Source organism: Apodemus sylvaticus, chromosome 2 (genome assembly GCF_947179515.1).
Source record: "Apodemus sylvaticus chromosome 2, mApoSyl1.1, whole genome shotgun sequence".
Classification (NCBI taxonomy): domain Eukaryota; kingdom Metazoa; phylum Chordata; class Mammalia; order Rodentia; family Muridae; genus Apodemus; species Apodemus sylvaticus.
This window is the reverse complement of record NC_067473.1, coordinates 140,087,207-140,158,794: the sequence shown is the minus strand read 5'-3', so window position 1 is coordinate 140,158,794 and position 71,588 is coordinate 140,087,207. Positions and strand designations below refer to the sequence as shown.

The window sequence follows — 71,588 nt, the reverse complement described above, 5'->3', positions numbered from 1 at the left end:
AACACAAGAGGATCAAGGGCATTCTCTGCTTTATAATGAGTTTGAGGGCAACTGGGGCTTCCTAAGACCCCATTTCCTAAAGGGGAGCATGACAGGTTGGGTGCAGTAAATTAACACTGAAGGGATAGGCGCTCACATCACAGAGAGAGTTAAATAGCAATGTTCTGTACTCCCCAAGAATTCATTCCATGAAATTGCTCCTTGAAGGTCACTATCATTGAGAAAATTACAGGTCTGTGCAAATTACTCTGCCGATATAATCTGGTTTGGGGTAGTCCAATCCAGAATCATAGCACAGGGAGATGCTATAAATCACCTAACCAAGCTTCTCATTATATCAGTTGACAGAAGCCTGAAGACATCTGTTAGCCGCCACACAGGCACTAGAATCTGTGTTTTCTGTGTGACCCCAAGGTTTACAAGGCTTAATCCAAAAAGACTAGAATGTGTTAGGTGGTCCAGATCTATCAGCAAAATTACAGGGTTGGGTTTTTGTTGTTTGCTTATTTGTTTTTCTGTCATTCTGTCTTCCTTCCTTTATTTTACTTATTTTCTGTTTTCCTCCTCTTTCTCCTTTTTTGTTTTTTGAGACAGAATCTCATGCTGACCAGAGTAGCCTTGAGTTCACCTCATAGCTAAGAATGACCTTGGAGACAGAAGCAGAAGGATCGGTGCGGGTACCAAGCTACGGTCTGATTTACATAGTGTGGTCCTGTCTCAAAAAAAAGACAACAACCTTCCCTGGCAACAAGGAGCTTGCTTGTTTATGGGTCACACCAGCTTCCCTTTCATCTGGTCAGCAATATTTTCTTTAGTTCTTCCCTCCATTCCATCCCATAGTAACACAATCAACCTACCCAGCCAACCTCCACCCAAGGGTGGCCACAGGAACAGCTTGACTAAGCAGAGGCAGAGGTTTCTCTGGGATTTTTGCCAAAGCCTTTGGAAATATATCTCTCTTCTTTCATGTTGAAACTCTGGGGCATTGGTACACATAATTTATTATACAGAGAGACTCGTGACAAAAGTAAAGTCACGGGGACCAGTCATGGAGTGATTACCTAACACTGAAAAGAAGAGGAGGGGGAAAGGCACAATATGGCGGCATGTGCCTGTCATCCCGTTTGCTTCAGAGGTTTGGGTGAGAAGATTGAGATCCTGCATCAGAAAAAAAGAGGGGAGGGGAGAAACAGGAAGGGAGGGGGGTATCTTCTTACCTGAAACCATCTGGTCCTCTTCGAAGGCCAGAAGCTTACAGACCCTTAGAAATACCAGAATTCGTCATTTTTAAAATTTGTTAAATCTGCTTTCCCAAGTTTCATTCAAATAGCTGCAACTGAGACCTCAATATTTCAAGTGACAGCAATATAAAAGTTTACATTTAAAATAAATAGCCAAGCATGCCGGCTAGCATGTGCCTGCAATTCTAGCACTTCAGTTATGGAGGTAGGTGCATCAGGTGCTTAATTGGAGAGTTTAGAGTTACATAGCAAATTCAAAGCTAACCTGGACTACATAAGACTGTCTCAAAACATCAAAATCTATCATCAATCAACCAATAAACAAAATAATAGCTTCTACATTGAAGCTATCCGTTCTCATTGAGTCGTTTATGAAAAGAAAACACTGAAGGAATTTTACTGTTGAAGCAGATTCTCACAAATACCAAGGAACACATTAGAAAGATTAATGTATTAATGTGATTGATTGTACAGGGAACCATTTAGTTTTAAAACTTCAAGTGGTCAATAAAACAAGTGCTCAATTAGAAACTCTATTTGGGGCCAGCTGTGGAGGTGCACATCTTTAATTCCAGCACTCGGGAGACAGAGTGAAGTGGATCTCCTTACCAGCCTCAATACTCTGATATTAATAAAATCTCTTAGATTCTGTGTGGAGGGAGCAGAGACAGGGTACTCCCTGCAAACTCCCAGGCCGGCTAGCCTGGCATGTACTAAGGCAAACAAGAGATACCTCAAAACAAGGGGTAGGGGGTGGTAAAAAGACGGACGCTGGGATTGCAGCTGTGTGCAGCAGTCCTTGGCTTCCTGTGGGTCTCACTCCACTTCCCATCTCTCTGTAGATGTCCTGAGGTGACAGATGTGTGACAAATGTCACAGCTGGCTCTGTGTGGGTTTGGGGGCTCCAAACTCCAATCCTCGTATTTGTAAGCCAAGTGTTTTAGCTCCTGTGCTATCTCCCCAGCCCTGAAGATTTATTTTTATTTTGTTTTTCTGTACAACCACGACTTTCCATGTTAAGGAAGCAAAACCCAAAGAATGTTTGTAATGTTCCCAAGACTGCATAGACTCTAAGGGACACAGACAAGATCTGAATTCAGTTCAGCTCCAGGCTAAGGCAGGCAGGCAAGAAAAGACAGATGCCTACACAGAGCAGACCTAGTAGGCTCTTTATTCAAGCCATGGTCTCAGAAAGCCCTGTCCCCTGACAACACGGCCACAGCCTTTATCTTACTCTGAACCTCTGCTGTTCTGATTTGAGTCTCTGAACAGGGATGTGCAGTCAAAGGCTCCGGGCCTAAGAGCAACGCGGCCATCTTCCTCCTGCCAATTGCCAAGCAGGGAAGCTGTTCTCAGTTCTCATGGCAGCAAGCTCAGAATACCAGCCACACTTACGAACAAGGAACCGAAGCATATGTCAGAGCCTGAGAGAGGAACCAAGCGACAGCCTTCTCCAGGAAGGAGTGTGAGGATTCTTTTAATTTTTTTTTTCAGCAAGGGTGCTTTTGAAACAAAATTCTCCTTTTTGTATTTGAGTCCACCTGTTAGCAAACCAGATGGGCCCAGCTAGCCTTTTTCTTTCCCAGGAGCTTAGAAAAATGGTACACTCTCTGTGACTTAACCAAATTCTACCCACTGATAACAGTTCCCTCTTTACTGGGCGCTTCATGTCGAAATGCCACTGTGTGCCCAGCCTAGCCATGAGATCTGACATCTACATGCCTAGACATGGATGCCTGGGAGAATCACAGTCCAGGGTGAGTTTTTCAGTCACTCTGATAGTCATGACCTGTTTCTACATACCAAGTCGGAAGTGGTCTCTAACCAGCCAAAGCCCGTTTGATGGTTTGAATAAGAATGGGTCCCATAGAGTCATATTTTTGACTGTTTGGCCATTGGGCAGTGGCACTACTTGAGAGGGATTAGGAGGTGTGGCCTTGTTGAAGCAAGAGTGGCCTGTGGGAGGAAGTGTGTCACTGGGGGGTGGGCTTTAGGTTTCAGAAGCCCAAGCCAGACCCAGTGTCTCTCTCTCTCTCTCTCTTCCTGCTGCCTTCAGATCTAGATGTAGAACTCTCAGCTACCAGGTCTACCTGGTATGCAGACCATGCTCTACACCATGAGAACGGACTAAACCTCTGAAACCATAAGCAAACCCCAACTAAATCCTTTCTTTTCTCTTCACAGCAGTGGAACACTGACTAAGATAGCACCATCCATGGTTTTCATAAGGAGACATTCTTTGGAGGGGTTAGTAAGTGGGTGATACTTGTTATATAAATCAGGGAAGGCTTCCTAGAAGTAGAGAGGGAACTAGCAAAAACAAAAGCAAGCACTCCACACCACTGGCGAAGGGGATGAGCCTGCCAAAGAGGATTGCAAATATAAGGGACCCAAAACTTGCAAGAAACTGGGTGGGATCATGAGGAGAACAGATGTGTAAGCCTCTCATGACTGGGACCAAATACCCACGAAAACAGCTTTGGGAAAAAAGCACAATGTTTGACTCGGGGTTCGAGAGTTTTCTCTTCACGGTTGGCAGATGGATTACTTTGGGCCTGAGGTAAAGATGAACATCATGGTGGACAGGGTGTGATGGAACAGAGGCACTCACCTCACTGCAGCCTGGGAGTGGAGAGACAGGTAGAAGTCAGGGACAAATAATCCCTGTTAAGAGTGTGCCCCAGAGACTTATTTCTAACTCTACACCTCATATCCATTGTCTATGTTAGTGCCTTGTGGCCTTAACTTCCCTCAATAGTGACACCTTCTGAGCTCTGACTAGGCCTTCGATAAGTGAGCCTTTGAGGCCATGTGTTTGGTTGTTTCTCCTTAAGAGGATGGGGATTTATTTGGCTCATTATTCCATGTTGTGCCCATCATTGCAGGAAAGTCCAGGACCCAGGAATTTAAAGCAGCTAGTCACATCCTCTTCACAGTGAAGAGCAAAGGGCAATGAGTTGACACATGCACTGCTTACTGGGGTTCAGCTCTCTCTCTCTCTCTCTCTCTCTCTCTCTCTCTCTCAATTTTGATTTTTTCTATTTCTCTCTCAATCTTGATTTTTCAAGACAAGGTTTCTCTGTATAGCTGTCCTAGAACTCACTCTGCAGACTAGGCTAGCTTCAACCTCACAGAGATCCCCTTCCCTCTGCCTCCTGAGTGCTGGGATTAAAGGCATGGGCTACCAACACCAGGCTTCTTTTCCTCTTTATTAGAATATCTTCTATGGATTTTTGGGACAACCTCATACATATAAATAACGCATACTGATCTTATCAACTCTCAGCTCCCCTCCCAGCCTTCCCCCTTCCCACCCTCATGACCTTCCTGTGTTTTCTTTTAGCCCACTGAGTGCTGCCTACTGGGCTTTTGAATGATTTGTTGGTCTGCCTTTGTACAGGTCTTGTGGATGTAGCGAAGGCTGCAGAGAGCTCGTTAACCCAAGCAGCCTTGTCCATTCCCCAGAAGACAGCCTCTGACAGAACTTCTCCCCATGCTCCATCGTTTCTGCTCCTTCTTCTGGAATGTTCCCTGAGCCCTGGGCAGGGCTTGGGGTCTATTTCTTATCCAAAGGGAAGGAAATCATAGCCGGAGAACCTGTTGGGATTGTCACAGTTGGATATCTCCTGAGAATAAAGAACTTGCCCAAGTTATATCTGCATCTTTGGGCGCCTCCTGGCTGATGCCTTTCCAGTGTCAAAAATAAGGTGAGGCTCTGCTTCAGGCTCCTTTCCTTCCTAACCAGCATTCTTTGTCACCAGCCTCAGAACGTGTGCCTTGGTTTCACCCTTGGTGTGTAAGTAGTCTAGTTTCATTCTGTCTAAACTCTTCACCAACTTCTCCATTTTTATGCTAATTGTCAGAGATGGGAAGGAACTCAAAGCATAGGTCCAGATAGACAGCCTGTTCCAGATCCTATGTCTGACGGTACCGCTGTGGGAAAGTGAATTAACATCTCTGGGCCTCCACTGCTTCTTTGTCCAGTGGTAATACAAACCTTCTTCTCATCATTCTTGCCACAGTTTGCAGAGATAATACATGCAGTATGTCTGAACTAAAACTAACAATCGGAGATAGGGATTCTTCACTGGACTCCCTTCTCTGAGCTGCTTACCGTACTCTAGCCCCCGTCCAGCATAAGTGGACATCCAGCCAGCCAGGCAGCATCCTCACCTGGGGATGCTGGCTGTCAAGTTCCAGAAGACAATATAGAGGAACAGATGACAAAGTCAGAGATGAGAGTCAGACATCCAGAGAGACTGGACTGCAGAGGAACTGAGTCCTGGCTTGCTTAGAGGTGGCTTGACACTGTAACCAAAACCAAGAGTTCTGAGAATTGAGCAAGGTCTCAGATAATTCTGAGTCACCTGCTTAAGGCCATGGGTTCAAAAAGGTCTCCAAAGATGATCCAGAACCTAGGAGTGTCACTCAAAGATAGAACTCTATCCAGAGTGAACCCAAGCTGGGTTGCCTTCCATCTCCAGTACTACAAAAAAAAAAAAAAAAAAAAAAAGTCATGCCATCCAGTAGCCTAATAAACATCCCCCAACACACACACACACACACACACACCTAAAAAGTACTCTTTTTGGATCTCCAGGAACCCAGGAAGGAAGGAAGGAAGGAAGGAAGGAAGGAAGGAAGGAAGGAAGGAAGGAAGGAAGGAAGGAAGGAAGGAAGGAAGGAAGAGCGGGACAGGAAGGGGATGGGAAGGGAAGAGAAGAAAAGGTCATTGAATCTGTAGGGTCACTTCACAGACCCTGAGCCCTGGCTCCTCCCCAGCCTCCCTCTGAAACCTGAAGTTTGCTTTCTACATCAGAAGTCACCTTAACCACACCTTTGACACCTGATCTTCTCTCCTTAGCTTGAACCACAGCCACCTGACAAAGCCCAGGGGCCGTCCACTTCCCCTGGCTCTGAAGATACTTCCTTAGGTGTTCTGGTAACACTCCCTGGGGAGGCCCTGGCCTCTGGGGGCTCTTTCTTCCATCAGGTCTGCTTAAAATGGTTTTCAAATGCTGCTCAGCTACCGAATAAACCTCCTCAGTCCCTTCTGACTGTTTCTCATGAGACCTCATGTCCAGCTGGTGATATGCCTAGAATAGTTAGCCTGCTGGTGCAATTTAAGGAGAGACATAAAGACAGGAAGTCTCAAGTTAAAGAGTGTTTCTTAAAACACACAGCAGGGGCTCATGACAACCTCTTTCCCTCCAAGGCAGCATTTCCTATGCCAAAGGCACTGTTCTTATATACTTCCCTGTAGACTCCTACACAGCCATGGAAGGTGTTTATTGTCAGCTGAAGGGTGCAGGACAAGTGCCTTGCACTTCAAATCATCATACCCGAGAGAATGAACCTGGGGAATTGTCAGGAGTTCAAAGCAAGCCTGGGCTACAGAGTGAAAACCTATCACAATAGCCAAAAGGATGAACCCATTCTTGAGGATAACCTTAAACTATTGATCCTCCTATATTCCTCCCCTGAGTATTGGTCCCTAATATTGACATACCAATCCCCACTGAAAAAAAGTCCGTTTTAGCATGTTTTTTAAAAACATACAGGAGCTAGGCAGATGGCGGTGCACTTCTTTCATCCCAGAACTCAGGAGGCAAAGGTAGGTGGATCTCTGAGTTCAAGGCCAGCCTGTACAGAGTGAGTTCCAGGACTGTTGGGGGTACACAGAGAAACCTAGAAGAAGGAGAAGAAGAAGAAGAAGAAGAAGAAGAAGAAGAAGAAGAAGAAGAAGAAGAAGAAGAAGAAGAAGAAGAAGAAGAAGACGAGGAGGAGGAGGAGGAGGAGGAGGAGGAGGAAAGAAAAGAAAGAGAGAAAGAAAGAGAAAGGAAGGAAGGAAAGAAAAGAAAAGAAAAGAAAAGAAAAGAAAAGAAAAGAAAAGAAAAGAAAAGAAGAAAGAACCAACCAACAACAACAGAGTCATATAGGACTGGTGATGTAATCAGTTGATAGAATACCTACCCAGCATGCCATTCTGGGATTTCTTCCCATCCCCTCATAAACTGAGCGGTGGTATATGCTTGTAATTCTGGTGGTATATGCTTGTAATTCCAGTAATCCAGACAGGAAGACAGGAAGACAGAAAGATCAATAGTTAATGTTATCCTCGGGTATATATGGAGTTTAAAGCCTGCCCAGACTACATGATGAGATCCTATCTTCAAAATAGTAAGTTAAGGTGCTGGAGAACAATACCTTTGTTCTTGAAAGGAACCCAAGTTTGGTTCTTAGCACCCCATAGTGCTCAATCATCCATACATTCAGTTCCAGGGAATCTGATGCCTTCGGACCTTCATGGACACAAGGTGCATATACATAATGGTGCATATACATAAATGCATGCAAGACACATATGCACATTCAAAAATTATATATACTTTTTGAATTACACATATACATATCTCACATAGTTCCAGGTCAGCCTATCCTACTTAGTAAGATCCTGTCTCAAAAAAAACCTACACACACACACACACACACACACACACACACACACACACACACACACCATTTAGCAGGTATGGAATTCTACTACTTGCTTGGGAGGCTAAGGCTGGTGGACAGAGGCTCCAACTCAGCCTGGGCTACAACTGCAAGACCTTGTCTCAAAGCAATAAATCTAAAATGACAAATCTCAAGAGATGTTATGGGCTGGAGAGATGGCTCAGCGGTGAAGAGCACTGACTGCTTTTCCAGAGGTCCTGAGTTCAATTCCCAGCAACCACATATGACTCACAGCCATCTGTAATGGGATCCAATGCCCTCTTCTGATGTGTCTGAAGATACAGTGTACTCATATGCATTCGATAGATAGATAGATAGATAGATAGATAGATAGATAGATAGATAGACAGACAGACAGACAGACAGACAGATAGATAGATAGATAGATGATAGATAGATAAAGAGAGAAGGGAGAGAGAAGGGAGAGAGAAGGAGAGAGAGAAGGAGAGAGAGAGAGAGAGAGAGAGAGAGAGAGAGAGAGAGAGAGAGAGAGAGAGAGAGAGAGAGAGAGAGAGGTTATTAGAGTGGATCTGCACCAGGGGCCTTGGAAGGACAGCATTAACGCAGATAACCCTTATAGACTTTTAGCATTGCACCCAAGACACAGGCCACCTCCTCCTTTGTATGGAAGTCTCAGAGAGGATCTGGTTTAAAAACAGCACAGCTGTCGCAGGCTAGAGATCAGGTATCAGAGCAAGCAATGAAGGAAGACTCGGATCTCCGGGGCTGGAGCAATAAGGTATGGCTACCAGTGGCAGAACAAACTAGTTATCTGCTTTCCATTTCTCCCGACAGACCAGAGAGACTCTCACAGCTTTGTCTCACTGCAGACAAGGCCGTTGGGTGTCATTGTACTGAAAAAGGAGAACGTGGGAAGCAAAGAACTAAAGGGACCAGTCTTGGCTGCCTTGATGTCACCTAAGATGTCACCAGAAGGGAGCATCTTAATTGGCCTCTGCCTTGTACTTTCAGAAGCACATGTCTGATGTTCTTATAAAAAGAAAAATGCCTCAGATGTAAATAGCAGTAATATTCCTTACCTTGAATTCATGATCCTATCTCAACCTTTTAAAAAAGACAATTATTTAAAGTATACTGGTGGATTCAATGTTCATCTTTTAATGATTGAGATAATGTCGTGTTCTATGGCCAGGGTTGCCCTTGAACTCACTATTAGGACAGGTTGTCTTCATTGCAATACTCCTGTCTCAGCGCACCAAGGACTGAAATGACAAACATGCTATGGCTAAATATCATTTGATGTATGTCAGTGAAGTCTTGACAAAGATTAAGACACAGGCCAGGGAGATGGCTCAGCAGTTAAGACAGTGCACTGTGCTTGCAGAGGACCCAAGTTCTCTTCCCCAAACTCCTGTCAGGTGGTCCATAGCCACCTGTAAGTCCAGCTCCATGGGCTCTGATGCTGGTCTGCCTCCTCTGGCGCATGCACTCACATACACAGAGTCACACATAGACACACACACACACACACACACACAGACACACACATTGTTTAAGTATGAGACATGATTTAGATCTTAAAACAATATTATATGGTGTTAGAGAGATAGCTCCACAGTTAAACATGCAGACTGCTCTGCAGAGGATATGAGTTCAGTTCCCAGCATCCACAAGGCAGCCTACAACCATCTGTAAGTGCAGCTCCAGGACATCAGATGCTTCTTCTAGCCTCTGAGGTCACTGCATACACATTGCACACAGACATACAAGATTGAACAAACAAACCAAAAAAAAAAAAGACAAAAAAAAATAACAACCCATATGACAATGTGGTTAACAATATAATACTCAGGTCATTCACACCTGGTTCTGCCAGTTGCTAGGTAACCCCATCCTCTACTCCCCATCTTCGTGTCTGTGAAATGTGGACAGCAATGGTTTATTCTGAAAGAGCCTCAGATATGTTCACAGATTCCTTTCCATGATGGCTTAAATGCTTATTTTTAATTGTCTTGTGTGTGGTTTATTTTGGACACAGGGTTCCTTCTCTTTTTACAAAGCGTTTCTGAAATGCCGTGTCTTGCAGGGACTCTGTGCCAATATGATAGCTATGCATTCTAATAAAAGGCGAATGATCATTACGGTCTGAAGAGAAACCTGAGTATTGTCACTATTGGTTTTAAAATGAAAGGACTTCACCTAAGATGCCAGGGTCATATCAAGCTGTCTGTTCCCTTTAGCCAGCGTACCTGTTGGGTCCCCGCCTGCTCTTGGGTCCTTACCTGCTCTCTGGAACATAGACTAGGACTGCAGGTTCCTAACACCTCAGGCAAGGCCAGTTTTTTTTCTGATAGTTCCTGGACTCCTGTTCTCCCAGCCCACAGGTCCAGCCTTGTCCTCATCACGTTATCTCCAGCACCTTGCCTCAGGGAGCTGCTAACCTCTGTCAGCTCTGCTCCCACACCAAGGTGATAGAAAACAGCCTCCTTTCCTTGTCTCCCTGGCCCCTCCCAGTGCCTCCCCACCTGGCCTGGCACTGCAGCCCAACCCAAGGCTCTGCAGCCCAGCCCCAGCCCAGTTTGAGTGCACACACTACACAGAAGCTGTTTACTGTTGCCCTTCTTCAGGTCCAGCCTCCTTCCAACCCCTTCTCCTGTTTGGTTTGTTGTTGTTGTTCGTTTGTGTTTCTCATTTCCCAAGGTCCATCTCAGATTGTGTGTATTCCTTCCCACAAAAACAGTCAAATCGCTTCATTTGAACCTGCAAACCTCTTAGCACCTCCTGTTCTCTTTGGGGATGCTCTGCCTTGGAGAATACTCAGTGATTGGCTAAAGAATTGTCCGAAAGAACACACACACACACACAAGGTCGGGGTTGAGGGAAAATTTGATTTCTTACACAAAATAAAGACCAATCTGCTCATTAGACACAGTGGTACATGTCTGCGATCTCAGTGCAAGGAGGCAAGAGGATTGTGAGTTCTGGTTGCCAGGTTCAAAGGAAACATTTCCCCCAGATTCTGGCAGTTAATTCCCCAGGACCTTGTGAAGCTGGTTCCACTCTAAAAACAGGAGTTATTTTCCTTATCACTAGCAGAAGGGGGAAATGGCTACTGAATGCCATGTCAATGCACATGCTGTCGTCCAGGCTCTGTCAGTATCACAAGTACCTGGTACACATCTCAGCATCCCTGAGGGCATCCTGCCTCTTCCCAGCTCTTCTCAGCTCCCTGCTACCCTAAACTTCCCAAGCCTAGACGGGGGCTTCCCTTCCCCCAGCTTCTCATTTTCCTTACAACCTACTATGCTGGCCCTGTTCTTCCTTTTGCTCTCTCTCTCTCTCCCCCTCTCCCTCTCCCTCTCTCTCTCTCTCAGCTCTTGCCTCTCTGTGGCCATATCTAGCCTGCTGTCCATCTCCACTCTCTCCCCTCTACCACTTTCTCTGCTCTAGAGTCTTCCAGAAGCCTCTTCCAGAGGTCTCACCCTCATATCTTCAGTAAAAACCATCCTCTTGCCCGGCAGTGGTGGCACATGCCTTTAATCCCAGCATTCAGGAGGGAGAGGTGGGTAGATCTCTGGGTGTTCATGGCTAGCCTCATTTACAGAGTGAGTTCCAGGACAGGCAGGGCTACACAGAAAAACCCTCTCTCATAAAACCAAAAACCAAAACAGAATTAAAAATAAAAATAAAAAAAAAAAAAACCTTCCCCTTAACCATGCCACGTAGTGGTCATGCTGTCAGTTTATACACTGGCCAGCACAGTATCATTGCAAGGCAAAACACTGTCTCAAATAAATAAACAAACAACATTACATAGGTGTGCTGGCTCGTACCTTTAATCCTAGCTCTCAGATGGCAGAGGTGAGCCAGTCTCTCGGGTTTTTGAGATCAGCTTGGTTTACATAGTGGTTTTCGTGTCAAACCAGGCTACATCGTGAATTCTATCTTTAAATAAATTAATTAATAAGTTTAAACATTGAATAAAGTACCTCAGTTCATGCATAATCTTGGTCTCAGGTTCCTATCAAAAAATGAGATGCTTTGACACAGGGAAGGGAGCTCACTGTGTAAAGTGCTTTCATGCATGCATGAAGACCTGAGTTCAAACCCCAGAACCCACATAAAAAGCCAGGTGCAGATGAATGTCCTTGTCATCTCAGTGCTCAGGAGACAGGAGGGTTTCTGGGGAACTGCTGGCCAGCCAGCTTAGCCTAGTTTTGAATCCCAGGTACAGTGAGAGACTTGATCAACTAAACAAGGTAGACGGTACCTGAAGAATGATACCCAATGTTACCCTCTGGTTTACACATTTACACCCCCACACCCCCCCACAAACACACACATACACCAAAACTGGAAGATTCAACAACACAAGAACTTCAATCAGACATTCTAGACATGGGGGGGGGGGGGGAGGAATTGAGTGGTGACTGTCCCTGTGACAGAGTATGAGGATCTTCTCAACAGAACCCACCAGCCTCTCTGGTTGGTCCAAGCCACCTTGATGTCTGGAAACATCTGGGTTTGTGGCCCCTTCCTTGGAAGCCAAACCACCTAGTTTTCTTTCTTCCATTCTGTAAGCAGAAAGACCCGGGGTAGAGCTTCATTTTTCCGCTGATGTAAATTTTATTAACACCCCAATTTAGATAGCAGAAGCAGTTACAGCTTGGTTTTAAAATATTTTCCACCTTGCTGAAAAACAAAAAGTTGCATGGCATATTGAGAAATCCCCCACAAACCACCCCCCCTAGGAAGTTTTGGGTTATTTTGAAAGTGTTGGGGAGCGAACCCAGGACCTTATACATCCAAGCAGGTGTTCAGGATGAGAGCCCCACTCCTGGCCTCTGCACAAACTGTGTTGTCTTTTTCAGACTGTTTTTTTTTGCATTGTACATCTGAAATTCCCACCATGTACTTTGAGAGCCAAGAAAGACTAGTTGCTTATAGAACTGTATCTAAGTTTGAGTAAGTTTAATGTTTGCTGTCAGTAACTTCCGGCACATGGCTCCTAAGCCATTTTTCTTAAACCTTTCTCTCTCTCTCTCTCTCTCTCTCTCTCTCTCTCTCTCTCTCTCCTCCACTCTGAGCCTAATTGTGGAAACCTTCCTATTGCTAACACGGAACAGACACAGACATTAATTTTAGCATCTAGACCAAAGTCTAGAGGCTCAGTTCTCAAAATGTGGGTTCCAGATCAGTAGCTGTTTGGAAACTTGTTAGAAATGTAGAGTGGCAGCCCCGTCTCAGGCCCACAATCTGCTTTTTTTGCAAGATACTAAGCACATTCAAAATAAAACAAGAAATGTCAATAGTGAGAGAAACTGTGGACAAGAGGGCGGAATCACGGGCAGAGAGGAAGCCGCCCTACGCCGCAAGCTTCAGGATTAAGACGCAGTTCCACTCTAAATACTTGAGTGCCTGGATAAGCTTCATTGAGTGGGTTACATTTTAGCAGTATTTGCCATAGAAGAAATTAATACTGCTAATGTTTTTTTTTTAATATCTATAATTTGGGGCTGGAGAAATGGCTCGTTGGTTAAGAGCACTTTTACAGCTCTTGTAGAGGTCCTGGGTTGGGTTCCCAGAGCCCACAGGCTCACTCACAAGTTTAGTACCTTCCAGGGTATCTGATGCCTTCTTCTGGCCTGCACAGCCACCTATGTGCAGTGCTGCATGGAATCAATCCACGTGAGGCCCCCCCACCCCCACCCCCACCCCCACATGCCATAATGCATTTAAAAGCAATAATCTAGGTATTGCGGAATCCATGGCTATAATTCTAGGACGTAGGATGGGAGATGGTTTTACAGGTAAAGAGCCTTGACACCAAGCCTGTTGACCTGAGTTCAGTTCCTAAGAGGCCAGTTCTCCTTCTCAGTCTCTTTATCTCTGTCTCTCCCTCCCCTCCCTTCCCCTCCCCTCCCCTTCCTCTCTCTCTCTCTCTCTCTCTCTCTCTCTCTCTCTCTCTCTCTCTCTCTCTCTCTCTCTGCTTCCTATCCCTCTAACACAAAGAAAATCTTAAAACAGCAAAAACTGTGCGGTGAAAACATAAATGCAAATTCTGGTCCTAATTAGTTCCTAGAGTGGCCGAGAGACCATGGACACGTCTCTGTTCCCTCTGAGTCTCCATTTCCTGATGATTTACTGTGGAGATGATCTGTAGCATCCCAGCCCTGCCAACTCTCCTAGCCCTCTCTAAAAGCCTGGGAGGTCCCAGAGAGAATTTTAGAACGATTCTCCTTTTGTCCAGAAGAGGGCAATGGAGACTGGCCATGGCTGGACCACTTCTAACCCTGAGGCAGTTCACAGACACTTGATCTCGCCACAAGGATCCCTCGTGATTGGGGCGGTTTCCTTGGCACCAGCTGACACTGGTATCCTAGCCACCTGGGCGGTCCCAGTGAGAGAATGAGCTCTGGGAGCCTTCCATATTGACCCAATAATGGCCAGTCTGGGGTGTTCAGATTCCTCCTATCCCAATCTGGGAAGAGCCGCAGAGACTTGGTTTGAGGAAAGACACATTGTCCCCACCTGCACCGGGTGTTTGGGCAAGAAGCCACCCAGAAGCTATTTACTCCAAAGAGAAAACTGGGCGGGGTGGCCGGAAAGGAACAAGACATAGTGCTGCGCCAGGTCCGTGGGGATTGCCTACCACTGGCGGGCTGCGCTTACATCAGCGCCTGGGCTGGGGCAGGGGCTTGGCCACCAGAGACGTCAGCCTCTTTCCCAGAAGAATTCCACTTCCTGCGGCCAGGGCCCCAGAAGTGTGGGAGTGTTGGAGGTTGGTTTCTTAGGACGACACCACTCAGTATGCTGCATCTCTTCATTCCGCACACTTTGTTGTCATGGAGACGAACAGCAGCATCCTGACAGCCCCAGAGAGGCCAACTCGCCCACAAGAAATAACCCGGGCATGGCCTACTCAGGAAAACACTGACTGTGTGGGGTGCTGGGTCAAGGAAAACAGCAGCCACAAGTCCCTGAATTTGCCCCAGGGAGGGATGGGAGGGATCGGGGAACCAATTTCTGAATTGTGATTTCAAAACTGGAGGCGTCTTAGCTTGAGTGCTTTACAGCCCAGAGAAAAGCCTTGAAAGCATGTGGCTAGCAAAAGTTTCTTCCTCCCCGCCCCTTTTCTCTCCTCTTCTTCCTGCTTCTCCTCTTATCGCCTTCTTTCCCCAATTTTCTTAAGACTCTTAAGATTCCCCCTCATCAGTCTCCTTGAAGCAGTGTTAGTATTAATTCACTTAGGTAAACATTTGTTAAGCTCTCAGGGTATGCCAGGCGAGGAGGAAAGTCGCTCTGAATAGAAACGCTTGCAAAGTTACATGGTGGCACAAGCCTTTAATCCCAGCACTTGGGAGGCAAAGGCAGGCAGATTTCTGAGTTTGAGGCCAGCCTGGTCTACAGAGTGAGCCCAGGACCACTAGGGCTACACAGAGAAACCCTGAAAAATAAAAAGAAAGAAAGAAAGAGAGAGAGAGAGAGAGAGAGAGAGAGAGAGAGAGAGAGAGAGAGAGAGAGAAGGAGAGAGAGAGAGAGAGAGAAAGAAAGAAAGAAAGAAAGAAAGAAAGAAAGAAAGAAAGAAAGAAAGAAAGAAAGAAAGAAAGAAAGAAAGAAAGAAAGAGACCTCCTTTTGTCTTCAACATGGCTCAAGTGCTGCTGGAACTATCCAGTTCCTGGGCAATCTCCTAGGAAGTCAACTCATGCTCTCTAACCTTTACTGGGCACCTGTCAGATTAGCCGTTAATACGGCACACATGGTTTTTCCTCTGATGCTCCACTGTGACTGCCTTAGGAATAAGCACTGAATCTCTAATTATGGGCTGATAATTTGAGAGTATTAACCCCAATCACGAGGAAACCTTGTGTCTGGATCAGGAGTCTGTGAACCACCTCAGGGTTAGAAAAAAAAAATAACCCTTACTAAAACATATTTTAAAATACAGAAATATGCTATAGCTCATAAACACAGTTAACATTCACTGGATGGCTACCATTCCCTAGGTACACAACGATTCTACAATAAGGACTATGAGTTTGTTAAGACACTATTGGTACTCAGTCTGCACATAAGGAAACTGAGGCACAAGGGGAAGAAATAATTTGTTCAAGTCCAACAGCTAAGGATGAATGCTTAATAAATAGTAGAGCAACATCTTGGTCTATAGTGGGTATTTAGAATACCCACTGGCTTTGGCTTTGGGGGGAAATGGAATACATTATCCATAAAACACCCCGAGACAAGTCCTTTCATTTGAGCCATTTCCACCAAAAATGTACTATACTTTTTCATTTTGTATTTAATTTTTGATATTGTGCATGCATATATGTGTGTGTGTGGGGGGGGGGGTGTTCTTGTGTTCATGGGCCGTGATACACTCATGGACGTCTGAGGACAGCTCCCAGGACCCGACTCGCTCCTTTCACAGTGGGTTCTAGGAATCAAATTCAGGTTACCTGCTGAGCCACCTCACTGGCCTACAGCATGCTATATATTTAAATAGTTGTATTCATTTTTTTCTCTATCTGTAAAAGGCTAAGCTAGTAAGTAGTACCTACAATGTCGTACATCCTCGTCGAGTCTTCAGAACTTGGAAAGCGCATTCCTGCCTAGAATCTAACTTCCTTGCTGTACCCTTGAGAAGTATTCAGAATTGCTCCTCTTGGTCCCAATTTCTTTGTGAACTCCAGGAGGTTTATACCAAGAAGACTTCCTACCTACTAGTGATAACAATGTCTTTAATGAAAGCCTTAAAGCTGCCGTGGTGGCACCATCCTAAACAACCCAGCAGCCTGGAGGCAGAGGCTGCAGTGTAACCGCAGGCTATCGGCAAGGTTCTGTCTCAAAAAAACAAAAACAAAAAACAAAAAACAAAAAAAAACAAGCACTCAAAATGAAACTACCAATTATAGCCACGAGGAAACCAGCCGAATGCTCACCATCAGATGGACTGATAAATAAGACGAGATGTGTTCATATGTTGGAATATTAGTCAGCCTTGAAAGAGATTAGGTGCAGAGACATGGTCCCACATGCCTGCCGTTTGAAGGTGGGGTTCCAGGTGAAGCAAAGCAGACCCAAAGGATGGACGTTAGTGTAGGATTTCATTCGCACGAGCTACCGGCAACACGCAGACGTGTAGACAAAGATTCAGAGGAGAGGTTCTCGGTGGGTGGGGGAGAAGTTCCTGTGTGATGTCATTGGCGTTCCATTTGTGGTGATGAGCCAGCACCAGAGACGGGCAGTGCTGATGGTACAGTGCTGGGATGCTGTCATGGCCCCAACGTGCACACTTAACACTGAAAACTGAGGCTGCACAGGCTATAGAGTGCTTGCTTGCCTTGCCCTGGGTTGAATCCCTACTACCAGACACAGCATGGTGGGGTGCACCTGTAACCCTAGCGCAGGAGGTAGGTTCCATATCAGCGCGTATCACATGAAACTGGTTCCTTTAAGGGGAAAAAAAGTATACAAATGGCATGTATCATATATATGATATCGGTACATGATATGACATATATCCATAAATTATATATTTTGGGGAAAAAAGAGAAAATGAATCACATTAGCAATCTTCGCTTGTTATTTTTTTAACTTTGTTAAAACTGGTGGTCAAATCCCTGGCTTTCCACTTGCCAGGTAGAGCACACTCTGTCACTAAGCTATGCCAGTTCAGCGGTCTCCATTCTGATTCAACTCTTTCCTGTTTTGTTTTGTTTTGTTTTGTTTTAAAAAGGTTTCTCTCACCCTTCACCTGGGGCCTATCTGCCAAGGTTGTCTGCATCCCTGCCCCCACCTGAAAGGCAGCGTCATGCCCTTAAAAATAGCACGATCTTGTGTTTTCACTAAAGCCAGGAGGCTGGCATTCCCCTCAGGTGTTCCAAATGAGCAAGATTTGGCTGGTAGGAGAGAGAATTGGGAGGTGAGTCACCGGTGGGGCAGGTGAGGTCATCATGGGGTGACCGTCTGCGTCTGCGTGGAGCAACCCTCCCAGCCCAACCTGTCCTCTCAGGGGCTGCCAGGTCTCCAGCCGGCTGAGCTGGTAGTCTGGTTTCTCAGCCATGAGGTGAGGTGCGGTGGGGCAAATTCCTCTTGATGACTCAGTGGCTCGAGTCCCCCCAACAGATGGGATCTCTAGCTGCACGCCACAGCAAGGTCAAGACCTGAGCTGCTACAACTTGTCTGTCCCTAATGAAGAACAGGAAGGTGCGCGAATCCTCAGAGAAGCAAGGAGAGGACTTCGTTGTTCTTTGTTGGAATGCTAAGTATTTAAGAAATGAAGGAACGGGTCATCTTATCTTGATGGTTCTAGCCAAGCTCAGACCGGCTCCTGAATGGAGGACAAATACTTATTCAAAAGATCACAATGTTGGAGGCGTCCAGTCTCAAATACAATTCCAAACTGTGAAGTAAAACATAGATTCTTTCTTATGTTTCATGGTGGTGTCTTGTGTTCTCCGAGGGACCTCAGAACTGGAGCAACACATTTTCATTTTCATGAAACTGACTCATATTAGATGGGCACGACTATGGTACTGACCCAGAGGTAGCCAGGTTTATGCAGTCAGTCTGGTCATTCATAAATGGTAACATAAACATGTGTAGTGTAGTGATGTAGGCATTACACACCCGTAATCCCAGCACTTGGGAGGCAGAGGCAGGAAGATCTGAGTCTGACTCTAGCTCAAGCTACATAGGGAAAAGCTCATCTTCAAAAGAAGGGAGGGGCTGGGGGTATAGCTCCTTTGGTAGTCAGATCATAAAATGGTGAATCGAAAGTTCAAGGCCATCCTTGGGGTGTAAGTTTGGGACTAGCCAGGGTTTACACAAGCTTCTGCTACCAAAAAATATGAAAGTAGTAATAGAGAAAAAGGACCATTCTTAGCCATGTTGCTACATGAGCCTAACAATTGCTCGGGCCCTTCCATTGTTCTCAATACACAAGATGAGAGAGAGAGAAAGAGAAAGTATTGGTTTTATTTGTTTCTGCCTTCTGCCACTTTGGTATTTACATTGTTGAGTCACTCTGAAGAGCATGTTGAGCCTGGGTGCCAGATAAGCCTTGGGAGTAATCAGTGAGGACTTTGGTTGGGGACAGGCTCTGGAACAGCTAGTAGGGGAAACCCAGAAGGTGGCTTTCGGCACAGCTGTATCTAACTGATTAGCCGATGGTGTTGGAACCTGTTGGTCTTTATCTGTGCGCTCAGTTTTCAGACCCTAAAATGGCAACGACTCTTCCCACTAGCCCCGGGCATACATTCCACCTCTACACAATAACCTCAATACAAAGAAATCTTCCCCCTCTACAACGCTATCAAGGATCAGCCTGAGTCACATACTCACCCTTAGGCCTGGGGTTGGTGTTAAACCTATCTGAAGCTCACATGCCAAGAGGTTCCCAAAATAAAAGGGAATGGTTGCTAGGCAGACAAAAACAATAGGTGTCCCTCCCTGAGCATAAATGTGTGCCTATGGGAGAGGCAGGTCTGTAGGATATGGGCCACTTTCCTGCTTTGTCACTACTTGGTGACTCAAGCTGGAGTGGTGGAATGTCGACTCTGGACTTCTGACTGGGTTCTCTCAGAAGTCTAGCCTCAGGCGATTCATCTAAAAACAACTGTGTTCACACAGATGCAGGATAGAGTTCTAGACCTATGCTAACACAGATTATCCAATCTATACCACAGATCTGCAAAGCCCTTTGGGTGTGTGTGTGTTTGTTTGTTGTTTGTTTTCAGTTTCTTTTCAAGTGCTAGCACATGCTGGGGTGGGGAGGGGGTGTCCTGTCTACTGCTGTGCTAGAACCCAGTCCTGCAAATTTTTTATTAGGACTTACAAATGAGAACACTGCAGAGCAGATGGAATTAGAGAGACACTCCTGCCCAGGGCACCGGTGTCCTGGGTGGGCTCCCTGGGCCTCGCTCTTCTTAAGGGCAAAAGAACTGGAGGTGAAGAGCAAAGAGGACAAAGAAAACAATGATAACTAAACAGTCAGGGTGAGCCCATGGCCAGGCTTCTGCCTAAGACTTAGGAGAGCCTGGGTTTGATCCTCAGAACTGTGAAAAATAAAACCAGCCAACAAGCAGAAAAGATAACCTACACCAAGTAGGGCCGGGCAGATGGCTCAGCAGGTAAAGTCAGCCATTAAGTCTAAGTAAGTCTGATTCCCAACACCGACTTGCTGGAAAGAGACATCTAATCATGTCTGGCTAGTTTCCCTGACTTTCACACTCTCTCTCTCTCTCTCTCTCTCTCTCTCTCTCTCTCTCTCTCTCTCTCTCTCTCTCCAGTAATAAATAAAACAAATGTTTGGGTTTTTTTGTTTTGTTTTTGTTTTTTGAGACAGGGTTTCTCTGTGTAGCCCTGGCTGTCCTGGAACTCACTCTGTATACCAGGCTGGCCTCAAACTCGGAAATCCGCCTGCCTCTTCCTCCCAAGTGCTGGGATTAGAGGTGTGCGTCACCACTGCCCAGCAAATAAAATAAATGTAATATCCAGAATATATTACATATGAAATCAATTCCTCTTTTCTATTCTAAAATTGGTTTGGGTGTTTTTGTCTGTATTTTGTTGTTTATTTGTTTATTTGCTTGAGACAGAGTCTCAGGTAGCACAGGTTAGCCTGAAACTCACAGCATAGTTCAGGGGCCTTGAATTCCTCCACCCAAGGAGGGTTTTTTGTTTTGTTTTGTTTCATCTTGTTTTGTTTTGAGATAAAGTCTCATTTAGTCAAGGCTGGCCTCAAACTTAATATCTACCTAAGGTTGGCCTTGAACTTCTGATCCTCTGGCTTCTATCTTCCTAGTACTAGGACTGTGTGTGTATGTCTGTCTGTGTGTGTATGTGTGTGTGTGTGTTCCACTATGTCCGACTGTAAAGGCTAAAACTAGTTTGCCTACCTTCCTTCCCCTTCCTTTGCTTGCTCACTCTTGCTCTTTCTCTTACACATACCACCCCACCCCCACCCCCACCCCACCCCCACTCCCAGATGTGCTCAAACACAAGACTTTCCACATGCAAAAAAAATTATTCTGTGACTGAGCTGCATCTAGCCCAACACCTTTGGTCATTTTAAAAGGCCACCTTTATAAATATGGCTCCCAGCCCCAGGGGAACCACTAGCTATGGTCTCTAATCCAGCACACTGCCTTCACCAAGACTACCAGGAAGGGAAATCTGAGACACGTAGCAAGCACACACACACACACACACACACACACCTACTGTCTTGTGAGCTCACTGCTTCTCCGAGGTCTAGCCAGCCTCGGGGCTGGGCTTCCCACCTGTAATTGGCCTTCAGACTTCCCTGACCTTCTTCTACCTTCCCCGCTTGCCCGGAGAGTCTGAATAAGAGAGGACATGAAAAGCAGACTTTGGAGATACGCACCTTTTATCTGGAACTTGTAACTAAAAATGAAGAGGATTTAGTGTGTGTGTGTGTGTGTGTGTGTAGCTTTATCCAGAGTCTGTCTGGGGAAGGGGAGCTTGCTCTCAGGAGCAGACCTAAAACTACCCTTGCTGAAAGTTGTTGAACTCTGAAATCAATCAGTAAACCTCTAGCTCGTTAGTAACTATTCTTCTAAAGTGTGTTGACCATGGGAACAGGAAGTCCACCAAAGTCACAATGCTGTGGCCACTACATGCACACTGTTCTCTGGCGGCTTCTAGTTGATGTGTTAGCAAACACGCCACATTCTGCACACACTGTGTGCCCGGTGTGGTACGGGGCCTGACTCCGGCTTTCAGGCTGTTCTGTAGATACACACTCCTCCTGGTGCAACAACCAGGACGGACAGCAAGCTGCCTCATCTTCCCCTTCCGACCCAGAGCATCAATAGTTGAGGCATTATGGGGGCTGTGGACCTGAGGTGAGCTGATGGCTTGTAGCCCAGTCCCGCCTTGCATTTACGATCCCCCTGCCTCCACGTCCTGCGTGCTCGAATTGTCAGCATGCTCTGTCACACCAGATTCAAATAAAATGTATTCTTTTTATTGATTAGAAGCTAATGACAAAGTGTTTAGAAGCTTGGACTGCACTTTCAGAGACCAAGAGTTCTACTCCCAGATGGCTTGTCCCTCCTATAACTTCTGCTCCAGTGGGATCTCATTCCTCTGGTCTATGCAGACTCCAGAGACCAGGCACAAAACCCTACTACCTGCCGCCACACATAGACACACAGACACATAAGTTGCAATAATAAATATTTTGAATTGATTTCACCTGGGGATGCAGCTCAGTGGCAGAGTGCCTGCCTTTCACATGAAGAATCTGGACTTGATCCCTGATACAGAAAAACTAAGTAAGTCTCTAGTTCACTTTTGGTGGATACTTGTGTCAAAAAACAAAACAAAACAAAGCACAGAGCCTCTTGCATGCCAAACATGGGTCCTTCCAGCCATTTCTTTTTACTTTTTAAAAGTAAGATATTGAAACTTGTTCTTGTGGTTTGTATTATGATTTTAGTGAACAGTTCTGATCTAAAGCAAGGGTTCTAACCAAGTGTTGGTAATTTGACCCCATGGGTATCAGACAGAATTTAGAGACATTTTTTACTGTGGTTGTCCATAACTGGTGGTGTTGCCCCTGGTATCTAGTGGGATGCAACAAGGAACGTTGAACTTAGCCGTGCAGTGGTGACACACACCTGTAATTCCAGCACTTGGGAGGCAGAGGCAGGTGGATTTCTGAGTTCGAGGCTAGCCTGGTCTACAAAGTGAGTTCCAGGACAGCCAAGGCTACACAGAGAAACCCTGTCTTGAAAAAAACAAAAAGAAAAAAGAAAAAAAGAAAGGACTGTTGAACTTCCTATCAGAAGAGCCCTTCTGACCAAGAAGTTACCTAGCAACAGTGCCAAGCCTGAGCAACCCCAATCTAGAACCATCAGTGCCTTGGAAGCTATTTTATTTTCTTTATCACCTTGTCCCTAGTCTTTGTCGCCCTAGTAGAACAGGGCGTGAAATCAGTGAGATCAGAGGCTTTGCGGGCTGGTGGCAGCTAGAACAGGGCTTGCCACCAGGCAAGCAGAATGAGTGTCTGTCTTTCCAGCCACTAGACCCAGCCAAGTGATTTGAATTCACCCATGCAAATTAGCAGCGACCCACCAGCCAAAGGCTCTGAAACATTGTGAGGCCTCTCTGCCCTGGGAAGCGGGCGGGGGCAGAACAGTACACACATACAGACACAGACACACACGCGCACACACACACACACACACACACACACACACACACAGCACATGTACACGCACATGCACCACACACTGGTGGTGGTGACTGATGGCTCCCCCCACTACACATTAACCAGTAAGTCTATCAGCAGGCCGGCAAGCATCCCGGAACCCAGATCCTTATTGTCACCAAAGGCTTGCCAGTTCTTTCATCTGGATCTGGGATCGCCCACGGGGCTTACAGCCATGCTGCCTCACTTTGCAGCGACTTTATCCCACTCTGTGGGGGCTGCACAGCCGGGACCTCGATTCTCCCCCCCCCCTTCTGTGTGATCTGCTGCCGTGCTGTCCCAGATGCTACCACTGAGAATGAGGAGCTCAGATTGAAGCTTCTCGGTGGTGGGTGGGAAGGGTGATGCCAACAGAAAAATGCAGGTCCACCCTGACTGCAGGGGAGTGCTAGGGGTGAATTGATTTCTCCTGTGCAGATTCTGCAATCTCCAGCTGAAGTTCTTGGAGGCCACTGTTCTGCCTTCTCTTCCCCTTTGCCTCTCCCTGGTTGGGGCCCTGTCTCTGTGTAAGTGCAGAGACCTAGTTTTGTATGAGCAAGAGTGGACGAGGGAAACCTTTCTTAGCCTCAGTTTCCTCTTCTACAAAAGAGGGCGGGGGGGGGGGGGGAGAATGGGTGTTGAAAGCAAATCTTTAAGGCTTCAAAAGCTTCCTCCTAGGTTTAAAGATGAAACAAAGCCCCCTAATATGACCCTAGTCTGTATCACACACTCACACACACACACACACACACCTACCTACCTCCTCTTTCTGAGATAGAGTGAAATCCAGTTGTGTAGTTCAGGCTGGCCCATACCCAGCAGTCCTCTTGCCTGAGTCTTTCCAGTGATGAACTACAGGGCTTCTATACTTCTTTGCCTCTCCGGACCCCCAACTCCTCCCATCCCCAGTTTCAGCCCAAGAGGCCCACCCCCAAGTCTGGTTGCTGCGCCCTGCTCTCTCTTGCCTCCTCCTTGAGTGCACCCTCTTCTTGTATCTTTCAGGGTTTCCAGAGCAATCCTTAGGAGCATGGGTGCATGGTCAGTGAACAGGAGGAAGTTACTTGGGCAGGTTGCCCACCCTGCCAGCACTTTGCTCTCCCTTTCCTGAAGACTAGAGGGCCATCGGTCAGGTTAAGTGAATTTGTGCCTGCTGAGCAGCCCCAAATCCAGAAAGCACCAAGTTCCCTGTCCCCATTATCATTTCCAGAACCTGTTCTCAGTCATTTCTTAGACATTAGCTCAGTGGTTACCCTCTTCCAGGAAGCCTTCCCAGATTCCTCCTGTGTCTGGCTGAGACAGCTGCCCTTCCTGTGGCACCTGACTCACCCAAGCTCCCGTTTGTCACCACCCTCATGGCCTGTGTAATAATTGCCATTTTACTTGTCTAGTTCTTAATAGATCATCAATGGCCAAGTGTAGTGGCACACACCTTTAATCTCACCTACTTGGGAAGCAGGAAGGCAGACCATTGTGGGTTCAAGGCCAGCCTGGTCTACATAGTAAGTTCCAGGACAGCCTGGACTATGTAGAGGGACCCTGTCTCATAAAAACAACAACCACCACCACCACCACAAAAAGAGATTGTCGGTTCCTCTAGTCTAGAGATGGGAAACAGAAGACCTCCTACCCCACAGCAGTCCTGCTTCACCTAACTAGAGGAATACAGGTGTGTGTGTGTGTGTGTGTGTGTGTGTGTGTGTGTGTAGAGAGAGAGACAGAGAGACAGAGAGACAGAGAGAGACAGAAAAAGAGAGTGTGTATATATATATAGGGACAGAGAAAGTATGTGTGTGTAGAATGAGAGAGAGACAGAAAGTGTGTGTGTGTGTGTGTGTGTGTGTGTGTGTGTGTGTGTGAGACCCTGTGTGAGCTTATGTGCACCTCATGCACGAAGAAGTCCTCAGAGACCAGAAGAGGACATCAGATCCCCTATAACTAAAGTTACAGCTGCTTGTGAGTTATCATGTGGTGCTGGCAACCAAACATGTGTCCTGCAAGAGCACTTAAGCACGGAGCCATCTCTCCAGCCCAGAATATAGGCATTTTAAATCCAATGTTAAACTTTGCAAAGTAGATGATGCTAAAAAAAAAAAAAAAGAAGAAGAAGAAAAGGTCTATACCCATTTTCAAATTGTGTTTGTTTATGCTGCTGAGTCGCAAGGCCTCGAACATCCTAGGGAAGGGTGTCAGAGATTCATCCATAACTCAATCTACATTTTAAAACTCCTACTCTTTTCTTTCTTCCATTTTGTTTTTTGTTTTCTTTTTGGTTCTTTTTGAAACCATTCAGATTACTGTCCAACTCATTATATAACTAAGGATGATGGCCTTAAACTCCTGACTTTGGTCTCCCACACTCCTGTCTTGTCAGACTTTGGTATGACCTCTCCCTCCTGCTCCCTTCCCTTGATTCATTTCTCATTTTTGTTTCTTCTCCATGGCATCACTTACCTCGAATTCTTCCCAACATCCATGAATACTTCTGGGGGGGAGCAGAATGTTTTTAGGAGCCCCTTCTGAGGCTTGGCTTGCAAAACCTCCAACAAGACCTGCTTTGTTGATTTCTCTGTCCTTTTGCTTAAAATGTCTGTATGGATAGAGGCACAAAGGCCCCCAGCTGCGAGATTCCAATTCTGAGGGTGAGCAGGGCCCCCTCCACTCTCCCTGCCGTGTGCTTCTGTGCTGTCTGTGAACAATTAGCTGGACAGTGTCCTGCTGGCTTTCAGCAGGCAGGCCCGACAATAAAAGAAGCTGTCTGCACACAGGCCTTCCTGCACAATGGGCAAGAGGGTCAGACCAAATGGCACAGTCTTTGGTGTTTGCAAGTGAAGGATTTATATTTCACAAAAGTAATCCCTCTGATGCACCCTACCTACGCACATGAAATGAAGGAACTGGGAAGAGAGAATCGTCTTGAGGTATTTAGAAGCCAAGGAAAAGAGTAGCTTTGGCTGAATCAGTAAGGAAAATAAGCAAGGAAAATGAAGGAATGGTGGGAAGCTATCTTCTTTACAACAGCACACTGAAGAAGGAAGGTCAAGAGACTAGCCATTCTTTCTGCTTCTCTTTCCTTTTTGGTTTTGTTTTTTATGTTTTGTGTTTTGAGGCAGGGTCTCATCTAGCCTAGGTTGACTTCAAACTCACTATGTAACCAAAAATAACCCCGAACTCCTGAGCCTCCTAGCTCTTGAAGATTCTTACTATTGCGAAACCTGAGGAAAATGGCGGTTGGGGGGGAGGGTGAGTAAGAAGTGTCAGGGGAGAAGTTTCAAAACGATTTTCTTTTACATTTATTTAGTGTGTGTGTGTATGTGTGTGTGCGTGCGTGTGTGTGTGTGTGTGTGTGTGTGTGTGTGTGGTGTATAGATAGACACATCATGGTATGCATGTGAAAGTTAGAAAACATCCTGTCCTTCTACTATTAAGGTCCTGAGGATCAAACAGGTCCGTAAATCAGACAGATCCATAGGCTTGGTAGCAAGTGCCTTTAATTGTTGAGCCATCTCTCCAGCCCTAGTGCGTGTGTGTGTGTGTGTGTGTGTGTGTGCTGCTTCAGCTCCTGGACGGCTCTTCCAGTGAATGCTCATAAATCTGTGGGAAACAAGAGGTAGGGAGGAGCTGGGGAAAGCGAACCACAGAGCTGTGGATGGCCAGCCTCTAATTTCAGGCTGGACTCCACCTCCCCTTTTGCCGTGGTTTCAGAAGGGTGTTCCTGGACATGGATGGAAAGCGCCAGACAAAGGCTCTCGGCTGATGGTGGTGACTCAGGTCCCCGCCCAGCCAGCCTCTGCTAGCTCCGAGGTGTGTGCTATAAGAAGCAACCGAGACACCAATGGATTGGAAAGCCACTCAGATTCACTCCAAACCACCTGTGACCACAAGGTGTAGTTCCAATCGCCCTGTTGTTTGGGTGGTTCCATCCATCTGGCTGAACAGACATCTGGTGAGCTGTCCAGTGCATGGTGGTAACGTCAGTGTCAACAGCCCAAGGGAGAGTACCAGCTTGTCCCAAAGATCAGTTTCCTTGTCTGTGACCGCCACCAAAATAGCTCCTTAGTAATAGGAGGCCTATTACAGTGTTTGACATGTGGTTATACTATAACTGAATAACTGGATTGGTAAGAATTCCCAGGTCCCTGTGGCCATCGACTGCTTGAGTTTCTTAGCCTCTCTGAGCTGCTGCCTCCCTCCCTTCCCAGTATAATGGGGATGGGTCATTATAAGTCTAGATTGGTATCTTAGCCTTCTCAGTGAAGCAAGACAGTAGAGTTAGCCAGGGTATAGCTGTTAATCCAAAGACAGTAAGGTAGGATACTTTAGGATGATGATGGAGGGGTGTAAGAAGAACTCACGTTCTGGAGGCAGAATGCCTACGGTGTGTGTCTTAGGCATGGATGGTACAGTGGAAACTGAGAGTTCTGCATCTTCATCTGAAGGCTGCAATAGAATACTGACTTCCAGGAAGCTAGGATGAGGGAATTAAAGCCCACACCCACATTGACCTGCCTACTCCAAGCCACTCCACTCCAACAAGGTAGAGGAGTATACCTAATAGGACCTTTCCCTGGGTGGAGCACACACAAACCATCCCAATGTGTGTGGTGTGTGTGTGTGTGTGTGTGCGTGCATCATGGTGCCTATGCTAAGATAAGAGTGCGCCCTCCGATGTCAGTGTGAGGGTGGAGCCTTACACTTTTTGTGAGGTGGCATCTCCTGTTATCTGCTGCTGGCTTACCCATTTCTTGTGGTTCTTCTGTTTCCTTCCATCTTGTTTAGGAACACTAAGTGTGCAAATGTACACTGTCTGCATCTAACTTTATAAGGGCTCTAGGGATCTGAACTTGGGTCCTCATAGTTGTGTGGTAAGAGTTTTACCCACTGAGCCATCCTCCTACCCCATGCCGTGTGTGAGGTTCAGATGAGACTCAAGCCCCACGCTGTCCCTCGCATGCAAATATTCTGTCCCTGATTGTCACTACCTTTCACCCAGGGAAGTGGAGGTGACTGTCCGCAGCATAATGAAGAAGAAACGTAAGCATGTGGAGAAATGTGCCTGAGAGCAGAACCAGATCTCCCGCTACTGTCTGTCCCTCAGACCACCACAGCTGCAAGAAAGAGGTGCCGAGGCCACCTCCGCCCTGTTGGAAGGAGAAGTGAAACACAAGCCACCAGCCCAAGAACAGAGAGAAGGAACTAGGTAAGGTGAGGGCGGGCCTGGGCTCTGGTCCTGTGGAATGGACCATCTAGGACAAGGTCAAGTCCAGGGCAGTGTGAGGGTGGACGCTACCAGAGTGGGCAAGGGGCAGAAAGCTGGTCCTCAGAATGCGGAAGGAAGTACTTTTATCTGCATTAACAAGAAGAGAAAGGGAAGTTGTTTTCATCTGGCCAATTACCTTAGCTGCGCTCTCCATCTGTAAGGGGGAGGGGGTCTCTGTAACCTTCGATTTCAAACGTCTTCTAAGAGAAAACACATGCTTCTGGTTCTTAGAAGCTGCCCTCTCTCTACTTGCATCAACTTCTTGGAGCTATCAGCTGAGGGGTTAGTGCAGGCGTGGCCATCTAAGGTGGGAGCCTGCGCATTCCGCCCACCCATTTTACGGATGAGGAAGCTAGGACTGGGCCCAGAGGTCTGGCTCTTACTTTGCCATTAGCTGGCTTCCAAGGCCAGGCCTCTGTTTTCCATCTATAAAGTGGAGCGATGTCACCCTATCTACTAGCTTGACCCTCTCCCTAATCTCCTTCCTTATGGGACCAAGGGTGTGGGAGCCATGGGCAAAAGTCACTCTATCAGATGGAACATGTGGTTAGTCAATAGGCCATCACAAGATCACGGGAGTCATGTGGCTGGCGAGGTGGTACCAAGTATACTTAGCATGTACATGGCTTTGGGTTTCATCCCTAGCACCGGAATACAAAACAGAAGAAAACAAAACAAAGCTGGCCTTGAAGTTAGGCTCTGGAAGCGCTTGACCAGGGATTGCATTGCCCGCCCCAGACAAGCAGAAGTGTGTCTTCCCACACAAGGCTGACTCCCTTCCGGAGCAAAGCTGGGGGAAGCCACTTGCTTCCTTTGGCATTGCAACCCAGAATGTGTAGGTCTTAGCCCAGGTAGGATGAATGCTCCTAAAGCAGTAACTGTGCCCACCAGGGCTGAGCAGCGGCAGTGGGCCTGGCATCCCACCAGGAGCCATCCACTCCTTCCACACTAACAACCATCACATAAGGCAGCAGTCTTGAACCTGTGGGGGTTGCATATCAGCTATTTGCATGACAATTCATAACAGTAGCAAAATTATAGTTATCAAGTAGCAACTAAGTAATGTTATGGTTGGGGGGGGGTCACCACAACACAAAGAACTGTATTAAAGGGTCACAGCTTCAGGAAAGTTGAGAACCACTGACTTAAAGGCACATACACTCTTTGGACCCATTTCATGTTTGAGGAAGCTGAGGTTCAGAGAGACACCTTGTCCGAAGTCAGGTGACAAAGGGGGCCATACTCAGTCTCAACTACTCCATTCAACCAATGCTAGATGAGTGTATTCTATATAGTTTTCTTTTTTAAAAAAAAAATTCTGTGTATAGATGTTTTGCCCGTGCGAAAATCTGTGTGTGCCTATACTGTGGTCCTACAGAGGCCAGAAGAAGGCTCCTGATCACCTGGAAATGGAGCTGAGTTAGCTTCTACCCGGGGCCTCTGAAGAGTAGCCAGCCTTCCTAATCTTGGAGCCATCTTTCCAGCCCCTGTAATTTGTCTTTTCATTAAGAATATTTTCTTTCCTATAATGAATCCAGATTGTTTCTGTTGGGGGGGGTGGTTATTGTCAGTTTGAGTATTCATAGATAATATGGCACGTTGCCTACAATTTGATTTCAATAAATCCTGTTTGTTTGTTTGTTTGTTTGAATCGTTTGGTTTTTGGTTTTGTTTTGTTTTATGTGTATGGGTGTTTTACCTGCATGTACGTCTGTGCACAATATGCCTGTGATGCCCACGGATGTAAGACAAGGACACTAGATCCCCTGGAGCTACTCCAGGTAGCCATGGAGTTACACATGGTTTTTAGCCATCATGTGGATGCTAGGAATTGAATCTGGGTCCTCTATAAGAGCAGTGCTCTTAACCATTGAGCCAGCTCTCTAGTCCCCTGTTTGCTTGTTTGTTTGTTTGTTTGTTTGTTTGTTTGTTTTTAATGGAAAAGAGTGGAAAAAGAAACCAAACCATCCACCTTGTAAGCTAGACATAGGGTCTGAATTCCATTATGTTATCTTTCTTAACATAAACATTTGAAAACTGATTTTTTTTTTTAAATGCTCTTTCTGAGACAGGGCTGTGTATATTCCAGGCTGTCCTTGAACATTGGGCATCAGGGGTGGACTTGAACTTCTGATCCTCTGTTTTGTCCTCCTGAGTGTTAGCATTATTGGCATATTCCACAATGCTCAGTTTTAGGCAATGCTAGAGATGAAACCAAGGACCTCATGTGGGGCAAGCACTCTACCACCTGAGCTATATCCCCAAGATGCCTCCTACCCTAGGTCTTAAACTAAAATTTTAAGAGAGACAGAAAGAGAGAGAGACAGAGACAGATAGAGACAGAGAGAGGGAAAGAGAGAGGGGGGGGTCTAGGACCCTCTCAGCTATCAAAGCCCAATTTTGTTCAAGTCCTTGATATACTTAGGCCTGCCCTATACAGACCTCCCTATAGTCTCCCAATTGTCTATAGTCCTCACCAATGTGAACACTAGAACACTATATCCTATTATATTTAATTACATTGTTTAGGAGATAAGGATGCTTTCAGCACAGGCTCTTCCTGGTTTTGGAGTTAGGAATCAAACTCAAGAACTTATGCACGCTAGGCAAGTATTCTGCATCTCAAAACAAGTAATTTTGATCCATGGTTTGTTGCATCTGTGGATACTGTACTCACAGATGGAGAAGCCCAACTGTACTTTGAGGTGTTGGAAGGGTCCTGTGGTAGGGGTAGCAGTGCCTCAGCTCGACTGGGAGCTGTCTACTGCACACTTTCATTACCCCTGCCTTTGCCCACGTGGCCTCCCGGAGAAGAGTTGCTGCTGTGGTGATTGATGACTGTGTATTTGGGCTCCCAAAGCTGTACTGTGGTTTGGTGACAGAACCTGGAACTATTCCTGATTCACATTCACCCAGTCTGAAGACTTAGACGATCTCTTACAAATGTTCCCAGCAAAGGCTCTAAGGCTGCCCACATCCTGGGACACCCAGGCAACTGGGGAAGCCAAGATCTCTGACTCCCACTTGATGGCTGTGTATCCAGGCGGGGCCTCGTCGTAGGCCCCTCAGGCAGACCCACACGCCCTCTTGTCCTGATTACTTTTCTATTGCTGCGATAAGACAGTGTGGCCACAAACAACTTGAGGGCAGGCATTGCATCTTACAACTCTCAGGTCACACTCCTTCACTGAGGGAGTCAGAGCAGGGTCCTGGAGGCAGGAACTGAAGCAGAAACCCTGGAGAAACGAAGCTAACTGTCTTGCACAACCGGCTTCAGTTCTTTCGTTGCTGTTGTTGTTGTTTTGTTTGTTTGTTTTTAGCGGTTTTGTTTTTGTTTGTATGGGTGTTTTGCCTGTGTTTATGTATGTGTACCGTGTGTGTGCCTGGTGCCCAAAGAGGTCAAAGGGAGCTTCAGACCCACTGGAATGGGAGTTATAGATGGACCCACTAAGTGGGTCCTGCGAATTGAACTCAGGTCTTCTGTGAGAGCAACAAGTACTCTTCTTAATCGCTGAGCCATCTCTCCGACCCTACATTCATTTATTTTATGTGTTTGAATGTTTTGCCTGAATGTATGTATGTGCCTATGAGGGTAGAAAGGGGTCAGATTCATCAGAACTGGAGTTACAGAACCTAGTTCCTCTGTAAGAACAGCAAGGGCTCTCAAATGCTGAGCTGTCTCTCCAGCCCCCTCAGCTAGCATTCTTATACAACTCAGGGCCACTGGCCCAGTGATGACGTAGCTTCCAGTGAGCTTAACCTGTCACATCAATCATAAATCAAGACCATGTCCTCCAAACTTGCTTATAAGCAATTGGATGGAAGAAATGTTTTCAACTGAGGTTCTTCTTCCCAGCTGACTCTAGCCTGTGTCAAGTTAACAGAAAACAATTAGTACACTGATCTTGCTCAGTCCTAGCACCTCAAAAAGCTGGATTTGACCTTCCTTGGCCCCTCTGTCTCTTGCTAGAGACATGACTTTTGTTGTGCTGAGTTATAGTCATTTGCTTATCTAATAATTATTGCTAGTTGTAACGGTACACACTTTTAATCCTAGCCCAAGGGAGGTAGAGGTAGGTAGGAAGATCTCAGCAAGTTCAAAGCCAGTGTGACCACTACACAGTAAGACCATGTCTCAAAACAAAATAATATTTTTTTATTAATCATTTTGTTTACATTTCAAATGATATCCACCTCAGCAACCCCCTCATCTCATCCTCCTCTCCCCCCCTCTTTGTCTCTATAAGGTTGTTCCTCCACCCACTACCCCCTCACTGCTCTAGCATCCCTCTACCCTGGAGATCATCAAGCCTCCACAAGACCAAAGGCCCCCTTCCCATTGATGTTAAATAAGGCCATTCTCTGCTGCATATGTAGATGGAGCCATAGGTCCCTCCATGTGTACTCTTTGGTTGGTGGTTTAGTGTCTGGGAGCTCTGGGTGGTCTGGTTAGCTGATAATGTTCTTCTATGAGGTTGCAATCCTCTTCCGCTCCTTCTGTCCTTCCCCTGGCTTTTCCACTAGGGTCCCCCAGCTCAGTCCAATTCTTGGCTATATCTGCATCTGTATTGGTCTGGTGCTGGTAGAACCTCCTGTTGGCAAGCACTTTTTGGCATCAGCAACAGTGTAGAGGTTTGGTGTCTGCTGATGTAATGGTGCTTCTCTGGATGGCCTATCCTTCAGTCTCTGTTCCATTACTAAATAATTATTGAGCGTCACCTATATGCTCTGGCATCCAGGTCTGGTGACACCTGCTGGGAATTCCCAGAGGCAAGAGGATCAGGAATTCAAGATCATATTTGGTTTCATGGTAAATCAGATACTAGCCTGGGCTACCTAACTACTATCTCAAAACAATAACAACAGGAACAAAGATAGATATGTAGAAAGATAAATGATATATGTAGATAAAGATACAGATACAAATATGTTTATCATGTAACAGATTGATCTCAATATTGTTTCCTGGGGAGCTAAAGTATGTGCTGAACTTAAAAACCAACAAAATAAACCAATAAACCAGGGTGTCATGTAGCCTATGCTGGCCTAGAACTCAACACGTGGTCCACTATGTGACCGAGAACTTCTGATTCTCCTGTCTTAACCTATTAAGCACCAGAATTGCAGGTATGTCACCGTGGCTTGGTTTATGTGGTGCTAGGGATCAAACCTAGGGCCTAGTGCTTAGCAGACCAGCACTCTCTGACTGAGCCATGCCTCCAAATAAGTCATGAACTTTGTTCCTAATAATTTACTTACAATTTTAGTGTAATGCTTTGAGAAGTGTGGGATACAAGGGATTGAGAACAAATGTTATCTGAGTTGGCCAAAGCACTCTGTGAAGTATTAAAGGCTTTGGGGAGAGATGAACCAGGACTTGGGCAGTGTTAGTTGGACAGACAGGCAAAGCATCTACCCACAGTGGGAGCAGCTCTGCGTCTACTATGCACGCCAGGCTCACTGAAGAGGAGAAGCCAAGCCTTGTACATGGTATATGTGCAGAATATGCAGGGAAGGAGATGGAGATGGGGGAGGAGTTAGGGAAATACCAGGGGGGAGGCGAAGGTCAAGTTCAGGATGATAGTGTACACCTGAGGGTGGCATCTGTATGTGTGTGCATGCATGCATGGGTGTGTGTATGTGTGTGTGTGTGTGTGCACATACGTATATTGATGCTGCCCATCTAAACATACCTAAAAACAACTACTTGTAGAAGTTGTGGAAATGCTGAGTGGATGGGAGCGGGGCACTATGGGTACTTCAGGGTCCGAGCTAGCCCCCATGACAACTTTCTCAGAATTAGGAAGTATCCCTTCAGGAAAATTCACAGGTTTGCATGTAGGGTTTTATGTCCTCTAGGCAAGCATCCAACGAACTGATATCAACATCTGTCTTACACTTGGACTTTTGTTTTACATTTGAATTTATTTTTTAATGATTTATTTTTATTTTATGCGTGCTTGCTCACATGTATGTATGGGCATCACATGTGTAGCTGGTACCCTCCAAAGCCAGAAGAGGGCACTGGATTCCCTGGAACTAGAGTTAGGGGTGGAGAGAACCTACCATATGGGTGCTGGTACCTCACTTGCATCCTCTGCAAGAGCAGCAAGAGCTCTCAACCCCTGAGCTACCTCTCCAGTCCCCATTTTATGACATTCATGTCCATATTTTTAAAAACATGTCTGTCTGTCTATCTGTCTATATCTGTCTATCTGTCTGTCCATCTATTTATTTATCTCATGCACGTACCATCACTCATGGAAAGCTCAGAAGACAACTGTGACGGTTTGTATATGCTTGGCCCAGGGAGTGGCACTATGAGGAGATGTGGCCTTGTTGCAGTAGGTATGTCACTGTGGACATGGGCCAATTAAAGGTTGTCCTTTATAAGATTTGTCTTGATCATGGTGTCTGTTCACAGCAGTAAATCCCTAACTTAGCATCTTTTAGTGGTTGGTTCTCTCCTCTGGCCATGTTGGTCTCAAGCGCTGAACTCAAGTCATGAGACTTGGTAGCGAGTACCTTGTCCCCAATCTCACTTTGACTTTTTCTCAAAACTTCTTATCCTTTGTCCGTTAACAAACACTCAAGGTCTTCCAGCCAGCTAGGTAAAACAGCACTTCCAAACCCTGGTCAGACGATAGGGCAATACATGCAGCTATCAAGCCTGGGATTGTAGCCCAGGCTAGCCTACATACCTAGCAAGACAGCTTATCATAGCTGAAAAGGGTCACCTGGGGCTCAGTTTACGAGAGTGGCCACTGAGGCTCAGAAAAGGCTGGGAACTGTTCCCAGAGCAAGGTAAAGCTTAGCAAGACTAGAAAACAAGCGCCCTGGCAGGTCAGAAGTAGATGGGTATCGGCGGTGGAACTGAGAAGAGAAAGGGCAGGGCAGAAAGATGGCTCTCCAGGGTTGGTATCTTACTTCGATGGTGATCGGTGGCTTTGTGCCAAGAGGGTTAGCTCAGGACACTGGAGTCTCTCCTTTAGGGGGAGAGAAAACATGGAGAATAGGCTTCCCTCCTCCAGGCATGGTTGCAATGTGAAACTAGAATCTGTTTACGACTCTGCTTGCTATAGATTTTTCTTTTTCTATGTAGCCCAAGATGACCTCATGATCCTCCCGTTTCAGCTTCCTGAGTGCTGAGGACGAGTGTCACTATGCCTTGGTTTCACCTTGGTTGACAGCTGGCCATCACGAGGCAGCGATGGGGGCAAGTGGAACAATGAAAGACAGAAGACTTGGGCTTCCCAGGGGCCTCCACCCTCCGCCCTCCACCCTAAGGGCCCCACTCCTGTTCTCTGTCATCGCCTGCCTGGGGGTTTTCCTGGCTCTGGGTCTGCATCACAGAGCCTCTGCTATGACACTGTCTCAAGTCCCAGAGGCACTGCCCCGAGCTGGAAAATCCCTCAGAGCCCAAGCAGCCTGTGACCATAGAGGCAGGAAACTGTGACACTGGAGGCAGGCAGGGTGTGGGGTTTATTCTTGGTATGTGGTTGGAAAGGGTGGGGCTGATGGGGGAGGGGTGGGATGAGAGGACAGAAATCCACAAAGGGGGAAGCTTAATAAGAACCTCTCTAATCCCTTTGCTTCCAGTACCCCCACCCTCTTATCTCCCCTCCTGGAGGGAGTAGGGGAATGGGATTACACCTCAGAATCCACAGTGCAGAACTGCTCAGTAAAGGTCCTAAGGAATAGCTATCCTGAACTAAGCCTTTCCAGATGCAAGGTTTGTTTGTGGGAAGGGACTTGCTTTAAGGTGCCAGGCTTTGGGGCATGCTAGGCAAGTGCTCTACCACTGAGCTACATTTTCAGCTTTCATACATACATGCATACATACATATATACACACATACATACATACGTATTAAACAATACACATTTATATATGCTATATTAGGAAAATCTCTCATTATCTCTCCCTCTCCCTCTCTCAATATATATACTGACCTTAAACTCTTGACATAGCTGAAAATGACCTTGAACGTCTGGTTTTCCTTGTCTGCACCTCCAAGAGTATGCTGGACCTACAGTAAGTCCTCAATAACAGCCCCTTTATTTCCATCTTGTGTCAGTAGGTATTAACACCCTTTTGAAGAAGGGGGAACTGAGGCTTAAGAGGTAGATGCCATTTTCCCATCATCATCATGCACTGACACACTTATCCAGACATCAGCTGATATTCATATGATATTCACATGATTGCACTGTTCACAGGATAGTCCTCAGTGTTGTCCATGCCTTTGAGGTATACTGGTGTATTCTGGCAAAGGTAGTCAGTGAACTGGCACTCAGATCACTGAGGAAATCTCAGATGGGGCAGGGAACACAGAGGGGGAAGACATGGTGTGTGCGAGCATGGTGGCTTTCTGAAGACAAGATGGGAAGGGAGTTTGTAGGAGGTGGCACTGGAGCTCAGACTTGAAGGTACAACAATATCCCAAGGCCTGTGGGTCTGAGGTAAGCAGAGAAGAGCATGGGAGGCAGGTGGGACAGAAAGAATGATATCGGGGGACAGAAGACACATTCTGGTCACCATGGCCACTGGTATCTGACCCTCATTACCAGGACTAGGTTTAAGGTTGTGTAACTCCTTACACTCCTACGTGTGGTGGCCCCCTCCACTTACATGGTGTCATAGGCCAGCCTGGGCTACTCTCACTTCCAGACAGGAGTCTGTCTAGGCCTGTGGACTCTTCACAGAGCAATGGGGGCAAACCTCAGGGGATCCCACCACCAGCCCTCGGAACAGCATCAAACCCAGGCCTCTTCCCTGACAGCCACTCCAGAAGCTTCTGGGGTTTTGACCTTTCTCCACCCACTACTCCAGAGGCAAGGTCAACTTGACCTGGCTTCAGATCACTCTCGCTCCTAAGCAGTGGGTCAGGGAACAGGCCAGTTAATCACCTCTCCAGTCTTTACTTCCTTCCCCTGTGAAATAGGATCAGGCAGGTCTTCCTTTTGCTGTTTATGAGACATGGCCTTATTCTGTAGTCCAGGTTACCCTGGCACTTCCCATGTAGCCCAGGCTTGCCTCAAATTTGCAGTAATCTTTCTTTAGTCTCCTTAGTACTAGGCTTACCACATACTGCCAGAATACACTAAGGGCCAGGAACTCACTAACTCATTTGATTGCAGAAGTTATAGAGGAAGAAATAGCATCTCAGAGAGGTCAGGTAAGTTAACTGGGATCATAGAGCTGACAGGGAGAAGGGCTGAGATTTGGAGCCCAGTGGGCTAGCTCAGGGTCAGGTTCGTAACTGTAGAAGTGTTCATTGCCTTCTAGAAAATGCAATTACCAGCTGGGAGTGTTGGCACACACCTGGAACCCTGCCTGTATCAGAGATGAAAAAGTAGAAGGATCAGGAGTTCGAGCTTTGCTACATAGCAAGGCTAGCCTGGGCTAAATCTGACTGCCTCCCAACATGGTGGCTTTTGTGTGCGTGTGCGATTTGCATCTGTCACCATCATTTTCAATTTGTCCTTTTGTGCCTTTGTCCTTGAGCTTGCCTGTGTGCTCGAGGTCACCATCAAGTACTAAGGAATAAATGAGGCAGGGGTAGTGCGCTGAACACAGACATTAGCACCCGCTTCCCCCACAGAGACATCACAAGCACCCCAAATCTGCCAGGACCTCCCAGGGTCTGTACCAGCCTAGTTTGATGATGAAATCTCTCAGGGCTCAGGATGTAGAAAACTGGGGCGAGTTTGCATCTTCCAGTAAGGAGGCCAGGGCTTGAAGGAAGGGGTGTTAGGGAGGAGTTCACAGTGATGGTTATCAATGAGTGAACACTTCCCCTCCCTGCTTGCTGTGATGTGTGGCTCACTGGAGGTCTCCCTCCCCAAAGGCTGTCACTGCCGCAGAGGCTTTCCACAGCCCAGCCCTGGCTGGCACCATCACGCAACCAATAGTCATTCCAGACTTACTCTGTGCCAGGCCCCTTCCTAGGATCTGGGTCACAGCAGCGAACAAAATGGGCAAAAGAAAGCTTGTTTTCAGAGAGCTTGCATTCAAAGCTAACCGACTTGCCCTGAGAATGCTTACTATCATTAACTGTGGAGCTGAGGACCCAAAGCACAGCATCATCTTCCTTAGAATGATAAAGATGATTAGGGGTCAGTAAGGTGGCTTAGCAGGATAAGAGGCTTGCAGCCAAATCTGATGACCTGAGTTCAATACCCAAGACTCACATGGTAGAAGAAGAAAACTGAGGCCTGCAGGTTAAACACACACACACACACACACACACACACACAAATTTAAATAATTACAAAGCAACCAGCCAGTCAATATGACAATATAAGGTTCTTCCAAGCAATGAGCATTATTACGGTCTTCCCTTTCACCCTCCCTCTCCCACTTTCTTCCTCAGTGCTGGAGATGAAACCCAGGCCCTTACACACATCAGGCAAGTGCTTTTTTACTGAGGCTCATTCCTTACTTTATTTAAGTCAAGAAAGGGAAAAGGTAATTTTCACGCCTTGTCATTGTGTTCGGGGCACTTAACGTCTCTGTGCACTGGCTGTTGTATATGATTATAGATAGAATTTAGTCCTGTCCCGGACACAGTTATGTATTTGTTAATTGTAAGCAACATCTGGTGGCTTACGGCTGTAAATCTCAGGGGGCTGAGACAAGAGGATTGTCATAAGTCAAAGGCCAGCCTGGGTTGGACAGTGAGTTCTAGAACAACCTATATTTCAGTCTCAAAAAGGGAAATATTTCGATGAGAAGAATCACCTTCTACTTCGTTTTAGTTTCTGAAAGATACAAGATTTGAAATGTTTATCAGCTACTCGTGGCTTTATGTAGAATGACTTTATTAGGAGACACAGTAGTCACAAGAAATGAGGCTGAGAGAGAGAGAGACACTAAGCAGAGTATAGAACTTAAGAGGTTGGTTGGGGGTAGGGGAGTTCAAAAGGCCATTATTTCATCCAAATCAATCATGTCTTGGAACGTTCCAGAAGAGGAAGGTGGAGTGTAAAGGCATCTGGCTGGCTAAACATCCTAGCTGTTGAGGCCTAGAGACATTAACCTCTTCTCTGACCTTCTTTGTAACATGCTTAGGGACAGGGCTCACTATTGGCCACGGGCGCCCTCTGGGAGGGTAAATAGCATCTATGACCCCAGACACTGGCTTTGCTATTCCAAACAGCCTTGGCCTTGTCCCTGGTGCTTCAGGCTTGTCTAAAGACAGTGTCAGCTTCCTGGGGTGTGAGTCAGTACAGCTGTCCTGTGGTCTCAGCTGAAGCTCCAGGTCAAGAAGACATTCGAGAAGGATCCACAGAGATCATGAGGCAAGAGCTTTGTGTCTGGGTCTCCACCTGACCCCTAGAAAGTTTAAAATGAATGTTTGTTCTGCAGTGATCGTGACAAAGCAAAGACACAAATGTGGAGGCTCAGCAGACTTTCGGGAGCACCTGCCTCAGATGCTTCATCTATAAACAGCAGGCATAATCCCCGCCTCTAATGCGGCCTTGATCCCATTGACGTCATCACGGAAGTTCCATGAGGGCGGGGCTTTCTGTCCACTCAGCTCATCCTCGGCATTGAAGACAAACTTTGCTCTTTGGTGCTTACTGAAGGGTTTGATGGATGCTCAGATGAGGAGCAAATATCTAGGCTCCAGTGGCTACATGCCTATCTAAGACAGAATACTAGCTGGGTGGTGGTGGCGCACGCCTTTAATCCCAGCACTTGGGAGGCAGAGGCAGGCAGAGGCAGGCAGATTTCTGAGTTCAAGGCCAGCTTGGTCTACAGTGTGTAGCCAGGGCTACACAGAGAAACCCTGTCTTGGGAAAAAAAAAAAAGACTGAACATGGTACTGTGGTTAACAGTGAAGAATTTGAAATTGCTACAATGTTTGTCACTCTGGGTTTGATCTCTGGTACTGCATAAATCTGATACTGTAAATATGGTATACATACCCAATACTTTTGAGGTAAAAAAAATGGGGGCAGGTCAGCTCACCCTCAGCTATATATTATTTTTTGTTTTTTAAGACATATTTATTTATTATATGTAAGTACACTGTAGCTGTCTTCAGACACACCAGAAGAGGGTATCAGATCTCATTACAGATGGTTGTAACCCACTATATGGTTGCTGGGATTTGAGCTCAGGACCTCTGGAAGAGCAGTCAGTGATCTTAAACACTGAGCCATCTCTCCAGCCCTATATATTGGTTTTTTGAAGCATGGTTTCTCTACATAGAGAAACATGGCTATCCTGAAAACTGGAACTTGTTCTGTAGACTTTGAACTTGGAGATATGTCTGCCTTTGCCTCCCAAGTGCTGGGATTAAGGCATGAGCCACCATTCCTGGTAATCCTCAGCAATATATTATTGAATTGGATGCCAACCTGAACTTCAAGACGCCCTGTATCAAGAGACAGACAGACAGAACATTTGGAGTCATGTTTGTGTTTCACTCTTGCTGTACTACTTATTAGCTATGTAACCTTGAAAGTCTCAGCCTCAGTTTCCCCAGAGTCCTAAGACAGTTACCCTTTCTACCTCTGAGTGCCTTGAGAATTGAAGGACTCGTGTATTTAAAATGTTTCATATAGCTCAAAGGACAAAGAAAATGCTCAAAGCATACTCAAAGTTCTAAAGTGTTTAAGCAGGAGGCATATTTCTAAGGTTCATTTTCTTTTCTTTCCCAGAGACTTTTATGTTCCCCGAAGACCTCTGATTGGTTTCCCTGAAGGAGAAAGCTATATTGAAAATAAACTCCTGTCACATCTCCTGGCAATGTAGAGGTCTTGTGGGACAGCAGACAACATTCCAGCCCTGCACCTGCTCTGTCCAATGCCACCAGAGGGACTTTGTTACAGTAGACACTGCTGGGTCCTAGGTCCTCAGGATATCTCTGAAGCTGACTGTGCTTGGTCTGCTTTGTGTTGGTCTGGCTTCAAAGCAAACAGGCAATCCGTCCTTGCAGCACGATAAGGTGGGTATTCTCAAGATCGTTTTGTTTTCTCGACATAGGGTTTCTCTGTGTAGCCCTGGCTGTCCCGGAACTCACTCTGTAGACCATGCTGGTCTCAAACTCAGAGATCCACCTGCCTCTGCCTCCTGAGTGCTGGCATCAAAGGTATATGCCACTAGCAGACTGTTATTCTCAAGTTCTTTATGCCCAAAGCGAGTGACACTCACACTTCTAGCAAAGGCAGTCTACAGATGAAGAGTTTGCCCCTCAAGGCCCACCATCCCTAGTGGGACCTGCACTGTCATGGCGACCCTGCTCCACATAGTCCTCAGGGTTGGCCTTTCTCACTGGTTACATTCTACAGAGACTATAATAAACAAGTTTCTAAGATGAAAACAGAGTCTTATAGTCAAGGGTCTCAATGTTTTCAAGGCCAGTGTGGGTTATGACATGAGATTAAGGTTAGCCCAGGCTATATAACACAACTCTTTCTCAAAGGGGAGTGGAGTGGAGAAAAGAGAAAATTGGCCATTGTCATGGAAAAGTAGGAAAGGTATGGTGGCTTTCAAGGGGAAAAAAGGTACTCATGTTCAATTATGTTATTGTTAGGGATAGAACCCAGGATGCAAGGGAAGCAGTATTCTATCAGTGAGCTCTAGCCCCAGGCTGTTCTTTCTTTTGCATTCAAAATTCTCACCTGCATATAGTCACGCCATTCTGCTTTTCTAGAAAGCTTCTGAGGCTTAGGTTTCTCAGGGCTCAGGCTCTGTGGCTCTCCTTCGACACGCTGTGTGTGCATCTTGCTAACATGTTTGAACGCAATCATCCATCAGAAGCTAGGTAGTGTATCCCAGTGGTTAGAAGTACACACAGGTGCCAGGTAGCGGAAAGCTGCTGATTCCCGACTGTATGATCTCAAGGAAATCACTTTCTCCTCCGGACCTTAGCCCTGATTTTTGCAAAACAGGCATAGTAGTGTCCCCCACAAAAGGTCAGGTGATAGTCAGCTAAGCTTTTCTACCACTGAACTAGACCCACAATCCCTAGCTCTCTTTCCACCTTTTAATTAAAGATGGGGGGGGGGGGTGCTCTAGAGATGGGTCTGTGGTTAAGAGCACTGACTGCTCTTCCAGAGGTCCTGAGTTCAATTCCCGTCAACCACATGGTGGCTCACAACCATCTGTAATGGGATCTGATGCACTCTTCTAGTGTGTCTGAAGAGAACAGACTTATATAAATAAAAATAAGTCTTTAAAAAAAAAAAAAGAAGAGAGAGAGAGTCTCAATTGCCCAACATGGTCTAAAATTTTCAAACCTCCTGTTTCAGACTCCCAAGTAGCTGTAGTTAGGGACAGAAGTCCCATTCTTGGCTGGGAGATGGAGATTTATTTTATTTTGTTTTTGAGATAAGCCCTGCTGTGTAGCCTTGGCTGATCTCACACGATGCCTGGAGTTGTGGATGTATCTCAGTTTGTAACATACCTCTGTAATATGCCCAAAATCCTGGATTGGATCTACAGCACCAAATAGGCTGTACATAGAGGTTTATGCCTGTAATCATTGAGGCAGAAGAATCAGAAGTTCAAGGTCATGTCTCTGCTATGTTGAAAGTCCAAGACCATCCTGGGCCACATGAGAACTTGCCTAGAAGAAAACAACATAAAAAAGGATCAGAAGAGAGCCTGGACAGTACTCAATAAATAATATAGTTGTTTTATTTTTTCTACCATCTCTTGGAGGGAGATAATGTATTCTTAATCCCGTGTGTCTAAGGATTACTGAGCTCTTAGGGATCAGAGATGAAAACACCCTTCCTCTATATACTTCTGGCCCCAACCAGCCTTTGGCATGACAGTTCCCCTTCATTATCTGAAGGGAAACGATTGCCAAAAATCTTGTGAAAGAAGAATTATTTCTTCCTGGGTTAGGACTTGAACTACCCAGGGTTCCTTCTGGTTTGTGTCACATTTCTTTCTTGAGCTCCAGTTTCCCTTATTCTAAGATGAGAGAGGAAAATTTTAACTCCTACTCCTAATTTGATCTTAGCCAAAAGGCCGAGAAGCGATTTAACTCCACACCTAAGAGTTCCGGAGTGAAACGAAAGAGGCCAGTTGTCATGGAGACTTAAGTACTTCATGTACCATCAATATTGAGTCCCTTCACTCTAGGGAGAGCTCCAGAAGAGGGCACGGACAGCCTTATGCCAACCCAACACACACCAAAGCCACATGGGGTCTCAGTCCCATCATTAATGGTGGCTGAAGTTGACAAGGTAGACTCCTGGGAGTCAGAACACCTGGACAGAAACTGCTCTCCACCTCGCCTCAGCAATACACAGATGCTCTAAGACTATATTCTTGAGTGGCTCAGAGAAGCACAGCAAAAACACAGGTGTCGTTTTACCACCCTGCCTCATTCCTGTCCCTCCTCCTACCCCCACCCCACCGGCAACCCCCAGATCCAGTCACCAAAATCCCAGGGAAAGATCCTGATTGGCCTGATTAGATCATGTGTCTCAACCAGTCAGGGAAGAGTTGAGAACTACAGCTTTGGCTCCTGAGGGCTCAACCCTGGAGGTATTGGGATCCCTGTGAGAGAAGATGCTGCTTCAGCCCTCTGAGGTCCCGGCCTTGCTGTTTGTACACTGTCAGGATGAGTGACACCACTCAAACAGATGGCGAACACATGAACAAAGGGTTAGCCTAACTCTCTTTCACTCATTTCACAAGCTAGCAACATTACCAGTGTCATGGTCGCAGAATGTCCAGGAGGAAGAAGGAAGACACAGAAGGTGACTGACTTGAGGTCACAGAGCTCAGACTGAAGATTCTAGTCCCCACCCTCAAAGGGAAGCCCCCGAGGACTCCATCACTTCCGACCTTCCTAGGCTTATCTTGAACAATCTATGCATCTTCAAGCTTTTTCTTTTTAATGTTTCTATAGTGTCAGGAGGTGCCCGCGCTGACTCATTTCTGTCTCATTCATGTAAAGGACTCTTGACTGCATCCCAGACAGGTGGGCTTGCTCTCAAACCTGCCTCCTGAGGCCTCCCAGCTTCTGCCAGGGCTCTGCCCTCTACCCATCTGCCTACTGGCTGGCCTTGTTTGCTGAGGACTGTCGGGCATCTTTGTACAGAGATGACTGGAGTTCTGTGTGTTCGGAGTCCTACATCAAGACTCAAGCATCCCCCTCCTACTGAGGTTCCTTGTATCTCTCCTGGCTTCCGACCTAGCCATGTTCCTTGGCGAACAGAAACATGACTCCATCTCTGCCTTCATCTTCAAAAATCATCACATCATATAAAATCACCATTCAAAAAGATTGAGTGTGAGGACTGGGGTGGAGTGGTGATTGCCTCATATGCACGAGACCCAAGCTTTGGTCTGTGCTACTATCACAAAAAAAAGAAGGAAGAAAAGCTATTTAGAGAGTCAGGCTATGGTGTTCACGTGTAACCTCACCATTTGTGTGGGCCGAAGCAAGAACATCATTAGAAGTTTGAGACCAGCCTGAGCTATGTAGTTAGACCCTGTCTCAAAAACCCCAACCAGCCAGCCAGCCAACCAACCAACCAGACAACACCAAAAAACAACAAAACCACCAGTCGGCATTGGAGTCTAACCTAATGACTTCATGTTAATTTGATTAGTTTGAGGGACTCTATTCATTGAGTCAGCTTGGTAGTACATATCTACAATGTTCAGACATGGTTTCTCTGTGTAGCCCTGGCTGTCCTGGAACTCACTCTGTAGACCAGGCTGGCCTCAAACTCAGAAATCTGCCTGCCTCTGCCTCCTGAGTGCTGAGATTAAAGGCGTGTGCCACCAATGCCCGGCCATATCTACAATTTTATCATTCCAGAGGTGAGGCAGGAGAATTATGATTTTAAAACCATCCTGGGCTACACATGAAGATCTTGTCTCTAAAAACCAAGGGCTGTGGATGCAGTTCAGTGATAGTTTGCCTAGCCTATGGGAGCCTGGATTTCACCCACAGCACTGAAGAAGGGAGGGGAAGCTGAGACACAGCTCAGTTGACAGAGTGCTTACCTAGAATATATAATGTACTGCGTTCAATCCCTGAATTTGTATGTAACAGGTTTGATGGCACCCAAAACGCTTTTCAAATAAGGTCAGCTTCTAAGTACTAGGTCTCAGTAACTCTAGACAGCTTTTGGATGGGGGTCTGGGGTGAACCCAAGTGAAGCCATTACAAACTGTTCTTACACCCTTTACCACCTCAACCAGACAACTCTTGCTCACCCATCCCTGCTCAGGTAAACCTTTCCCCAAATACTGCGAATCATGCCCAGCCCTGAGACCTGCTTTCCCGTGTTCTGCCTTCACTTTATCCCAGATCCTTGGCTTCTGTTTGTACAATTATCCCATTCACATACATCTCTCTGTGCTGTCAGCTTGGTGAGGACAGGGGCATGTCTCTCTGTGCACAGAAGCTTCCTGGCAAGTGACGAGTACCTTCACTAATTAAGACTTAGCTAGGCCTTGGAGGCAGGCAGGCAGGAACCTCTCTCCTCTAGCCAAAAAGAATTTGTACCCTGGACTACTGGTACTAGTGGATCAACTGCCACTCTCAAACACGATCCCAGGAGCCTGCCATGCTGAACCAGGGAAGGCCCACCTTGGGTCTGAGACCTGGCCTCGGGAGTCCCAGAGGGAAAGCAAAGTGGCCGGATTTGAAACTCAACCCTGGGAGGATGCCAGGGATGATGGGGCACAGCTCAGGGAAGACGTTCAGGGGAGATGAATGAGGATTTCTTTAACATCCAAGGGGCCAGAGCGAGCATCACTTTTTGGAAAGGCAGGCTGACTAGTCAAACACCACTGCTACCTAAGCTCCAAATGACCTGCTGTATCCCCTTCACAGGAGACACAGGGTGGACTTTACGATGCTCCTCTTTTTCCCCTAGCATGTGACTCTTTGGCCACAGGTAAAGTAGTAGTAGACACTTGATAGCTTTTCTTTCCCTTTTTATGGACAGGAAAAGCAGTAGGTTTAAGATAGCTGTTTCCAGTGACTCGTATGTGGCTAAACTGTACAATATGACCTGTCCTCCATGCTGGCTATTGACCCCTGGGACTATCCCATGCTGAATCCCAAAAGGAAAATTTCTGGAAGCTAGTCTAGGACAGGGCCATCCTGGAAAAAATGACTTAAGGACCAGAGACCATAGTTTTCCCTAGTGAAGGGCTGACTCATTGTAGCAGGCCCCAGCTGGCTAGGACTCTGGGCCAGTGGCTCCGAACATGCCTGCACAGTGAGTGCCTTGTCTGCAAGGCTGGGTCTTGCAAAGCCATGGGTCAGCGGAGCCAAGGCCACCGCCCTGGGACTTGGGGGCCCCAAGGGAAGCCAGCATTAGGCTCCACCCTCCCAACGTTCTTTTCTCTCCCACTCTTGGGTAGTCAAGTCTAGAGAAGCCCCAGGAACCCCCAAGGAAATCCTAATGTACTGAGGTATAGTAAAGGCTGAATGAACATAACTCCAAACTTAACATAGGCAAGTTCCGTGACTTAAAAAAAGTTTTAAATGTATATATTAATGTTAGTATATATGCATAAGGGAGTCAGACTCTCGCAGAGACAGCCAGCTTGCAGGGGTGGCAGTCTCCTTCCACGATGTGGGTTCTGGGGATTGAATCATCTCACCAAGTTTGGCAGCAAAAAATCTTTATCCACTGAGCTGTCTCATTGACCCATGATTTTTCTCATAAGTTAATCTCAATGCCTCTCTTTTGGAGAGCAATTGTTTTCCAGGTTGGGGGGGGGGGGATGTGGACACAGGAAGCTGAAGAATCTTTGCAACTGCCCAATGGCTCCCTCGGTCCTATGAAGTAGGGACTCTGTTTCTGACTGTCTTCCCTCCAGACTTCCTTGTCCAGTCTGGCATCCAGCCTTCTTCCAGTGTCCAAGGTTCTGTCAGCAAGGACGTTTGAGTCACTCCTTGGTTGAAACCCTGCCTGTGCCATCTGCTTGCTGTGTGACCTTGGGTGAGTCACTGATCTCACAGAGTCTGGATTTGTATGGAAATGTAAAATGGGGTTCCACAAAATGCTTCTTCCTTATGTATCCTACAGTATCCAGCTATAGAGACACCTCTGGAAGCTTCTCTCCTCGTCGCTCTCTACCCACCTCCAGTCTCTCTGGAAAGACTGCTATATCAGCCGCTCGCACATTAGTCTAAGTCCCTGGGATGCACTGAGTCTCCTGTCAGAGGCTAATTTGCATGACATGCTGCTACACTTGCACCCAAAGAGTTCTTGCCAATGTCACAGCGGTCTTTACAAGGTCTCTACGAGCCCCTTTGGTGAGCGAAGAAACAGAGTCAAGGAGATGACAAAGTTTCTGAAGGTCACCCAGCAAAGCCCGAAATGCCACTTTCTCTCTGGGGCTCAAGCCTCGAGTAAGTCTAGAGTCTTGGTAACAGCATAGGACCCTCCCACCCCATGCCTTCTTCCTAGAGTGAGGGCTGTCGGAACGTAGCACACAGTTTGCTTCTGCACAAGCACTCGCCAGAACTCCACTGGGTGCCGACGTAGAAAGTGAACTTGAAATTCCACTCTCCTTTTTGTTAGTTTCATTGTAATATATATTACAGAAACTGCATTGTATATATGTATGTATGTATGAATAAATAAATAAATAAATAAATAAATAAATAAATAAATAAGGCTGTGGAGGCATCTTGGTGGGCAAAATGCTTGACATGCAATCATGAAGACCTGAGTTTGAATTGCCAGGACCTGTATGGAGCTGGATGAGATACTGCACATCTGTAATGCCTGCACTTCTAATGTAAGATGGGAAACAGACAAGAGAATTCCTGGAAGCCTGATAAATGCGTCACCAAGCAACAGAGACCCTGTTTCAAATGAAGCAGAGCGCAAGGACCAACGCCTGAGCCTATTCTCTGACCGCCATATAATAGTGCACATACACTGATATTAACACAGACGAGTGTGCACACAGAGATAGATAAGTGATAGATGAGAGAGACAGACACAGACAGAGACACCCAGAGAGAGTCGTTTCACACAGTGTTTTAGGGTCTCACACAGGACCTTACTATGTAGCCTCAGGCTTCTTCAACCTCATTATCCTCCTGCCTCAGCCTCCTATGTGCTGGGATGCTGGTGCTAGGTATTAGTGTATGTGACCAGATGCTCACACTTCTTCCTAAGCTTACCCCATAAATATTGTTGTACTACCATGAAGTAGCATCTGTATGCAATTACTCATTGCAGATATTCTGGTGATGGCAGGACATCAACAATGACCCTTAGCCAAGTACCATGGTGGCACACTCAGGAAATGAAGGCAGGAAGATCACAAGTTCACAGCTTGATGATAGTGAGACACTACCAAAAGGAAAAACAAAACAAAACAAAACAAAAAGTCAGGCCTGGCGTTACACACCCATAACCCTAGTTACTAAAGAGAAATCAGAGGTCAAGGAGGTCATTCCTCAATACAAGGTGAATTGGAGGCCAGATTGGGCTATATGAGACTCTATCTCAAAAAAAAAAAAGTCAACAACACACACACACAGAGACAGAGAGAGAGACAGAGACAGAGATAGAACCTATAGATATGTCACTGGAAAATAGTTGAACAAATGATTGTACATCAGTGCACTGAATTACTATGCAGCTATAGGAGGAACTGACCATCTATGTATTCAACGTGGATAGGTTCCCATGTGGATATTAAGTTAAATAAGTATGGCACTGTGAATAGCATGTTATTTTTGTGTGAAAAGGAGACTAATGATTGTCTGCATTTGTATTTGTATGATTTTTATATAATTAAGCTTTAAAAGAACTTAAAACTGTTTCTACCCAACTACATGTGGGTGAGTTTGCTGGAGGTAGAAGACGGAATTCTAGAAATAGGTGAACTTTTTTAGAAAATTAGAAACCAAGGGGCTGGAGAGATGGAGCAGTGGTTAAAAGAACTGGCTGCTCTTGCACAACACTCAGGTTTGGTTTCTAGCACCCACATAGTGGATTACAACCGTCTACAACTCCAGCTCTAGGGAATCTAATGCCCTCTTCCGGGCTCTACAGGCATTGCATACAATCCTACACATAAAATTAAAAACTTTGAAACCATTCATACTCTTTTCACCAAATGAGTAAAAGAAATGACCTTCCAGGGCTGTTAAATTTTTAAGGTATAGCAATATGGTGGGATTTTTTAATTTGTATTGTTTTTTTTGAGCCAGGGTTTTTCTGTGAAGCCCTAGCTATCCTGGAACTCAGTCTGTAGACTAGGGTGGCCTCGAACTAACAGAGATGTGCCTGCCTCTGCCTCCTGAGTTCTGGGATTAAAGGCACGTGCCACCCTACCCACCCACCCACCCTTTTTTTAGAATATAATCTTTTAGAGAGATGTACTAGGGGCTGTGATAGTCATTGGTGGAATGGCAGGTAGACATATTGGAAACGAACTAGAGGCAAGCTGAGTCTGGCTCCCAGGTAAACTTTCCAGAGATAAACACTAGAATATATACAAATGGAACTATATAGTGTCCAAGTTTGCTTCAGAGTAATATGGAAGGATAAACAGATTAGGATATATATATATATATATAGATATAGATAGATAGATAGATAGATAGATAGATATAGATAGATAGATATATAGATATAGATATAGATATAGATATAGATATAGATATAGATATAGATATAGATATAGATATAGATATAGATATAGATATAGATATAGATATAGATGATATAGATAGATATATAGGATGAAACTGAAATTGGGCTTTGAATCTATGAGATTAATAGAGGGTTCAGCATACTATTCTATTTCTTTCTTCTAATGATAAGAATCACCTCAGGGACTTTGCTGCTCTACCACTCTTATAACCACCCCGTCTGTCTGTCTGTCTGTCTGTTTGTCTGTCTGCCTGCCTATCTATCTATCTATCTATCTATCCTCAAATTCACTAGGTACCAGGATAACCTCTGGGCTTTCGGTCCTCTTGCCTTTGCCTCTGGAGTGCTGGGATTACAGGAAAACTGTACCACACTTCATTTATGTAGTTCTGGGTTTCAAATGCAGGGCTCCAGCTGTGGTGACTAAGCAAGCATTCTGCCAATGAAGAAATATAAGGAGATATTTCCATTAATTGTCTAAAGATGTATTTAGTGTGTGTGTGTGTGTGTGTGTGTGTGTGTGTGTAGTGTGTGTATACCTTCTGTGTGCCTGGTTCCCTTGGAAGCCAGAAGAGGGTATCTATCCTCTGGAACAGAAGTAACAAGCTGTTTGTGAGCCAAGTACATCTGAACTCTAGTCCTCTGGAAGAGCAGCAATGACAAAGCATCTACTCTTTTGCTGTTGTTTTATTCCCCTCTAAACCCTGGCAACTACCAATCTGCATTCTATCTCTATGGTTTTATTTAATATATTTCTTTATATATTTCATATAAAAGATTTCACCTAATACGTGACCTTCTGGGTTGCTTCATGTGGAGTAGTGTTTGTGGGGCTCATCTCTCTTATTACGTATGCCCTTATTTTACTTTTTCATTTTTTAATCACTAAATTATTTATTTATTTATTTATTTATTTATTTATTTATTTATTTATTTATTTATTTATTTGTATGTGCTCCCATGTAGAGGTCAGATGACAACTACAATGGGCGATTTCTCTCCTTCCACTGTTGTGGTCCCAGGAATCAAACTCAGGTCCTCAGGCTTGGCAGCAAGAGCTCTTACCTGCTGAGCCATCCCACCCATCCAACTTGACTGCTTTCTATAACAGCATCCTACCACATGCATACCCTGCCATTTATGCCTTCATCTGCCTATGGTCACTCATATTGTTCACACTGACTCTTGCAAACATGCTGCTCTGAACATTTGTGTCTATATCTTTACTTGGGCCTCTGCTTTGATGTCTTTAGGAGTACACACACACACACACACACACACACACACACATCTGGGAATAGAACCGTGCATAATTAGATAATTCTGCATCTTTTTTGAGCAGTCTGCTTTCCCCATCAGCTACGCCATCTTACACTCTGTAGCAACCTCCCATGGTCTCTCCACATCCTCGACAACACTTGTTATTTTCTGGTTTTTAAAAAATGATTGTTATTGTCATAGCCGTCCTGGTGGGTGTGAAGTGATGCATCGCGGTGGTTTTGAGTTGCAGTTCCCCGATGACTAGTGAGGTTGAGAATCCTTTCCTGTGCTTCGCTGCCCACTTGTGTGGCTCCTTTAGAGGAATTCTATTCAACGTCCTTTGCGCTTTTTAAATTGGGTTGCTTCTATTTTTGTTATTTCTGCCCACTTACTAGAAAAGATATAAAATATGAGATGTACTTAAAACCTCCCCCACCCCCCACTCCGCCCCCCGCCTTTGAGAGAGGTCTCACGTAGCTCAGGGTGGCCTCAAACTTGCAGTGTATCAGAGGACAACCTTGAACTTCTAATCCTTCTGCTTCTACCTCTGGTGCTGGGATCACAGGGACACGGCCATTCTTGGGTTGTGTGTATAGAACCTGGGGTCTTGTGAACACTGGACAGGTTTCCTACCAGTGAACCTAAAGCCTCAGCCCTCTTGTTCCTTCATTCTCTTCTCCCTTCCTCCCTCCCTCCCTCCCTTCCTCCCTCCCTCTTTTTTTAGTTTTCTCTTTTTGATGAATGCCCCTAGCTTGAGCGCTCTTAAGCTCAAAAGTTTTCAATCTTCCCAATGCTTTAGCCCTTTACCAAGGTACCTCATGTTGTAGTGACCCATGACTTAAGTTTATTTCATTCCTATTGCGTAGCTGTAATTTTGCTATTGTTATGAGTAGTAATGTAAATATCTGTGCTTTCTGATGGTGTTAGGTGACCCCTGTGTAAGGGTCATTCAATCCCCAAAGGGGTTGTGATCCATAGGTTGAAAACCACTGTCCTATGACCATCCCTACCCCAACCCTTCATGATTAATTTTCTTTCTTTTTCTTTTATTTTCCTTTCTCTTTTCTTCTTCAGGTTTTTAAAACTTTCTTTTTTATTTGTTTGTTTGGTTTTTTTGTTTGCTTGTTTTTCGAGACAGGGTTTCTCTGCGTGGTCCTGGCTGTCCTGGAACTCACTCTGTAGACCAGGCTGGCCTCGAACTCAGAAATCCTCCTGCCTCTGCCTCCCAAGTGTTGGGATTACAGGCGTGTACCACCACACCTGGCCTCTTCTTCAGGTTTTTGAAAGAGGGCCTAACTCAGTAGTCAAAGTTGGCCTTAAACTCTCAACAATTCTCCTGCCTCAGCTTCAGAACTGCTGAGCTTATTATAGGCACAAGCTACCACATTGGGCTTTTGATTTTCCTTCTCTTTAAACAATTATGCTTCCTTCTCTTTGTCTCCTGAAAAGTGTGTGTGCAGGATCAGGACAATGGGGACAGCAGCAGTTGGTGTCACATGCCCTTGGTCCCAGCCTGAGGTTGACCCTGTCCCCAGAGCCCATGTGGCAGCTCTTGTGTCCTATCCCCATTACTTTAGTGAGGCTCACCGAGAAAGGGAGGACCTGCCTATAACAGAAGACACCCTCTGGGTCAATAGCTAGTCACATCACAAGATAGGATGGCCTGCAGGGACACCAGGACTTCCATTGCCAAGGGGAAGAGCTCTACAGGCTCACGGTCAGAGGCAGTAAGGCAGATGGATGGGGAGAAACGGAGTGGTGCTGGATAGTTACGGGCATGGCCGGAGTGGTCGAGTTCCTGCAGAGTCTTAGGGAAGGAGGGAAGGGGGCAGAGTCTGGAACTTTCCAAACTCCTTAGTGTTCACTTTCATCAGCAGAATTCCAATGTGCAGGACACTGGAGGGAGTTTCTCCCTGGAACCAAGGAAGAAGCCTAAAACCTTCCTCCCTCTTGACCTGAAGGATCCTCTGGGAAGACTTGAGTCTCAGGAGACCAATAGTCTTTATATGAAACTCAACACATTCTTTCTCCTTTGGGGGCCTTTTCAGGGCTCCAGAGATCCAGGACATGCCTGTGGCCCTCTAGATTCTAACCTGAGTCGATAGTCTGTCACCCTAGTTGTTCCTCCTTAACCAGACCCCAGAGCAACCACTGAGGATAAGAGTTGGGATAGACTCGGCAAACAATAGGGACAGGTGGCTCTGTGGTCTGTTTCTGGACTTGTGAAGTTTCCTCCCTGAAAAAGTTCCACACTCAGGACAACCATCTGGCTGGTGACAGTAGTGTGTTGACTGCTGCCTCTCCTGAGGAATATCTTCAGCCTCTATGAGGTTTTTAGCCCAGTCCCTTTGGTTGTTCTGGTTTTTTGACTGGTTGGTTGGTTGGTTGGTTGCTTGCTTGCTTGCTTGAGACAGAGTCCTGGCTTTGGACTCTGTGTGTAGCCAAGGATAACCTAATCTGCTCCTCTGTCTCAAACTGAAAGGGGCTGGGATTACAGTTGTAGATCATCACACAGCTTTGTGTGGTGCTGCAGATGGAATCCAGGATATTGCAACATACCAAGCAAGCATCTACCAACTGAGATGTGCATGCAGCTCCGTTTTACTTTATTGTTAGTGGCTTGTTTTGGTTTGGTTTGGTTTTAGACAGGATCTCCGTAGCCTGGAAGTTGCAATGAGTTGATGTTGACCTTAGGCCCCCCAATCGTTCTGTCTCTGCCTGCTGAGTCCTGGGGTCACAGGTGTGTACAACTATGTGTATCTGTGCTCTAGTTCTTTAGGCAACAGTCTGTCTGGGGGGCATGTGATGGGCTGGGAGGTGGGAGGACATTTAACGCAAGGCATCATGGGAAGCTTTGGGCAAATGGCTTTGCTCTGAGCTTGGTAGTTTGATTCTTCCAGTAGGCATGCACAGGGCTGCTGTGCAGGTGAAATGAATGTGCACTTTGCAGCAGTTAAAAGTAAACCTGGCCGTGGTGGCTCAGGCCTTTAATCCCAGCACTTGGGAGGCAGACCTCTGCGTATTCCAGGCCAGCCTGGTCTACAAATTGAGTTCAGGATAGCTAGGGCTGGTTACACTGAGAAACCCTGTCTTGAAAAACCATTTAAAAAAAAAGTGAGGTGGTGATATATTAGGGCCCACTCTTCAAGCTGCTATAAGAAGTAGAATTCAGCAAGCACATGGCTCTTATCCTGGTATTGAGGATCTAACAAATTCTTGGCTCCAAAGAGGATAGGGAACTAGCCTGGGCTACATGAGCAAACAAATCAAAAACAAAGACATTAATAAAAGGCCCAGAATAAAGAAAATACTCAAAAAAGTATGACTGTAATTAGTACTACATTAATCGATTTTTTATTGTTAATGTAATAAGAAGGACAATGTCGTTTTGTAGGTAAGCAATAGGCTCCACAGCAGTCTACTACTACTGCAGCTGTGTGACTGACTCTGAGCAAACATTACCTTGTCTGTGCCTTCATTTCGTTCTCAGAACCATGGGACCATGAACTGTCCCTACCTCATGCGGGTACTGTGATCCTTGTGTCCTTGTATGGGGAGTACTCTGAGAAATGTCTGCCTGGCAAACATTAAGTGCTCCAGCAATGATTCAGGAGTAGGCTCTGTTGAAAGCTGTCTTCCTGGCTCTCCATTGCAGTTCCACAAAGCCCACAAAAACCACCGCCCCACTCCGAAGCTGGGTGACCATGAGCCAGTTACCTCCCCGTCTCGGGGCCTGCTTTCATTTATCTACAAAATATGTTATTATGGCCTCTAGGTTGTTAGAGTTGCATTAGTGAGGGATGAGCCCGTGGGAAGCTTGTCTATCCTTGTTAATTAGCCCTGGGATCCAAAGCTCTGCCTAAACCCAGCTCCTACCCCACCCGGAGCTCCCTGCCCTGCCCTCGGATTTGGTCCCAGTGCGCACCAGGGGGCCGCGGCCTTGCCCGCAGCCAGGCCCTATTTCTGGGGACCGAGCGATCCCGAAGCTTTGCCAAGCTTCCCCAAGGATCGGGTTTCTGCTGACGCGGTGCCAGGCACGTCTGCTTCCAGGAACCGGCAGCCGCATTTAGCCGCGGGCCGCACATGAAAGGCTCTAGTCGGAAACGTGACGTTTTGTCAACAGGCGCGGCAGGTCAGCGCTGGGTGAGACCATCCCGGCAGCCCCGCCGAGCACGCCCTGTCTGAAGGCCGCCAGATCCCAAGCCTCTGCGCTCCTTGGCTGCAGAGTCTATGCTTCACCCCTCGCGGTTCGCTCTCTCTCTCTCACACACACCCCCTTTTAAACAGAGGCCTTCTTTGTCCCCAACTGGGCTGAAGGCTGGGATGCAAGCCACCTCACACACCTTCCTGAACACCCTTGGATCTTCTTCTGAAACCTGGCTTAGGAAAGTTCAGGACACTTTAGAGGCAGAAAAACAGACAGGCAGCTGCGCCTCTTGGGGACTGGGGGGCAGGGGGGGCGGCTTCACGTGGCAGACTCTAGAAGAGACATTCTGGGTCGTCTGTCTGTGGAACCCTCAAATCTATTCTTAGTTCAGGGTGCTTGAACCACTTCCTGCTGTCCACAGCTACTCCTTGAGTCACAGCTTGGGAGAGAGTTTTGGAGTGGATTTAACAGGCACGATGGCTGCTAGAGCAGGCTACCTACCTAAGGCAGGACTGGGACCAGGCCATCTGTGCTACAAGAATAGTGCGACTCAGAACCCTTAAGTGTCAGTCAGGAACAGGCATGATAGAGCTCTAGTCCAGGCTCCTGACCAGGGATAGCTGTACCCAGCACTGACTACACTAAATACTTCCTTTCACTTGCAGACTCCCAGGAATCAGAGAAGGTGACATTTGAAAGGCCCTCCTGGGTGCTGAGAATGCCCTGGGGTTGACATCCCTGTAGGGGATGGGGGGTGTGGGGGGTTCCAAACAGCTAGAGGATTCTAAATGATTCAAATGCTCTGGGGCCTGGGGCCTGGATCGTGTCCATCAGGAAACATCAGGACAAATCAAGATGATGGGAAGAAAGCAAAAATACACAGCTCGGTCATTTCCCACTTTTTTAAATAAGAGCGGTAACACTTGTTCCGCACACACCCAAAGAGAGGAAGTTGGAAAACTGTAGAAAATAATTATGGGATGTTGCCTTCAACAGCATTGATGCCAGATACGGCTAATCCATTAGAATTTGCTAGATTTCAAAGTGTTGGTCTGCCTTAGCGAAGATATGCTATCTTCAACCTCATTCTTATTGCCGAATAATCCTAATAATCTTATTGCCTAATAATCCAATAATCCATTCGTGTAGCCTCATAGAAGCCTCCCCTGACACTCTATCCCATGAGCACAGCCTCTGGATTTTCCCATTAAGTTCTGAAGCACCATGGAGTGGTTGCTAGAAACCTGCAAGAGTGCAGATCCTTGACAAGGGTTCGTTAAGATTTATAAAAGACTGATTTATAAAAGGCTCAGTTGGTAGAGGGCTTGCCTGAGATGTGTAAGGGACTGAGTTCGATCCTCGACACTGCACGAAACCAGGCATGGTGAAAGGGGCCTGTCTCTACTGAGCCAGGTAGCCTGGCTGTAACCCCAGCATCTAGACAGTAGAGACTGGAGAATCCATTCACGGCCGACTTGGCTGCACAGCAAATTTGGTGCCAGTATGGGCTACTACATGTGACCCTGTTTCAAAACAAACAAAATGATCCAGCATTTACCTACTATGTGAACTCAATATTGTTTTTAATGCCAGGCCCACGACAAGCCAAATGCAATTATGCACAGATTAACTAGCCGCTGTCCTCAGGCAAGAGGCCCGAGAAAGCACTGTGACACTTAAGTTATTTTTAAAACCAAGGAGACCGTTTCTCTTCCACAGGAAAAAAGCTTATTTTATTAAGTATTTTTAAAACAACTACTTAACATTTACTTAGATAAAAATATTTACAATTTCACACCTTCAGGAAGGTTCCAAAATATAAACACTGTAACCTCTCCTCTCCCTAGAGAAAAAAAATTATTCTCTTCAAAAACAGAAATACATTCATCTTTTTTCTCACTGTGTAGATCAAGTAATTATACAAATAGACATCTGAAACATTTTTCCTTTGTCATATACTTATATAATATATATTTATAACAGCTTTACAAATAAAGGCAACAACTTTTATGCCCAAATAAAAATGAGAGAAGTTAAACACAAGCAATAGTGCATTTCTAGGAGCTGGTGCAGGCTGGCAGAGCAAGTCACGGAAACAAGGACTCTGAATCAAAAAGAACACGTCCTTAAAGGGACAGAATCCTTTTTAGCAAGAAGGACACTCCGTATGCTTCCTGGCAAGAGGAATTAGCCTACAGAAAGGATCTTGGGGTGCCAAAGCTCTGCTAGGCCTTTGAGAAGCTAAGCTTGGTTCAAAGCTTTAGGATAGACTTGACATCCATGTCTAGCTGTGCAATAAGTGTAGCAATTGATTACTTAGCTTTGTGTACTTTGGGACATTTGGGGCATCTCTGAGAGCCTCCTTTGGTTCCTTGAACAGCATGCCATAGAAGTGAGCTAGAAACAGGTGCCACAGGCCAGTTTACCTCCATTCCCTAGCAGCTCAGTTTGTACAAAGGGGACCATTTTCAGTTCCTTAGTTAAGCTAATCACAAAAGCTCTGAGTTAGGGAACTGCACTCATTGTCTTTACTCAACAGAGAGGCAGGGTTGGGGGAAGAGATCTGCGGAAATTTGCCCAAACCACTACCGAGACATGCCAGTGTTGGCTACCTCACCACCTGAGCAGAAAGCTCAGTCTGACCACTGTCAGTCTGCTGTGAGTCACCTCCACAGTAAAGGGAGAAGGGTGGGGTCCTAACAGCTGGCTGTGAGCTGTACTCTGGAAAGCCCTCTTTTGAAAGTACCTTTGCTCAAAGCCTCAGACAGACCCATATCCCAAACTGCAGAGTGACTCACATACAGACCTAGCCTTTGAAGCATATGAAAATCCAACTGATTTGTATCAAGGGGGGCTCTTCTCTGAGTAGGGAAAAAAGCCCAGAGATGTGCTATATAGTCAGTCCTCCTGTCTTCTAATGCCAGGCCATCCTTTGCGTGTCTCCCCGTGTCAGAAGGAACTTATCGGCCTACATATGCAAACACACACTCACACACACACACACACACACACTCACACGCACTCTGACTCTTCTCTGTGGGTCTGCATGGTTGGCCGATCTCTCTGCACTCATGGAAATCTTTGTGGTTTTGGAATTAGGGAGGCAGGAAAGCAAAGCGGCAGGAGATTCTCCTCAAGAGTTTAGTCTTTGGTTTCTAAGTTTAAAGGAGGGATCTGCTTCAGAGCCTGGAGCAAGGCTGAAGAGTCAAGGGACGAATGTCCCAAGGGAGAAGGGAGTCTCTGGGGCAGGAGCAAAGGAGTCGGAATCTTGTCTGGGTTCATGAAACTAGAGAGGGCTGCTGCCGAGGTGTTGAGGCCCGGGTACAACACTGGCACAGAGGTGGGGTACCAGCATTTCTCCAGCATAGGCAGGTAGGCAGTGGCCGATGGTGGGATGAGATAGAAAGGCAGGCAAAAGGGAGGCTGATGTGGGTGCGGCCCCAGAAATGGGGAACCCATCAGGTCACTGCCCGCGAAGTGGCCTTCCTCTTCTGAGAGCTGCTGCATCCGACTCTTTTTGGTGGGGGGCTCTTCGGATTCTTGCTTAATTGTGCTGACGCGTTCTCCCACGGCGAACCTTCGTCCGTGGTCACTTTTGAAGTACGGCTGCTCACTGCGCAAGTCCCCCTTCTCCAATTCACCCCCGTAGCCGCTGTCTGTGTCCGTGTCACTGCCGCTCTGCTCCCCACCCGAGGAAGCAAAAGTCCGCTGGATGACTGGCACACAGTTTTTCCCAGGGCCTTCTGATCCCTTGGCTAGGAAGCTGGGCTTCTCCTTGAAGTCCGTGGCTTTCGGAGCCGAGTCCAATGGTTTCCTGGAAGAACCCCCCTGCAGCAGTTCGGACACTACACGGTGGAGATGAGTAGCAAGCTGAGAAGATTTCAGGTCCCGACTGTTCTCATGCTTGGCCAGGTACTGCAGTACCTCACGGGCACAAGTCTGGAAACCCGAGCAGAACATTTCTTGCCCTGCTTCAATATTTCTTCCCGACAGATCACCTGGAGGAAAAAAAAAAAACAAAAAACAAAAAACAAAACAAAACAAAACAAAAAAAAAAAAAAAACAGAGAGAAGGATTTTAGAAGGCTGGGTCATAGGTAAGTCCCGGGGCTTTCTTCTTTTCTTTTTTGAAATTGTCAGTCAATTTACATTTCGAACTCCAAAAGTCTCTGCCTAGAGAATTATGCTGAGAAGTGTAAAGAATAAAATAAACATATTCCGACCACTTAGGGACAGTATTTTTTTTCTTAATGCTTGGGTTTTGATACTAATTACAACAGAGTATGGCTAAGCTACATACACTCCACTGTCCCAAATAGGATTCTTAATGTCTGTATAGTGTCCCAGAGAAATAGACCAAATTACTTCTACTCTTGATGACCTTGTGACACAAAAATGAACATGCTACTTTTAAATACAGCAGTCTCATTCCAGACTAGATGGACACTGAGTTTACTCAGCAACCCAAGCTGGCCTTGAACTCATAGAGAGCCTTTCTTAACTTTCACACTGTTGGGGCTACAGGTCTGAGCAACCACAGCCATCCTCAGTAAGTTAGTATAGCAACAATCTCATGGGAGCAGAAGACAGACACTCATAAAAAGAAACTATACAGAAACAACACCACCTAAAAAAGACATTGTCTCCTTTGCCCCCCTCCTTTTTGCACAGACAGGGTCTCCCTATTTAGTCTCAAATTCCCTGTGCAAAACTGGCTCCCCATGAATTTAAGGGGCTTTTCCTGCCTCTCAAGAATTGGACCACAGGCATGCACCACCATGCCCATAAGTATTATAGATCACACCTGTAATCCCACCACCTGGGAGGTGGAGGCTGGCAGATTACTTCTGAGCTTTAGGAAAGCCAAAAACAGAACCAAAACAACAAAGCTAAAACCAACAACTCCAACAACTCCTGCACACACAAAAACCTAACCTACTAATCAAATAGCTGCGTTTCCTCTGTGCACTTAAACTAGGCTCTTTATTTGTGCGTCTTCTCCATATCCTGTAGCTGACTCCCCTAAAGATCAGTCCTGATCAACTTTCTATTTTTAGAAAGAAAACTGGCAGACATGGTGGCTTGGTTTTGTGATTCTCATACTAGCCTTGGACAGGACAGAAGAATGCCTAACAGGGTACGTATTAGGATTCCCCATGGTCTGTACTGTATGATCTGGAAGGGAGAAAGGGAGGCTAGAATGTGCCCCTGATTCTCTGAAACTCAGAATAAATTAATGATGAAACCAGTGGTTTCGTTGGATTGTGCAATTTGCCAAGATACCTAGTGGCTACTCAGGGAACCACAATGAAAGACAGGCAAGGAAAAAAAAAAAAAAAAAAAACCCTGCTGTCATCCTGCCAAGACTGCACCCCACATCCAAAGACAAGGAAGCAAAGAAACAGGAAAACACTGGGGACAGACCCGTGTTCTGTTCACCCATGAATGAGGGCTCAGCAGACCAACTGTAAAAACACCCACAATGCAAATGATAGGTGCTTTGGCATTTTAAAGGGGAATGGGAAGTCTCTCAGAACCTAGACACTCTCCGGCCAAAATGTCACAGGGACATTTATTTCATCACTAGGCTAATATGTACTCATCCCAGGTGGCACACAGTAGCATTCCCTATGGGAAAGCATGACCTTTTAGGAAAGAATCAAGAAAGCATCTCCCCCCAAGTGAATGTGAAAAATGAATGGTAACAGAAGAGTCAGAAGCCACAGTGAGCCTCGGGCTAGTGCCGAGCCCTCTGGAGACATTTATCAGTCCAGGCACTCACCAGCTTGTAAACCGCTCTGCAGGGCAATGATTTTCTGCTGCTGCTGATCAATTAGGTTTGTCAGTGCTTTCACGTGCTTCAACGTAAGCTCCAGAACCACTGCTTTCTCCAAGTGACCCAAAGTCTGAAGGGGAAAAAAAAAGGGAGCTTCTGTCACCTGTGAAGTCAGTGAAGTCCCCTCGGACACCATTTGTTATGAGAATTGAATGTAAACAACAACACAGATAGGAAGAGCTTTCCCTGCTCCACAAAATCTAAAGTTTGAAGATGTTTTAGCATATACATATAGATGATCAAAGGCTTAAAAAAAAAAAAAAAGCCAAACACATGTTGTCTATCTTTGGAGGCATTTTGGTAGCTGTTACGGTCTCCGGAGTGAGCTGACAGATATATTTCTCTGGCAGCTGCCCTGACCTTTAACTCAGGGGACTCCAGAGATAACATTTCTCTGCAGTGGTGTTAACCCAGGGAGGGGTGTCTACTGTGTCTGGCAACCAAGTCTTTCCCAATGTGTTGGGTTTCTTTCTTTCTTTCTTTTTTTTTAACCCCCTGACACCCGTCAGAACTCCCAATCATGCAAGCTTTTCATCTTCCCTTCCAAATACTTTTCCGGAAGGAAAAGCTAGAAAGCTTTTGGCTACCAGTAAAGATGATGACAAAAAGAAGACACACACATTAAATAAAGTAGGTCCTCTTGTGGGTGGAAAGGAAGAATATTTTTTATTTATTTATTTTTTTTATTTCATGGTTTGCTCCTTTAAGTCAGGGAGACTATAAGGTGTCGAGAGAAAAAAAAAAACTGCCAAAAGAAAGCTCGCTACTGTTGAAGCCAACTTAAAGAGGCCCGAGATAGTTCTGGTTCTGCCTGGAAGTCCTGGGTCTGGGGATGGGTTCCCTCCAACCCAGAACTACCAGGAGCTTTGATCCGCCCGTCTAGCCTGCAGTTCCCTGTGACGCCGGCAGGCGGCGAGTGACCCCCACCCGCCCTCTGGGCAGAAGAACTGGGTTGGAGCGCAGCCAGCTTCTCACTTACAGTAAGTTTGAGATGTTCGGGTAGGAGATCCTTCAGCTGGGCAATGCACTCGTTAATCCGGTCACGTCTCTTTTTCTCAATCAGCCGGTGCGGCAGTTTGTAAGTTTCCTGCACGGAATACATGGAAGCAATGGGTGCTCGGGGAAGGGAACAAGAAGCTTCCTCCCCTCCTCCCCACCCGACAGCAGGGGGGAATAATTCTGCGAGGGCGCAGAGACGCACCCAGATTCACCTTCTCTGCACCTTCTTTCCCAAGTCACAAACTTGTGACAATGAGCTCATGACATCTTGAACCCCCCAGCCAACCTCCAAACAAGCAAACTTTTCTTGGAAACTCAGCGCACGCGAGGGGCTAAGGAATGGGGTCCCCAGGGATGCACCTACCTTGCTGTCTTCGCTCCGTTTTATTCCCCGCCTGGACTTGTACACTTGGTACATGTGGGCAAAATCCATCCTGCAGGGAGATAGACCAGAAAGAGCCGTGACTCCCGAGTGCGTACTGGCTGCAGGAGCCCTATAGATGTCAGAAGCCCCCCTATACTCCCAGAGATGCCCCCAAGTTGAGAGTGGGGCGGAACACAAGGTTAGGAGCGGAGACTTGAAGGGATCACAGTGCACACTTACCCTGACAGGTCTCCGTGCTCCAGCCCTGGCGCTTTGGGCAAGCAGGTAGGAGGTGGTTGTGCGCTGGGGATCCGCTCCATGATGCGGCGAGCAGGGGCCACTGTGCGCTCCTGTCTGCACTTAGCAGAGAGTCTGAGAGAGGACTGCCCTGGAAGGGAGGATCCGAGAGTCTCAAGGGGTATGTTCCTATGAGCTAGCCTGAGCTTCCTTGCAATGCGTTGGGCTGCCCGGAGCTGCGGCTTTGAGGTGTCGTTTCAGTTGGGGGCGTGCATGGCCGGGTGTCCCCACGGCTTCTGGCTCCCGCTCTGCACACAGACTGGCGGTGTGTGCTCGCTGCGCTGTCTGCGCCGTGCGAGCCAAGTGAATGAGAAGTGGGGCGGGCGGAGAGGCGGGAGGGAAGGGGGGGTTGCTTAGGGCGGAGCGGGGGGGGGGGTGGTTGCTGGAGGGGACGAGCCGAGGAGTAAGGAGAGGCTGCGGGCTGGGTTAAATGGGAGCGAGTGGGTGGGTAGAAGCTACGTGTTCTACCCTGTGACTCCAAGCACGTCTGGCCGCTGCCGGGGAGGGAAGGAGCGACCTGCCCGCCCTCCCCCGGCTTCATCACATGAGTCTCACGTGTTGGACAACGCTCCGGCGGCTGCTAAGTGCCCCCCCCTTCAAACCTCGGGCCCCAGGTGTCTGCGGCTGCGGCCTCCTTTCCCCGAAAGAGGGGGTGGCAGAGCAGCCAGAGTCCTGCCCAACTGGGTGGGGGGCACGGAAGCTGGAAGGAACCGGGGAGCTCGGGGAGGGGGGGGGGGAGTTAGTAACGTGGGCGAACCTGCCCCAGGGAAATGAAGTAAGTTCCCGTCTCCTGGGAGGGAACGGGGGAGGACGGATTCCGCCCGCGTCTGACTCAAGCCGGGAGAGGAATATCCCCTTGGTCGCTCCAGCCCAGCCCTCTTCCTCCTCCCCCGCCTGGCCCGCTCCTAGGAACCGGTGCGCAGCGGAGGGAGTCGTCGGCCCCCCTTGGCCTTCCCCAGAGGCTGGGGTTTCTTTCCGTCCTGGCTTCCCAGCCCCCCCCCCCATCTCCCTCCCCACCCCCGCCCCAACGCTCAGCCTCAGTGTCCAGGAATTGCCCGCCTTGGGGAGGGACCGAGGGCGGGGCGGATGTCACCCCATGGGAAGCGGGCCGGTGGCCAGGCGCTAGGGCAGCCGAGGCCGCCGCCGAGCACGCCGCGCGCACCTGACCGTGGACCGTGTGAGCCGTGCAGACCTCCCCCTCCCCCCTGCGCCCCACTCTCCCAGGAGCTCAGCTCCGGGGCGCAGCCTGCGGGTGGCCTGGCACCCGACTGGCGCGCACCCATCTCCTCCCGCCTTTCAGGGTGCTTCACTGCCCCCACCCACCCTGGCTAGTCAAGCACAGAAAGATACCGGGCACAGTGCCCGGCGTTCCCTCCCTCCTCTGCCCCCTCCGCTGCAGAGGCGTCCGGGTCGCCTCCCCTCCGGCTGCAGCGTTACACAACCGCGGCGACGGCGCCTGCCCTGCAGCAGCGCGGGGCGTGACGCTTCACGTGGCCCGGACGCGGGCCGGAGCTCGGCTCACTGCAAGCCTCTCCGCGCCGGCTTCCAAATCGTGACCCCCGCGCACCGGGCTGCCAGCCTGTATGGGATCCCGCCGCTAACCAGGAACTTGGGTGGCGCTGTTTGCACTCTATTCCAGGACAGGAGGAGACAGAGGAGAAAGAAGGACCCCCCTCCCCGCCCCCATCCTCTTGGTCTATCACAGTGAAATCTTCACTTTTGTGCAGCACACATTCACGGAGCCCCTTACCCAGTCGAGCTCGCGCTGGAGACAGTGGAGGTAGCAAACACGGATTTTGACCTTGAATTTACAAGGACATTTGGGAAGGAGCCAACGAGGCCAATAGGCAGACCGCCTTCAGCAAAAAGTCTATCGGGGCCACTGGCAGGGAATATAGAAGATGAGAAAGTTTTAACATAATACTAACTAAGACGTTTAGGTAGTAGAGGTTAACCCACAGACCGGTGCGCGGGGCACAAAGGGCAGTTCCGGGGCCCCCAACGCTCTTCAATCTCGCGGAGGCCGCCGGGCCCCACCCCCGCCGACCTGCATTGGAAAAATCTGGTCTCTTTGACCTTCTAACAGCCCGGAGCTGGGGAAAGCATCTGAAACACACAAACCTGCGGCGTTGTGAGCGGCGCTGACACACAGCAAGGGGCCAGTGGAAATTCATGACTAAAATAAGGCCTGGCAGGGGATTTCACTGACCTCTGAGCTCCCCTGCCCTGCAAGTTTGGGGAGTTGAGAGATGACTGTTAACCTTCCCTACCGTGCTTAGGGTCAGTCACCACGCTGCGGAGTGACCTGGCTGGGGAATTGGGGGAGGGGGGAATGAGGTCACTGCTGGAACGAGGTGCAGTTTGGTGGGTCAGTCTTCATTATCAGTGTTCTGACGACCTAGAGGACTGGGATTCACATGTTGACCAAACTGGGAGTGCATTTCCTTCAGGTCTCTCAAGCATCTACTTCCTGTTTATGTTTCACAAGCGTCAGACCCATTAGTAAGTGTGAGAAATGATTGCTTTTCTAACTGTTCACTGGCTGACCTCACTTTGGGGTTTAGAGATCCACCCCTCCTCCCCAGACAGACGTAGTTTGGCTGACAGGTTATCATCAATCTCTCTGGAGGGAATGAATTCTCCCACCTTCCTGCCAGGAGGCTGGCAGCAGGACCAGAGGTTTGGAGATGTGCTGGCACTCATAGGGTAGGGTGGGGGTGAGGAAGGGCTGTGACCTTCCTGTGACTCTAAGGGGGAAGCGTTGTCATGGTTGTGCCAAAACTATAGTTCCACTAGGAAATAAGCTCTGTCAGAAAAGGAGGATATGTCCTCTCTTGTATCCCCAGGCCTCCTCCCAGGAGGGAATCTCTGCAATTCTGCCTGCATGGTTCATGGTTCAGGAAAAATAACATCCTTAAAATTGAGTGATCAGTAAATTTCCATCGTTACTTGCTCTGTAGCTGTAAATAATAAAATATTCACATTGTTCAATTAAAAGAAATTTTAAATTATTTACAAGCTCCCTACGTACTTCAGGTAGGCTTTGGCCTCGAAATCCTCCTGCCTCAGCTTCCTGAGTTCTGGGCATTGTAGACATAAACTAATTCCTACTTTTTATTTGTTCCAAATATACTCCCAAGCTTTAACATTTTCCCCATCCGGCTGTATCTGGATTTCTTCTTTTGAAATCTGTAAATGAAGGGAGGAGGAAAGGAAGGAAGACAGGCAGCCAGGCCGGCAAACAAAATAACTTGCATGTTATTTGGGGGCGGCTGTAGCTCGGTTGATAGAGTCGCCTGCTTTCTTCCTTGGTTGCTTGCTTGCAGGGCGGTAAAGCCTGAGACCTGTCCCCAGCAGAGCATAAAACCGGGTGTGGTGTCACCGCTTGCTTTCAATGTCAGCAATGGGGAGATAAAGTCAGGAAGATCATAAAAAGGTATTTTTATATGTTACATACATACATATATATATTAGCCAGGTGTGGTGGCACACGCCTGTAATCCCAGCACTTGGGAGGCAGAGGCAGGCGGATTTCTGAGTTCAAGGCTAGCCTAGTCTACAGAGTGAGTTCCAGGACAGCCAGGACTACACAGAGACACTCTGTCTCAAAAAAAAAAAAATTTTTTTTTAAATCCCAGTCTGGGATTTCTACCCTGCCTTAGACCATTTAGTTCCTGGACAAAAGACACATGCAACTTTTGTTTTTCCAATAACCCTATTCAGTGCTAGTGCTGGGCAGATATCTACCCTCTATGCCATTAGAATCTATTTCACTCTCCATAGCCCTGAGGTATTACTTACTATGTTGCATCCAGGCTGCTCTTAGCTCCAGTTGGCCAGCCCTCAGGGCCACCTTACGTGGCTCACGTAACTCATGTTGGCTTCCCCTCGTTCTCTTCTCCTCCAACCCTGGATTGGGATTAAAATTTTCTACAAGACCCCATCTCAAAAAGTGGTATAAAGGAGAAATCTGTTGTGTTTTTTTTCTTGTATAAATTACAGCTATTTGAAAAATAATTTCTCCCAGTAGGTACCTTTCTATCCTGAAGGGTATTACTGTTTCCGACTGTCACCTACCTTTTAAAACAATTAGAGACAGTTTAGTAAGAAAGGAAAAAGCACTCCCTAGGGTGGGTTAGGGCTAGTGACCTGAGAAGACCAGATGTTAAAAATCTCTTTATATCAGTCCTTTATAGATGCTTGTTAGTTATTGTGTGCTAATTCTCAGGCCATAGGCTAAGACTTGGTGTATGTTGCTACCACCTTACAAGGCTGTGCTAGGCCAACTCATATAACACTTGTATTCATTGAGAGAATTCCTCCTGTGCAAGGCACTGGACCAGGCCCTGAAGTTATATAATGTAAGCCTTTGGGAAATTGAGGCTCAGGGGTAGTAAATAGCTACCCTGGCATATATGGTCTGGGATTAGATGGCACTGAGAATCCAGGTTTGTTAGACTTCAAAAGCTATAGTCTCTCTCTTTTTAAGTTTGAGGTTATACAATAACACATTGACTTTATTAGTAAGTCTGAATTGACATTGTTGGGTTTCTTTTGTGTAGGAAGGCAGGATGTTTAGAAAATCACAGTGAGATATGAGAACTTCATGCTGTAATTCAAAAGTAGGTATTTTAGTCAGGCATGGTCTTGCACACTTGTAATCCCAGCCCTAGGGCGACAGAGGCAGGAGGATCTCAGTGGCAGTCTACATAGTGAGTTCTAGCAATACATAGACAGTCTTAGTCTTAGTTGTTGTTTTTTAAAGTGAGCATGCTGACACTTTTAATTACATTTTAATCACCAAGCCTGGGAAGGTGACTGAAGTAAAGAGTGCCTAACTTTACTCTTGCTCACAGGAAAGGGCGGCCTGGTGGAGGGGTACCAGTTATGTACTGCTCAGCTGGGGAGAGGGGTTAGGGGGAGCCATTTACATGCTAGTCTGTCTGTGTGAGACCCTCCAGAAATGTCCAGTCCCACACTGAACACTGGGCAATGCATTTTTGTGTTGCTCATCTGTTGTCATTGTGTCAAGGTGATGATGAAGAAATACATTTTATAATGGCATGTAGCTCAGTTGTTAGACTGCTTGCCTAGCATGCGTGAAGCCCTTGGTTTGATCACATCTAAACACATGAGGCACATATAAACTGGGTGTAGTGACATATACATGGTCCTAGTAGTGGGGCGGTGGGGACAGGAGATGAGACGTCCAGGTTTATCTCCTGTACATAGCCAGCCCGGGATACATGCGACCCTATCTCAAATGGAATATACACACATTTCCATATATGTGGATATATTGGAATAGAATATATACATATTCCATATACATATATACATATTCCATATATATATATACATATTCCATTCCAATATATACTATCATAAACCAAGAAACATGTACATCCATGTCTTAGAGTTTCCATAGCTATACAGAGAGACACCATGACCAAGGCATCTCTTATAAAAGACAATATCTAATTGGGACTGGCTTAAAGGTTCTGAGGTTCAGTCCATTATCATCAAGGCAGGAAGCATGGCAGCATCCAGGTGGGTATGGACCTGGAGGAGCTGAGAGTTCTACATCTTGTTCCCAAGGCAAACAGGAGAAGATTGCTGCCTTCCAGGCAGCTAGGAGGACGAGAATCTCAAAGCCCACCCCCATAGTGACATGCTTCTTCCAACAGGCCAAACCTCTAACAGTACCACTGCCTATGGGCCAAGCATATGCAACCCACTACAATCCATGTATCTTAAGTACAGGTGAGCCAAAATCGAGTTGGTATACAGCAACAGTCACATGTTCCTTTAGAGATGTGTCTACCCACGCTAGAAAGGGAGGTAATGACACACCAAAGCAATGGTTGGGTCAATGTCCAACTGGGTGAATCAAAATTGGGTTACATTCTTTGCCCCCCCCCCAAAAAAAAACTCAAAGCAGTTGCATTTTGGGAAAGGCCACCCCAACGTTGGTGGCACTGACTCCCCAAGTTCCTGCAACCCTGGAATTCTCTGCAGCTTGCAGGCAGCTCAGGAGTCAAGGATTTCTTCAGCTGTTTGGCTGGTCAGAGTTTCCACCCAGAGCAATTGTTCACATCTTTCTGTTCTGTTGAGTAAAGGCCCTCAAGCCTCCTTCAAGTTTCTGTACTGTGGGACATGTGTGGCGTTTTGTTTACCTGCTGGGGCTCACAAACCTTCTCTTCTCTCTGGCAGGAAAAAAATTTAATCTGAGGGAATGCTCTACCTTGAAGGAGCCAGCCGTACCTACCTACCCTTTTGCCCTCACCTGTAACCCTGAATAGTCAATATTTTGTTTTGCTTTGTTCTGTTCTTTTGAGACATGCCCCCCTGGCTGGCCTGGAACTCCCTTTGCAGACCAGTCAGCCTTGAACTCGCTTTGCCTATCTCTGCTTCTGAGAGTGCTGGGATTAAAGCCATGCACCATTATGTCCAGCTACCAACTCCCCATCCCCACCTCCACCCCGTTTTGAAACAAGATCTCACCGTGTAACTGGAGGATGATCTAGAACTCAATATAAAGTCCAGGCTGTTCTCCCACACCACCTTCCTGCCATTTCTTCCTCAGTGCTGAGTTTATACAACTCCCTCTGGGTTAGTTTTTTGCTTCCTTTGGGACAAGTGCATAGGAAAAAGAATTCAGGCCAATGCTTTCATAGAAGTCTCACAAGCAAATGTGTATCATACTGTCTGACATCTTCCAGTCTAATGTACTTGATTTTATTTAAGAGAGAATATTCCATTCTTGTCTTATCATGCTGACTTTGCAGCATACCAACAGATCTCGATTTGGGGACTGAAAATTTCCTGTTCTAGAGAGAGTATTGTCACTTTGCCTTGCCCTCCTCTATAAATAAAAAGAGATTCGTAGTCCGCAGACTTGAAAATTTTTCAAGTTATTTATAAAAATGTAAGTAAGGGAGGATTGTAGCTCTGTCAGTTGAGGGCTTGCACAAAGCCAATGGATTTGGTTGCCAATTCCATCTTCAGAACCACACGAACTAGAATGGGTGACTCTGACATCCTCAGACACCCAGCTGAGTTTGCTACAGAAGATGTCTGAACAAAGTCATGCGTGGATTCTCTATCAGGGAAAACACATCTACTAATTCTCTGTCTATGGGAACCCTCTTTAATCTCTGCTCTAAAAACAAAGAAAGAAACGAAAACAAAAACAAAAAAACCCCAAACATTTAAATTTTTTATTGAGAGGAAAACAGATAGCAAAGTAAACAGATTTAAAAATTTTGATTCACGGGGGTGAATGTGTAAGTTTGCATTATCAGTGCTAAAGTTTTGATCTTATTGGCCCGCAAAAGCCATGAGCTTGGTTGTCAGCCATTGTGTAATTGAGAAGTAGTGGGGCCTTTAAGAGTGGACCTAGTAGAAAAAAGTTAGGTCATTGGAGGACCGAGTATGGAGACCCACCCCCTGGCACCTGGGGTTGAGCAGCTGTGTTCCACGCTCCCTGCCATTGTGTTCAACCTTACCATAAACTCCAGAGCAACACCTCTGCGGACATGAGCTTTCGTCTTTAAAGGTGCATTTTTCTTAATTCTGGCAATCGGTTTTGATCATACTCTTACTCCCAGCCCCTCCCAGATTCACCCATCCCCCTCCTCTCCACCCACCTAGCTTCATCTTCTCATCATTTGTTTCTAAATACATTGTGCCCAATTCCTGTTCCTCCAATTAGATGGAGGCCTGCCTTAGAAAGTAGTCAACCCACCATTAAAGTCACACCCCTAAAGAAAACAGACTCTGCTCTCTCTCCCAGTAGGTATCAAATGCCAATAACTGCTCAACCAAGAGTGGGACTTCTGCCAACCTCCTACTCCATGCCGGGATTTTGTCTGGCCCAAGCCTGTATAGGTCTTATGTGTGCTATCATAATCCCTGTCAGTCCATATGGACATCTGCTTGTGTCCAGAAAATACTGTATTTTTATAGTCATCCACCATCGCTGACTCTTTGAATCCTTCTCCCTTTCTTTAGGAATGAGCACTCTATAGTCTCTTACTCTCTGCATATTGACTAATTATGGTTCTTGGTGTTAACCACTATCTGTTGCAAGAAGAACCTTATTTGATGAAGACTGAGAAAAGAATTAATCGATGGGGATAGCCATAAATTCTTAGTTATTTTAATACTATGTCCACTTAGCAGAATAACTGTAGTTGTTCTCCCCTTGGGCCTATGATCTGTCTAGACATAGTTTCTTGGCTCCAATAACTGTGCCAGTATGGTGCTCTATCTTGTGGAAAGGGATTTAAAAATCTAATCAGAAAGTTGTTGGTTACTCCCGTAACATTTTTGCCACTATCATACCAATGTGTATGACTTAGCCAGGACAATCATACTTATACCCCACGATGTTTGCCGCACAGATTACACGATTAATGATTCTCTTCCCCAGTAGCACTCCACACAGCTACACCTCCTAATCCTTCCTAAACCATTCTAAAACCTGGAACATATAAACATATGGATCTCTGTGAAGCACTGTCATTCAAAGCAGCAGGTAGTATATATCAATGAATGTACTCTCCATGAAAGTTGTGTTGTTTTACATACTTTTGAGATTCTGGTTCATTGTATATCATTGGAAGGTTTCTTTTAAATTACAGAGTACATTTTCTTATGGACATTTAATATAATTTGTCTTGCTGCAGATGGACTTTGATGTGTGTTCAGAGCAGTGTGAACATTCACACAACGCATGTGTGTTGTGAATGAGGCTAGCATTAACACTCTCCTACACATCATTTTGTGAATGAAGGCTCCCCTTTTTCTTGGATTAGTATCAGGAGTACAGTTTTTGGGGGGAATAGGTTATATATGTGTTTAGCTT

At 46.5% G+C, this 71,588-nt stretch overlaps 1 protein-coding gene and 1 long non-coding RNA gene across 2 annotated transcripts; one reads left to right on the top strand and one right to left on the bottom strand.

Annotated features, from left to right (window-relative positions):
* The first annotated feature begins 27,720 nt into the window (after positions 1–27,720).
* Positions 27,721–47,717, top strand: LOC127679017 (uncharacterized). The gene is made up of 4 exons (XR_007976670.1): positions 27,721–28,136; positions 40,869–41,155; positions 47,017–47,138; positions 47,226–47,717. It is a non-coding gene; the product is annotated as an uncharacterized LOC127679017 (long non-coding RNA).
* A 9,212-nt stretch (positions 47,718–56,929) lies between these two features.
* On the bottom strand, positions 56,930–63,075 carry Bhlhe40 (basic helix-loop-helix family member e40). The gene is made up of 5 exons (XM_052174471.1): positions 62,663–63,075; positions 62,423–62,492; positions 62,039–62,146; positions 61,006–61,129; positions 56,930–59,222 (listed from the first exon to the last, which is right to left on the bottom strand). Exons 1-5 carry the CDS (start codon positions 62,740–62,742, stop codon positions 58,366–58,368), a joined length of 1,239 nt encoding a protein of 412 aa, XP_052030431.1. The 5' UTR covers positions 62,743–63,075; the 3' UTR covers positions 56,930–58,365.
* Between the last annotated feature and the right edge of the window lie 8,513 nt (positions 63,076–71,588).

What these genes read in the sequence shown, in the direction of transcription:
- Bhlhe40 (XM_052174471.1), bottom strand. Translation starts at nt 62,742, where the DNA reads ATGGAGCGGATCCCCAGCGCACAACCACCTCCTACCTGCTTGCCCAAA. An exon ending in AACGGAGCGAAGACAGCAAG is followed by an intron (nt 62,147 to 62,422) that starts GTAGGTGCATCC and finishes TATTCCGTGCAG; the next exon opens with GAAACTTACAAACTGCCGCA. An exon ending in GCAGAGCGGTTTACAAGCTG is followed by an intron (nt 59,223 to 61,005) that starts GTGAGTGCCTGG and finishes TTTTTCCTCCAG; the next exon opens with GTGATCTGTCGGGAAGAAAT.